This window comes from Ruditapes philippinarum, unplaced genomic scaffold (genome assembly GCF_026571515.1).
Source record: "Ruditapes philippinarum isolate M1 unplaced genomic scaffold, ASM2657151v2 ctg78_1_1_1_1, whole genome shotgun sequence".
NCBI lineage: Eukaryota > Metazoa > Mollusca > Bivalvia > Venerida > Veneridae > Ruditapes > Ruditapes philippinarum.
Genome location: NW_026867107.1, coordinates 1 through 72,089, shown reverse-complemented (window position 1 = coordinate 72,089; position 72,089 = coordinate 1). Strand labels below are relative to the sequence as shown.

The following is a 72,089-nucleotide window of genomic DNA, read 5'->3' as shown; positions in this document are numbered from 1 at the left end:
AACTTAAATATATAGTAAAGGTCACACGTGTGCTTTTTTATTTTGGTAACAGTTGGATTTTGGTTGGTAACGAGTCTAATGCCCTTTCAGGTCTTATACACTATGTTTATGCTTTTTGGTGTTTTATTGTTGGTCATTTACTTATTACAAATTTATATATCATTTAACAGAGATATATTTAATAAATGTCGGATGCATTAGGATAAAACAAAATATGCAGAAATAGCCCTTTCCTTGTCGTCAGTCACACAGTAAAAAATACGGTGATAAAAACATGCTCTGCAAAATCAGTCATTTATCGCACACAAAACGTAAATGATTACTTGGAAATTGACTTTTTCTTAAAATCTTAGTAAAATTTCTCAAGTTTGATTAACTTGAAATTGTTTGGCTCAACTGCAAGAATGCAACTCTAAGAAAGTGAAGCCTACCCGTATCTATATTTAAAATGTAGACATATCTTTTTCGTAAACAAATAAACAATTACTTTTCAAAATTTATATTTTGCATATTATCTATCTTACTCTGCAGTACCATTTCTTTCTTGATAAGGTAGCTATGGCTTCATTAAATTAAATAAAAGATATAACACACTTCAACTTAAAACGTAATCACTTCTAAACCAGGAATAAATAAAACATTGGAATATATGTCTTATAGGTGGTTAAATCAAATCTTGGTTATCCTAATTTTTTAACTTTTGGAGCTAAGAAAATGTGAAATAATCAAACACTTTTTTCATTGACAAATAGGTTTTATCCAAACTAAGTCTTAACCTAATGGAACCGAACGCGAGATATGAGTGAGAGTAACAAAACTGTTGGTGCACAACATTAACTGCCGTATTCCGGTATATACCGGACAAAGTGAACGATTTGATTGATTAAATGCTAAAATCTCGCCTTTTCATCCACCGAAATGCACTTAAAGACGATTTCTGTACGAAAACAAATGTAAAAATGGATATATTACTTTTTTGTAATCATGATTTCTGCAAGCGTCTAGGGGTACTACTCCAACAGGTCTCGCCCCCGGTACATAGTTAGACCCAACCCGTTGTAGGTCAGGTAGTAGTTCTTTTAAATTTTGAAAATTTTGAAGTGGTCCTATTTAAGTAATCTCTAGCTTGATTGGTCATTGTTAAAGTGTATTTATTGCATCTGTGTAGTTTTTTGTGTGTTATATGATGACTTTTAAGGTCGTTTGTTGTGTATTCTCTAGGACCTCATTTGTTGGCGGAAGGATTAAAGATGTTCTACCCACCAGCAGTTAGGAGTTTTTACAGTGGTGAATTTAAACAGTGTTACAGCAGAATGAAGATTTCTGGAAAAAAGTAAATGGCAAACATATTGTATCTCGGGCCTTATTTGACTTTAAAGTTGAAGACTTTATATAATTCTTCGAGAACAGTGGAATCCGGAATTTAGCCTCACATGTGAATGATTAACTATAGAACAAAGAGTACGAAACTTCATTTAAACTTCATCCGAGACCAACACTGTAATGACTTAAAACACGGCTCAAAATGGCATAACTAAAATAATAGCCAGTATTTTTTAACTTAAAAAGTAATAGCCCAAAAGTTTAGCGGTCTTTTCACGATTTAGCGATTAACAGCATAAGCAGTTGGTTAAATATCAATAGGCCTAAACATTTTCTGAATAAAAGGTGGTTCTAGCTCATACACATACTTTGGAAAATTAAAAACAACAGCAAATGTACATGTTTAAGTTTTAATATGTTGACTGCATTGAAACAAACACAGGTATTTAACATACATATATATTTTTGATACGTGAGGGCTTTTATCCGCCTTGTTAGTTTTACGGGAGGGCTTTTGTCCGCCCAGCTGTTATTTTCACGGAATGAGTTTTGTCTGCCTTGTCATTTTTTGAACGAGAGGGATTTTGTCCGGGAGGGCTTTTGTCCGTTTTCCATTTCCTACATATAAAACTTTTTCAGTTTTAATAAAGTGATACATTTGTGTATATTTATGACTACTTTTTTCTTACATAGAACCACTGTGAGTTAACTTTAATTGAAGCAATATAGTCTTTCCAGGTGGCATGCTTAACACACATTTTCCTCTTTTATCAGACAATTTATTTTGTTTTTGTCAGCTTCACAGCAACTACTGTCAATTTCCACATCTTACACATAACTTGATAAGGTCATATTAGCCTATAAAAATTAAACTTGCAAACCCATTCACACAATGCATTATTTTTTTCTGAACTTACAGAAATTTAAATACTGAAAAATGTTATCAGCATAAATGCAATACAATTTTCTGCCGTATAAGTAAAGATGTTTTAACAGAACACAGCTTATTTTTGATTGATTGATTGATTGATTGATTGATTGATTGATTGATCGAATTTTGCTTTTTTAATAATAAAAAATCGGTGTCGCGAATATATATGACAATTGAATTTTTCCTGTTTTCTGCAGAAATATTTGAGTTGTTGTGCATATAATTGTTTGGAAATAAATACTTTTTAAATAGTTTATCATTGTTTTCCACTGGCGATTAAGTCAAGAAGCTTTAAACAATTCACGGCAATTTACGGCAAATTTTGGGTTGCAAAATATCCTGTTTGTCAATTTTAAGACAATGTCTATGTATATGTTAGTGTTCATCCGTGCTGTTCTACAGAAATTAGAAACTTCAACGGAGCGATAGCGACAGGAGAATGTTTCTAATTTCTGTAGAACAGCTAAGGATGAACACTAACATATTTAGTGTCAATCTTTATTTGGCCCTTGATTACGTCACTACGCGGTACTATGAAACACTATGAAAAATAGAAAGCGACTATGAACGGATTTCAATGTAGTATCGACTTTTTTCTTCTATGAAAATTAACACACATAATTTTTAAGAAATACAGCGTTTTCATTGGATGACAAATAAAGCTGGACACTAAGTCAAATTGGTGGCATTTTGATGGCTATTATGTTGGACAATATCTTAAAAGTCTTATACACATTAACATCTCACATGTATTTTTATCACCTCGGGAAATAGTAATCAACATGCGACTAATAAAAAGTTGACACTCGAATAAATCCACTCCGCTGGCGTTAATTGGGCCTCATGTTACTGCATTCTTTTTCGATTTTTACACCTCATATTAACAATGTTGAGAGTAAAAGATAATCGCCAGTTTTTGTAGCCAAAATGCAAAAATAATCGCCAATCTTATAAAATTATCGCAAATGGCGACCATGGCTCTATACTGGAACGAAGACTGTATCTCTTGAATTTAACTTAAGTATAGATCCAGGCAAGTCTTTAAATATATGTAATCCGACCACGTTATATGTTTGTAGCTTTTTTTTATTTTGCCATTGAAATTACTTAAAACTTACATTCAAAATGTACTGTTCCGAATAAATTTCATGTATATTTTGTTACATTACACAATTTCAGCGTGCTAAGGGTTAGACTTTATGACTGGTGGTCTTTTTTTAACTAATTTAGTTATATTATGTTACTTGTCAGTTATTACATGTCCAGTGTTTTTACAGATGTCACGACGTCTTACAATAAAGACTAAATTAAAGCTGATTATTAAGAATCCCTTTGTAGAAATAGTAATACAATATATTTCTTTTTTTATTCCTATTTAAATAAGAAATTCTTATATGGAAAAATTTATGACACATCTAATTCATTACAAGCAATCAACTATATTAAAAATGAAATATTAAATGTGTTCGTAGAACCGTACTTGAATAAAAATTTCTCATTGGGAAAAATGAACATCTGTATGGTGTGTTTAATTTGGATTTTTAAGTAGTTAATTTTCAATATAAAATCCGAACAATATCAATGAATAATTCAGAACACATGCGCAATGAAACGGCACCAAGAAAATTCATTTTGTTACAAAAATTTAAAGCGAAAGGATCCGTTTATCTTAAGAGGCATTATGGAGAAACATTCTTTAATAGTTTTCGCGTTTATAGGTGCACTTTTTCTGTGCAATGTTCAAAAAGTTATAGGCATTGCTGCTACTGAAGCTTCTGTAAAATTTACTAAAGATGCCGCTTTAGATGGATGGATATGTTCAGCTACAGACACACTATCTACAACAGAAAACATTGAGAGTAAAATGCAATGCACGCAGCAATGTTCAGAAATCTCGTCATGCGTTGGATGTTTTTATCGACAACGGAATAAGACTTGTGTACATTGCAGCTCAACATCTCTGGCTGACGCAGAACCTTTGGAGGGCACACTATTCTACAAACGAGGTACGTAATCCTTAACCTGCTGGAACCCTTGCCAACAACCTAGAGCCTGGCCAGCTGGTACATCTGTACAGTCTGAGCAGGCTCTACACTGTTGACTGACTAATATTAAATTTTCTCTTGATATCACAAAAGGTGTTAATGGTCTGTTCTCAAAATGGAAGCAAGACAAGTTCATTTAAATAACTCGGCAGGTTAAATGTTAAAATCTTTGTTGTTGTTGCTGTTGCTATTATTGTTGTTATTTCGTTTTTCGTTAGTTATTTGCGTTTTTTCGTTTTTCGTTGTTATTGTTTTTGTTGCTGCTGCTGCTGTTGTTGGTGTAACTGTTTATTCATTTTGTCTTCATTATGGCTTCTCTTTCATCATTTTTATTTTTCATTTGATTGAATTTAAAGAGCATAACTTTGCTATATTCCTTTGTTCATGAACATCAGTTACGAGATTTTGTTAACTTTTTTTTCTTTGTAACTGGTTAAATAATTGAAGCATGTTGTAAGAACACGTTGATGTATAATGTCAAAATTGCGAAACTATATTATGCTCAAATTTGATATTTGAGAAAACAGATAATCACTTTTTTAATATGTAAAATAAATATCTTTTGAAAACACACACAGAGAAAACAAGTTATGTTTTAAACTCACACACTACATCTTATCACAGTATGTGTTTTCATAGTGTCTTTAAAGAAAATTGCAGTTTTTATGAATCGGCCTAATTCAAGCGATTGCAGCTTCCCAAATGAAGTTTATAACAATAAACGTATTCAGGAAGAATAAACTAGATTTCAAAGAATTTCTTCAATTAAAGTATTTAACCCGAAGTTGGGCATAGTATATCTTTAAATGTATGACAACATATATATATACATCTGTCAACGACACGCATTTAAGTGCTAGTACTTAACTGATTGCACATTGGAGAGAAGAACACGTTTTGCAAGACCTGTACGATATATTCACCATCGAATAAGAGATATTCAGGAACATTCTCTCTCCTACATGTCATATTTCTAGGTTCTAAAATTTAATTTTCGACATAAAATTTCAAAAGAACTTATCAAGTTTATAACATTTGACAAAAAGTTTAATTACGAATATAATAAAATATATTTATAAACAGTATTTTTATCTTAATATTGAAGTATCACCATCTACAATTAAAGCATACATAGTTTGAACACAGGTGGTAGAATCAGTGATTTGGCACCCTCCCCCACCTCGCCCCTGGACCCCTGCTAAAACCCTGAAAAGATAATAATCCAACACTCTTAGGATTAGATATTATTAGAAGAGACCAAAAACAAAACCACCGAGAAAAAAATCCACATTCAAAACTTTAGTTAACTAAAGGTGGAAAATTCTGGAAACAAAGTGATCTCTCGGAAGCATTAATCACAACAAAATAACATAAGAATTGCAGACTCGGTTAGATTGAGTCTGTACATGAGGGATAATGAATAAGTGCAACATCCCTCACGCCCCCTAGCACCGGCTTGAGCGGTACTCAATTCTAACACTTTATAGTGCTGGCATAAATGATCCCGAAGGACCAGAAAATATAACAACACTAAATCAACACTAAGTCTACTAGTATAATTATGTTCATTTGTGAAACACGTACATCGTGGTTACGGCGACTCAGGCGCATTCCGGCGGCATATCGCTGCATCATTCATTAACATCAACAAAAAACTTTTCTGAGTTTTTTAAAACATTTCATATAGTATTAGGCTGAAAAATATTTTGGGGTTGACCATTTTTGATTAGGTAGGAGCAGTACAAACAAAATATTTTCTTTTGCTGGCCTTGATAATAAATAAATACAGTCAAATCAGTGTAAAAATATGATAAACAAGATCAACAAAGAAAGGCGGGGTTCAATGAACGCAACCTCCACCCGACCCAGCAACAAGAGCAGACCACCTTTTAACAGAGGCGAAACGACCTAATGTTTTATTTCCCATTTGAACATTTACAATATTTTGTAACCTGTGAATAAATACCACCTCTTAATTAAGACTCTCCCATGACAGGTTTGACTGTAAACATTATAACTGAGTATAAATGCTGTTTGACAATAACTTTTTTAAAATTTATGAATTTATAAAACAGGTTTACCATTTCATGTTAAATTCTGCTAAGCCGGTGCTAGGGGGCGTGGACGGTAACTTGCACTTGACAGTTCCGTCCATGAACAGGCTCAATCAAACCGAGCCTGCAACATTTTCAATTTTGCCTTGTTGGACTTTCTTTAGGGATTCTCTTTTTATTGTGTCGCCTCTACGGAGTAGTGGCGACATATAGGGATCACTTCTCCGTCGTCTGTCTGTCCGTCTGTCTGTCTGTATGTATGTCTGTCCGTCTGTCCGTCCGTCCGTCACAAAACTTGTCCGGACTACCCCTCTTAAACTACTGGTGCAATTTCATCCAAACTTTACAGGAATGATCAGTATCAAGTCTAGTTGTGCATATTATCAATTTTCCGGTTCAATGATTTTTGTCAGAGTTATGGCCCTTTAATAATTTTTAGTTTTTAAAGTTTGTCCGGACTACTTCTCTTATACCACTAATGCAATTTCAATGAAACTTTACAGGATTGATCTGTAGCTCAAGTCCTTGCGCATATTGCAAGGGTTTTCCGGTTGAATGATTTTTGGCCGAGTTATGGCCCTTTGATAAAAAGGTGTTTTTTTCTGTGTGTTGCCAGATACACAAAAGCTTGCCCGGACTACTCCTCATAAACTACTGGTGCAATTTCATCCAAACTTTACAGGAATGATCAGTACCAAGTTTAGTTGTGCATATTGTCATCATTTTCCGGTTCAATGATTTTTGTCAGAGTTATGGCCCTTTAATAATTTTTATTTTTAAAGTTTTTCCGGACTAGTTCTCTTATACCACTTATGCAATTTCAATGAAACTTTACAGGATTGATCTGTAGCTCAAGTCCTTGCGCATATTGCACGGGTTTTCCGGTTGAATGATTTTTGGCTGAGTTATGGCCCTTTGATAAAAAGGTGTTTTTTCTGTGTGTTGCCAGATACGCAAAAGCTTGTCCGGACTACTCCTCATAAGCTACTGGTGCAATTTTATCCAAACTTGACATGATTGATCAGTAGCAAGTCTAGTTGTGCACTGTCCGTCTGTCTGTCCGTCTGTCACAAAATTTGTCCTAACATGAAATTTGCCATTATGAGGCGACACATGTGATTACTGATCGCTCTTGTCTATTTTAAGAAGTATTCAACATTTAAACACGAAAACAGTGATATTTTGAATTAGAGACATCTGCAGATGTGTTCATACGGCGGTTATCAATCGAATCTTAGATGTCACACGGAAGTGCCATTCCATGAAAAGCAGCGTATGGTCCCTTAGTAAAAGCGCGTGCCTTAAACGTGAAAACAATGGGCAGGAAAAAATAAATGGAATTTGAAACGGGTCTGAGATTTTGAAGCCTGCATATCACAGATAAGTCGTCAGAAGACAAAGTCAAAAGCAGGCAACATATCCTAAGGGTGATTCAATATTATTCAAGTAGGAATATTGGGACCTACCAACAGTAATTAGAAAATGCCAAATAGTTAAAACTAAAAATACCAAACACAACAATTTTGATTGATTTTTAAGGATCTCTGAAAGAATGTACGGTGCGACGTTTTACCGTTTTACAGTCTCCACACGACACAAACAATGCTGATGTAGCGAAAAAATAGGGAAAAAAATAATACCTAAAGAAATAAAGAAAATAAGAATTCCTAAAGAAAAAAATCTGGAAACAAAGTGATCCCTTCGAAGCATTAATCACAACAAAATTACATAAGAATTGCAGACTCGGTAAGAAGAATTGAATATGATAAACAAGATCGACAAGGAAAGGCGGCACTCAATGAACGCAGCCCCCACCCGACCAGCAACAAGCGCCAGCGGCAAGGAGCCCAGGAGAACCCCAAAGCCTGCCTGCATGGCACAGATAAGTCGTCAGAAGTCGTTTTTCATATGGGGGTTGCGTTCATTGAACGCCGCCTTTCCTTGTTGATCTTGCTTATCATATATTTGATTGAGTCTGTACATGCGGGATAATGAATAAGTGCAACATCCGTCACGCCCCCTAGCACTGGCTTGAGTGGTACTCCATTCTCAACACTTAACCCATTACTTCATGAGCATTTTGTGAAAAATGGCTGTTTTCATTGAAAAGTCTCCCGTTACAAGTTCAAATTGCATTTACAGCCTCTCACAAGACCAAAATTTTCTTGGCGATGAGGGGGACTCCGCCCCCCTTGTAACCCCCCAAACAGAAGGGGGCACATCCCCCTTCTGGCAACCCCCTGATGTATCTTTGGGTTACGGGCCGCGCCGAAAAAGAGGTCACTTTTTCTAACAACATTTTTCAAACAAAAAAAACAAGTGTTTTGGGCCTAAATAAGGCATTTTTTCATCATTTGAGACAACAAAAAAAGGGGGGGGGTGAAAAAGGCGTGTATATGAAGTAATGGGTTAATAGTGCTGGCATCAATGATCCCGAAGGACCAGAAAAATATAAGTGAAGTGAAGTACGGGGCAACATTTTACAGCTGCCACACGGCACTTGACACCTGCTGTTGTGAAGTATAAAAATCTTGAAACAAAGTGATCCCTCGGAAAGCCCAAAACGGCAAAATCAAAATATTAAGCCAAATACGTCTCTCCCTAAAAATTTTCGCCGTTCTTCTACGCCGCTTTCTTCCTAACAAAATGTCGGCCATATTTGCGTAAATTTTAAGTCACGAAAATTTGAGCGTAACTTTACGTAAAAACTTACGAAATTTGTACTTACGCATATTTTAGTGAAACGCCTTAACGTAAAAAAATCGTACGTAAGTAAAATAGAGAAAATAAGAATCCCTAAAGAAAGTCCAACACATCATAATTGAAAATGTTGCAGGCTCGGTTTGATTGAGCCTGTTCATGGACGGTACTGTTAAGTGCAAATTACCGTCCACGCCCCCTTACGCAAATCTTAGGCGTAAGTACGTTAGTAAAAAGCTGCCCAGGTGATTACATCATGCTAAATCTAACACTTTGATAGCTATGAGGGCCCTTTTTGCTTGAAGTGGCTCATAATTCATGTATGTTGGCAACAAGTCATGCATAGCATATGTTTCTCTGTTTATATTTATGCATCAACATCAAATAATATTTATATTGTTCCTTATTTATAATATATGTTGCTGAATTTACCTTAATATCTGCTCAGAAAATCCAATATTATGTTCGACTTTACGTTTATAGGAAACAAGCAAAACTGGTGATGGAAGCATCAACAGTTGACTGTCTCTAATCATTTTTCTGCAGACATATTGTTATCATTGAATTTGCTTGCATAATTAATTTGGTTTATGAACAACTGTAGCATTTCCTTAGATGTATTTGGGATTAAATTCTTTAAATAGTCTTTAGGGTTTGTGAGCTTTGGACCAGAAAATTATTTATCTTAGGAAATCCTTTTCTTCTGTATAGTCATTTGCTGACATGTGATGCATGTATTTGATCTAGAGTTATATTTTACTACTCTGTCGCACATTAAAGATCGTAGCTGCCTTGTTGCATTGTCACTTTGTTTTTATTCTTCAATGGTGAGGAGCCTAAAACAAATAGTTGCTTTTGTAACAGATACACCATAACAAAGCTGGATCTTCAAACTAGATCACATACAACTGAAACTCCTTCACTTCTTAAGTAAAAATTAGGACTTATACCGTAAGATTTTGTTTGTTTATCTCCTATAACATCTGAAATGTGTAATCACTTTAAATAGTATTATTGAATTCTGCTTAAGCCAGTGCTAGGGGCGGGAACGGTAGTTTGCACTTGACAGTACCGTCCATGTACAGGCTATATTAAACAGAGGCTGCAACATTTTCAATTTTGCCGTTTTGAACTTTCTTTAATTGTTCTTATTTTCTCTATTTTATTCTAACTATATTTACATTTGACACAAATTCTATGATGAATTCACATTCTGCAGTTTCAATATCCATATGATTAACTTTGAACTGGTTGGTAATAAGGTTTGGAATTTCTGATAAGTCTGCATGTCTTGTCTGTGCTGGTTTTTTGGGGACCTATTGGCTTCAGTTCAATACCACAAAAGACGTTGGCTGTTTTTCCTCTTTTTTTTTTCTTTCCCCCTAACAACATATTATTTCAAATTCTCTCATGGTACAAAAGTCGTATATTTTATACAATGTCTTCTTGTCTGTTTTACCATTATCATAAACAGGGCATCTGGATATCAACCTGAAATGTTCGATGTCATAATTTAAAACATTTTGATTGAATATTCATATGAATTACATCACATTTGTTTGTGATTCACTACTTAAAATGATATTTTGTTTGATTATATTATTACTGTGGTAGCTGAATGAAACATGTGTTAGACTTATTACATCTAAGTAAAAGGTAGCTTTTAATTTCAATCGTGCCTTTATTTAGATGTTAAAAACACATCAGGTAGCTCCTTGAATATGTTATATGAATATTTGCATAGGTCCATAATCAATATTTAAATATTACACAATACACGGAAGGGAAATAATAATAAAAAATGGATTGAATTAAAAACCATTACCCACAAACATACATTTACAGTTGATATAGGGCCGAAGAGCCTGTTTTTACAATACGTCTTTCCAGTTTCTTGCTTCCAAAATATTTTTATGACCCCAAAGGGCTGCATATTAAAATAGCACCGTCCGTCTTTCTGTCTGTCTCTGCGTCCCACTTCATTCATGTCCGGACTGTAACTTTGTCATACATTGGCTGATTTTAAAATAACTTGGCACAAATGTCTACCACATTAAAACGATATGTTGCGTCCAAGAACCACGACCCTACCTCAAAGGTCAAGGTCACACTAACATTTTGAAATTTTTCATCATCACAATTAGTCCAAATATTTAGACGTAACCGCGGAATTGAAGCTATTTTTTACATGGGTCAAATCCGGATTAACATCTAAAGATATCTATTTAAAAATTCCAATATGGGGGTCAACACAAAATATCTTTAATGTGTCTTCTTAAATATATGGATAAATAAACTACTTATCGTGAGTAATTATTGCATATTTTTACAGTTTTTGGGATAATATGCTTCCGTCTTTCATGCAATCAATTGCTTTTTGTGATAAATAGCATTTAAGTTGTGATTTACCGGTAAATTCAAATCGACTCGAGAAGCGTGTCGATTTGTGCTATGGGAAATTAGCCAGTTATGGAAAGACATCACAATAAGAGTTTATAGGTAAAAATATTCGTGTCGGAACTGTAACTTTGTCATACATCAAAGGAGTTTAAAATAACTAGGCAATTAGGTCTACCACATCAAGACGGTATGTCGCGACCAAGAATTACGTACCTACTTTAAAGGTCAAGGTCACACTTACATTTTGAAGTTTCACATTATCACAATTAGAGTTAATAGGTACACACAATCGTGTCGGGGCTTTTTGTTCATGCCTGTGACTGATAATTAGGGTACTAGATAAGGAATGGAATAATTATCTCATTTGAATTCTTTTGCGGGGAAATTGTCCAGTTACACAGAAAATAAATAAATGTGAACTGATAACCTGTTAACTAATGAGCCACTATAGACGCCAGGCACCAACAATTGAATCAGCTCATCAAATCAGACCTTGAGTTACAACACATGTATCAGACGCCAAGATGGCTGCAACAAGTCAAAAATACAGTGAAATAGAAACAAAACGATATAATATTGATATTGGTTGGACTTGAATTAAGTAAACTTAAACTGTAAAATTTTAGTTCTTTTTATTTGTGGTAATGATTGATGCGGCGAATCACCGCCAGAATGCGCCTGAGTGGTTGAAACGGCGATTTCTCGTGTTCCAATGAGCATATAGTAGACTTTCCAACTTTCTATAACTACAGTTTTGATAGTGGAAAAATCTTTTTTTATTTTTGCGGTGTTTTTGTATTTGTATCTTATAGTAAGCCTAATAATGTTGGATTAATTTTGGGGGATTGTTGCAGTGGTACAGGGGTGGGATGGCCAAACACTTATACTGCCACCTGTGGTTTCGAGTGGTAAGCAGTTTATTATCGCTATTTTATTTTACAGTTTATACAATTGTGCTCTATCTTCAATATTTTCAAAATTTACTTTATTGATATTCAAATGTATTGCTGTACATACTTTGTTTTATTGAAACCATGTTTTGCAAATTAAAACTACGACCAAAATTAATGGAAATCTACATACAATGTATATAATTGTGATCCGGAGTGACGTTGCTGACGTATTTACAATTACATCATAGTTGAATATATAATTTAAAATAAAGGAAGTATATAATAGAAGGGTAATCATATGAGAATATCTATTTTTTCTTGTATTTTGCTGAAGAGGAATTTACTAGAAAGAATACCACTTGTCAATTTCATAAATCTTGATATTTTGACCTATTGATTATAGGTTGCTTTGCTTTACTTTAAATCAACAGCAAATATAAGACAATGGATACACCGCCTCCGTGGTCGAGGGGTTAGAGCCGATGACTTCTAATTCAGTTACCTCTCTGGGGTGGGTTCGATCCCCGGCAGATGCTTTGGTAGTAAGGTAGTCTAGTACTGGTGTAACTCTCCAGGAACGATGGTTAGTTAACTGCCCGCCTATATGACTGAAATACTGTTGGGAAAAGGCGTAAAATGAAACAAACAAACAAAGACAATCGAATGCTCGATTACGGTTTTCTTGATATTGTTCTTGTGGGTTATTGTATTTTAGTCTCTTCTAAAATTTGTTAAAGATCCTGTAACACATTATTTTTATGGTTTTATATACAAATCAATGTGGCCATACCACGTGACTTTTCGGGTACGGAACACGCCGATTTTTTACCCGATTCAGGTATGGTTTTTATTCATAACTTATTTATTACTCAACCGATTTTGATCATATAAGGCGCAGAGTACCCGTAATTATATCAGCTTTCCACGGTATATCAAAATTCTGAAAACCCCTGAATGGTTTTTGAGAACATTCGAGTACAGTTTTCTTCTCATAGCCGGGGCCGAGGGGAACGGTACACACTCATTTGTCATAACAAGCGATTTCTAGCAAGTCATGTGTTTTTTGTCATTATTTCATAGAAAATTACATGTTAATTCCGATATATTTACTATGTCCAATGTATCGAGTGAATGCGGTGATGTTTTAGCATATTTTCATAAAGTTATGTTGAAATGGTACGGAACACACTGTTATTTAAAAAGATACGGTACACACACCATTTCTGTCTTTGAAATAATTCTAAAATGAAATATATGAAAATTTAATTTAAATTATAATATGAGTGATTTTTTTCATAGTTATACATTTTATTAATTTAACAATAACCCTGGGACCTGTTTTGCAATGTATCATTATGCTTACTTAAAATGTTAATATGTATTTGTGCATTATATTTCGGGAGTAATTGTCCTACTAGTACTTAAAATTACCTAGGGTATGTTAAACACTTCGATCTTCAAAGAATCATGTAGTTGCGTTTCAAATGATTGTTCTATAGAAAGAAATGTTGTTATAATGCTGTGTTTATTGTTGTTTATTGTTGTTGTTGTTTTTTTTTTATTTCTTTTAGTTTTAGTGAAGTGTAAGATATGTCTTTTTGCTTCCTCCTGAAAAAATAAAACAATGTCATGACCTAAATCGCTGAAAAATATCATTACTTGATAAGATTATATATTTTTATTTTGTTAATAATAAGTAAGTCACTAGGTACAGTTTTGCAGTATCATGGTCATGTTTAATTAAATCAAAACACAGAAGGCGCTAAATTTGTTTGGGTCCCAGAATGTCAGAAAGGTGAAGGTTATGAGATTACAAACCAATTTGTTTTTATATAGTGCCACCAATGCTGTTTCCAGTGTTATAACTGTAGTAAATTGGCTATAATGCTTCTTGCAACACTGATATTCATTTCAATGTTTATTTGATTTGAAAAAAAAAACAACAACAAAAAAAAAAATAATAATAAAAACATGGGTTGCCTTAAATGGGATTTGAGCTCAGGACATCTCTCTCTCTCTCTCTCTTTCTAAACGAGCGTGTAATTATCCCCTCGACCTCGGGGAAGTTACACGATAGCAGCCTGAAGAAACCATTCATTCTAAATTAGGGTTTGTAACCCTTATCTATTTCGTTTAACACTGGTTTAAATAATCATGGAGCTTACTATTGCATGTATATCTGTAAAGAATGACACAATATTTGAAACCTTTGACCAATTGGGAAGTACTTTTCTTCCCCTGAGAAGGCTTGAAAATTAATGCGCCTGTCATTTGACTATTTTTACGCAGTGATCTCCCCTTATTTTTTCGGTGTTAGAGTACTTATAAAGGTAAGTAACCGCTTCCAGGAGTTCGGACTACTTTCTGATGTTGCAAATAAGCATATCAGAGTCTGAAATTTCGCTACAATTATTTGTTTGGTCTGACGACCCAAACAAATAAAAATGTAGTTGCCATGGCTTAATTTTTTATGTTTAAAGGCATGAAGCTTTAAGAATAACTTTTAATTCAGGTAATATAGGTTATTTTTGGTTTGGTTTCACGGCTCACCAAAACTGACATGATCATGTGGCGACTTTCCAGTTTAACAAGTGCCCCTTAAGGTATATATAAAGGTACGAACGGGCACCTGAGTAGAATGACCGACGTTCTTTACGGTAGTAAGAAAACTTTCTCACATAAAAAATCGAAACATCGAAGTCATAGGTGGTCTCGTACCTACTTCATGTAGTATACAAGTAAAATGGTTTCCTGCGGGGAACATTTTTAATGATATAAAGATATTTCATTGAACTAGTTTCAAAATTGTTTGGGGAGGGGGGGTTAAATAAACGTTTGTATCAGGAATATAGTTGAGAATAATCGATCAATATAGAAGAAGGTCTTTGGAAACTGGTGACCGGAGACGGTCGAACATAAAACAATTATTTCTTTTTAAAACAATGATTAAATAGGCCTACAATTTTATGAATAATTCCGAGCAAACAAAGAATAAAGTAAATACACAAGTTTACGCAGAAAATATCTCTATTTATAGCAAATGCCACTACGAATATTTTAATTTTGTAGATTTTCAGTATAAACAATTTATGGTTCGTAAATTTTTTATATAAATTTTAAAGAAACATTGATAATTTTCAAACACATCAAGCAAGTTTTTTCCACCATAAACGATAAAAAAAATTACATGTATAGAAAATTAAAATATCACGTAATAGGTTTTTGTTCTTAATTAGGTGTATTTCGGACTAGTTCCCTAGAGGTAAATCCGTAACGTACCGGCTAGGTACTAGGTTTTCGAAAAGGTCAATTAACCAATCATTCACGGTTTACAGATCACATGCTCCTCCATGTACCGAAAACAGGTCACGTGCTCCTCCATTCCTCAAAAGTTAAACGCGTACCAATACCCTGCGGTCTCCAAACCGCAGAGAATAAAATAGAACGCAGCCTCCATAGCATTTAATTTACAAAATGGGTATTATTAAAAATATCAAAAGTGTACTTGGAGTGCACTGTCCTCGTAAGACATTGTTTAATCATTTTATTTTTAACACAAACACGCAAGCACACATATCCATGAAATAATGTTTTTAAAGCATCTTTAAATGAAAGTCCAAGATAGGCATAATTTCACCAAAATTTCTTACATGCATATGTATCAAGGTTACCTTTTGTAAACTGCGTTACGTTGTATAACAGACCTTGTTCTCATATGGGTTCTTCAATTTATCTGGCTTTTTATTTTGATTGCACGTAAAACTGCGGAATATCTTTGTCCATTTGTAGATAATTTGATAATTAAATACATGCAGTTAGTTTGGGACCATGGCAGATGAATCATACCAAATATCATGTTGCAGAAAAATACTTTAAATTTTCCGTGATTTAAATAATCTACTTACATTAAAACCAGCGTTTTTTCTCCAAATTCTCCAGATTCGACCAACATTTAACTGCTTGTTTTTTTTTATATATTCATACACGGTTTAAACAGTCATTTATATATTCGAACAAATAATTAAATGGAAGAATAATCGCACATAACAGATGTCCATGAATTTCATAATTTGTTTTATAATCCGAAAAAAATACATAATTATTTCAAATAAAAAACAAAACAAACACAATGTATTCCGTATCCCTCACTAAAATATTAACATTTTATAGCCAAATATTAATTGTTTAACATTTAAAATCGAATTTTGCGCTACGTACTCTCAAAATGTTCTTTTATGTTTTTTAGTAATCCTGTTTACATCAAACTGTGGGCATAATGATACATTGCAAAACAGATCCCAGGGTTCTCGTTTTAATTAAAAAATGTACAACTATGAAAACAAATCACTCACATTATAATTCAAATTAAATTTTCATATACTTTATTTAAGAATTATTTCAAAGGCAGAAATTGTGTGTGTACCGTATCTTTTTAAATAACAGTGTGTTCCGTACCATTTCAACATTACTTTATGAAAATATGCTAAAACATCACTGCATTCACTCGATACATTGGACATATTAAATATATCAGATTTAACATGTATTTTTCTATAAAATAGTGACAAAAAACATATGGCTTGCTAGAAATCGCTTGTTATGACAAATGAGTGTGTACCGTTCCCCTCGGCTCCGGCTTTGAGAAGAAAACTGTACTCGAATGTTCTCAAAAATCATTCAGGGGTTTTCATAATTTGGATATACCGTGGAAAGCTGATACCATTACGGGTACTCTGCGCCTTAACTGATCAAAATCGGTTGAGTAATAAATAAGTTATGAATAAAAAACATACCTGAATCGGGTGAAAAATCGGCGTGTTCCGTACCCGAAAAGTCACGTTGTATGGCCACATTGTACAAATTATGATGCTCAAATTAAGATTTATCGATATTGTAAGTTCCAAAAAACATTATTTTTAAAGATATCACCAAATTTAATATTTCATGTAAATAAAGGGAGGTAATTAGAATTTAGTTTTCTATAAATTCTAAGTCAATTTTTCCAATAAGAAATGAATGCATATAATTTAATGATTACCTTAAATATGTACAAATATTTGCAATATATATTTTACATATTCTTCGATTTTTGAAAATTGACAAATTTGCATAATTACATACATATATAATTTTATGAAGAGTGGTATGCAATCTCAAGGGTCCTCCGTGGCCGAGTGGTTAAAGTCGCTGACTTGAGATCACAGGTCCCTCACCACTGTAGTGTACGGTCGCCCATATGGGCTTTCCGGCGGCGACCTTAAATAAACGCATTAAAAAAAAACAATATGCAATCTCAATTACAAAACATACAGGATCTTTAAAGATATACTATGCTCAAATTAAATATTTTAAAATATTGGTAATTACTACACAGCCTCTTTGTAAAATTAGAATAGACATGTTTTAGCTACACAAGAAATAGATATGTTATCTTTTTAACTGTACACACTTTAGGTGACAATAGGCACAATATGAATATATGGTGTCATTAAAAATCAGTTTTGTTTTTCAAAAGACCAACTTTACTTGACTTGTAATTGGAAAGGCAGCTTTCCATACACAATTTATACATTATTTTATTCAAATTAGACATATTCAGAAAGAATTTCAGAGATTTTATTAAGTTTTTGCGATAAAAGTATTTTACTGTAAGATGTGCATAGTATATCTTAAAAATATTAATATATTTATTATAAGAAATTGAAAAAATTGAGATTGGGGAATTAACGAGATGAAGATAATTTGATTAAAAGTACAATCATGATCAAAAATAGATTAAATATAACGCATTGTGGTAATGCAGTTTCTCATATGAATAACTCTGAAGAAGAAAAATACTTTTTTGAAGCACGATAGCCTTTTGCTATGAAGTAGGTTCTTACAAAGCTTAGAGCTCTTCCGATTGAGCTAATAGACATTTAATCCTCGCTTTAATAATTATTAGTCAAAGGTACAATTAATCAGGACATGCAACATTTGATTTACATATATATGATATATATACGAGTATATGCATAGTATTAAAATGAACTGTTCTGTAATATAAATAAACTTAAATTATAACCGCCTAAGGGTTACGCAACAGAAATGATAATATTCCGTAATATGAGGAAATTTCTGTTTACGTGTCACTGCTCGGAAGGAAAATATAAACAGATTGTAAGGGCAGCGCTATTATGCAACATTTACAAAATGCTTGAAAAATTTCCTCTGTAATAACCAAATTTACCAGGTAGCAGTGACACAGAAAGATGAAACTTTATAACCATTCCACTGAAATAACCCGTATTCCTTAGGATTGGAGCCAAGGGTATAAATAACTGGCTCATAAATAAGGACAATTACATAAATTTTTGTAATAAATTTGGAAATAATATTTAAAAGTATGATTAAAACGTACTGTCACGTTCATCCACAATAACATTCACATGAAATAGTTTTCTATTTTTTTAATTACAGAATCATCGTCTCCAAGTGAAACAACAGCAACAGCGACTGACGTCACATCCACTGCTGTGACTACCATTCCTACAAGTACAGTCGGTAAATAATTATCAATACAGTAATTATTCAAAGCACAGAAGGCGCTGAATTTGTTATGAATAATTTAACATCGACAAGAATGTATATTGAAATTCAGTTGCTGAAATTGAATAATATGATCGTTTTGTTTATTAAGCTAGTCGTAATTGTATCCTTTGTTAATGTCTCTGTTTATTCGTGCTGTGCTATAGAAATCTGAAACTTCGTTGGGAGCGATAGAGACCGGATAATGTTTTTAATTTATGTAGAACAGCTTCTAATGAATACTAACATACTTAGTATCAAGCCTTATTTGGCTTTATTAATATTTACTTTATTATGTCATGACTATTTTTACAAACGTGGTTCTATGAAGCACTATGAAAAATAAAACGCGGCTATTAACAGAATTTGATAAAGTATCGACCTTTGTTCTTATATTAAAATTAACACTCGATTTTTAAATCATTGGATGAAAAATAAAGCTGGACACAAAATGTGTATATTGATTTATTACTTGTATTTTGCTAGAGTTAAATCTAATATTGTCGATTCCATACCTTTTGAGATCATGGCTTAATTTGATAAACTTAACAGCAAATTTTAGAACATTGACTGTTCGGTTTCAGTTTTCCTTTATATCTTTCTTGCTGAGAATTACTACAATTTAAACTATTATTTAGTGGAGAAAAGAAGGGCAATAAAACAGCATATGAAACAATAATAGTAAATACAGGTCCTCCTTGACACACACACGCTAGAGACCAGCGTTAAACAGAACTTTCGTCAGTTTTAAATTTTTCGGGGACTCTTTAGGACAGAAAGTATGACCGTTTGTTAATATGTAATCAGCTAGAGACTGTTTCATTTATTTTTCAAGTTTTAATTCTTTATTTTCTCATTACTGCCGAGACAAAATTGATATATATATGAACCTGTAGATATTGTATTTTTGTCTCTTCTAAAATTTGTTTTTCTACATATATGATAAGAAATTGAAAAAAAAAGAGATCGGGGAATAAATGAGATGAAGATACTTTGATTAAAAAGTACAATGATAAAAAATATATTAAATAAAAAACGTATTCTGATTATGAAGTTTCTTATATGAATAATACTAGGGAGGGGGGATAAAAACAACAACAACGAAAAACTTTTTTGAAATCTTACTGCCTTCTTTCATGAAGTAGGTTCCTGCAGAGCTTAGTGCTCTCCCGATAACGATATTAGCCATTTAATTCTTACTTTTACAATTATCAGTCAAAAGAACAATCTACATGAAATGCAACATATAATTTGCCTGTATACGAGTATATACGTATTACTAAAACGAACTGCTCCGTAATATAAATAAATATGAAGAAATTTCTGTTTATCGTGCTCGGATTATAACAGCCTAAGAAGAATGTAAACAGATTGTAATGGCAACATTTATAAAATGCTTAAAAACCAAACCGAACTATCAAATTTACAAGGTAGCAGTGGCACAGAAAGATGAAACTTCATAACATTCCCACTGAAATAACCCACATTCCCTAGGATTGGAGTCATGCGTATAAATTACTGGTTCATAGGAAAAGAATGTTTTTCAATTTTCTGTAAAAATTTGGAAAGAGTATCTTAAAGTTGAGTTTAAACATAAACATACAGTCACGTTTAACCACTTAAACATTCACATGAAATACTTTTATTCTTTAATTACAGAATCATCGTCTCCAAGTGAAATAACAACAACAGCGACTGACGTCATATCCAATGATGTGACTACCATTCCTGCAAGTACAGTCGGTAAATAATTTTTAATTATTAAAAAAATCGACAAGAAATTATATTGAAATTCAGGTGTTGAAATTGAACAATATGATCTCCATTTATTATTTATTAAGCTAGTCGTAATTGTATCATTTGTAAATTTTAGTTTTCATCCGTGCTGTTCTTCAGAAATTAGAAACGTCGACATGAGCGATTATAGAGACCGGATAATGTTTCTAATTTCTGTAGGGCAGCTACTAATGAATACAATTGCGTCACGACTATTTTTACGAACGCGGTTCTATGAAGCACTATATGAGATAGAACGCGGCTATGGACGGAATTTGATGAAGTATTGACTTTTGCTCTTCTATTAAAATTAACACGCATTTTTTTTTTAAGAAATAAAGCGTTTTCATCGGATGACAAACAAAGCTGGACAATAAATGAGTAATATCGATTTATTACTTGTATTTTACCTGACTTTAACAAACTAGTCTAAGAAAGGTTTGCACTTGTCGATTACATACCTCTTGAGATCATGGCCTAGTGGTTACCGCTTACTTTGATAATATTTAAATTAACAGCAAATATTAGAACGTTGAATATTCGGTTACGGTTTTCTTATATATTTTTCTTGCTGAAAATTACTATTTAAACTACTCAGTGGAGAAAAGAAGGACCGTTGAATAGCAAGTGAAACAATAATAGTAAATACAGGTCCGCCTTGACACAGGACAGGGAACAGGTATTTAATACCAGCAATGTCTCGTTCACGATCAACAAAACTTTTGTCAGTTCTAATAATACAAGCACAGTCCATTCGAGATGATATCTTTTTTTGACTCTATAGGACAGTAAGACCGCTTGTTAATATGAAATCAGCTAGTGGGTTCGAACCCTGATGGAGACTGTTTTATTTATGTTTTTTCAAGTTTTAATTCTTTATTATACTGCTTCTTGTGCTTACTGCTTGACAAAATAAATGTATGATTATGCATATGAACTAAAGGATATTGTATTTTTGTCTCTCCTAAATTTTCTTAAAATATTTATACATTTATAATGAGAAATTGAAAAAAAATGAGATTGGGGAATTAATGAGATGAAGCTTCTTAAAAAGTACAATGATTAAAAACAGATTTAATAAAAAACGCATTATGATAATGCAGTTTCTTACACAACTAACACTGGAGGAAAAACAACAACAAAACTTTATTGAAGTCAATTAGCCTTAGGTTCCTTCAGAGCTTATTGCTCTACTGATTGAACTATAAGACATTTAGTCCTCACTTTTACAATTATCAGTCAAAATGGCATGCAACAGTTCATTTACGTTTATACAGTTCCTAGGATTGGAGCCATGGGTATAAATTACTAGTTCATAAGTAAAGACAATTATCTAACTTTTCGGTGTAAATTTTGAAAAAGTATCTAAAAGTATGAGTTTAAACATAAAATCACGTTTATCCACTATAAAATTCAAATGAAATAAATTTCTTTTGATTTAATTAAAGAATCATCGTCTGCAAGTGAAATAACAGCAACAGCGACTGACGTCACATCCAATGCTGTGACTACCATTCCTACAAGTGCAGTCGGTAAAAAATTATCAATACAGTCATTAAAAATCGACATAAATATATATTTCGTTGTGACGGCGGTTTATCTACGTTTTGATATTAAATTTATTCAACGGAAAATTATGTTCTTCCTTCAATATTAATATGTTTTGCTAAAATAGAACTTACTCACTTGTAGCAATTTTTGCACATGTCAAATAAATATCTATAAAACCTATTACGATAAATGCAATGTAATTGTAGATGTTCCGGTTAATACATTCTTGAACTACTTGCACCTTTTATTTTATATTAAGAACTACGCCTTACTTCAACTGTAGACTCTGGAGACTACGTTAGTGGATATTTGGAGATGTTCTTACAGAAAGAATGGGTGGGTGTTTGTAACAACGGTTGGAACTGGAAAGCTACTAACGTCGCATGCAAACAACTTGACGAACGTTTCTTGTAAGTCAAGTTTATGTTCCTTCGAAAGATAACACAAGGCATATCACGATGCTATCATGATCGTTTAAAAAATAGTACTACAGAGTCAACTGGACGCTTAAATACGGAGTGTTACAAAAATGCCCGATTAAATACGGAATGTACCGAAATTGGCCGATATCACAGGGTAAATAGATAAACAGAGACCCTAATGAAACTGAAAGGTATTAGCCATTGCCATGAATATAGAATAAGGCCAGCCTGCATGTCTTTAATTTCTTAACAGTCTTGATTCTGTTGGTTGACAACTTTTTCATTCAGATTACAAAAAATAGAAAGTCCATTTAAAAATGACTAACATGGAAGAGGTTACTTCATGGCAATTCATATTATCAAACTTCGTCAATATGTATGCGTATCATTTTTTAACCATTTTTTTTACAGTCGACATTATATTTAATTTAGTTTAACAAAAAAACACCACAAACATACGTGAAAATTATGTGAAAATAAATATTTTGCCTTTTTGTACAATCTTAAAGCATTATATGAGCCGTGTCATGACAAAACCAACATATGGGTTTGCGACCAGCATGGATCCAGACCAGCCTGCGCATCCGCGCAGTCTGATCAGGATCCATGCTGTTCGCTTACAATCTCTATAACAAGAAGAGAAACTGATAGCGAACAGCATGGATCCTATTCAGACTGCGCGGATGCGCAGGCTGGTCTGGATCCATGCTGGCCGCACACATTATGTTGGTTTTTGTCGTGACGCGGCTCATATGTTTGATTCTAATATTGATTTCAAGATACGGCGGCACCTATCACAAAAACTGGCGTAGTGGAGACACATTGTCTGTGAAACCTCCTGGATATATCGAATTCAATAACTTGAACTGTACCGGAAGTGAGGAAAATCTGAGTGGTTGTGCTGTTATGGTCACAACTACACCATGTAGTCAGGATGATGAGTTGGCATTGTCATGCTTCATGTACAATTTCAGTAGCGGTATGCTATTCATTTTATGACATCATTAGTTAAAAATATATTTGGCAATCAACGGTTGTTAGCATAAATGATCCGAAACGGTAAAACAAACGATAATTCATAATTTTGTTTAGAATGGATATCATCGTATTCTAACATTGATTTCTGAACTTCTTTTTTCTTAAGTTCTTGTCTTCATGTATTTATGAGAAATTCATTTGAAATTGAGGCTACCAGTGGGAAAACGGATTTTAATACTCAAGTTAATATTAAAGAGATTTCATTTTAACTTTTATTAAAGCATAAAATAATAATAATAATATCTTTATTTCCTCCAAAAGAAGAGAATCTTCTATATTCCAAATGATATTTATAAATAGTGTCGGTGAAATGATATAATATTATGGTACTCCCACGAATTATCCACAAATTTGAAAGTCTATTTGCTTAAAAACTCGTGTTTATGTCTTAAGCATCAGTTATCTTATATGTATTAAATAACTCTTTATTTGCGATTGACACAAGATGAAATAAGTTTTGTTACATTAAATCAAAGATCAATCAAAATTTTCTCTTATAATCATAGTTCATTACGCAAATTCTCACTCAAGATAAGAATAAATCAGATATGTCTCAATGCAACGCTTCAATGATAGTGTTTGTAAAATTCCGACTTTTTACTGAGTTTCATTTACTTTGGTTTATCGCCATCCACCGCCTCCGTGGTCGAGGGGTTAGAGTAAATGACTTCTAATCCAGTTACCTCTCTGGCGTGGGTTCGATCACCGGGAGATACTTTGGTAGTTTATCACGGAGGAAGATAGTCTAGTACTGGTGTAACCCTCCAGGAACGATGGTTAGGAAACTACCCGCCTATATGACTGAAATACTGTTGAGAAAAGGCCTAAAATGAAACAAACAAACAAATTATCGCCATCCGATTCGTTTGTCGACACCAGTCTCTTGCATGTTTACATCATGGATAATTAAGAAAATTGGCGGTTAGTGTAAGATACAACAATTATGTATAACTTAAACGGAAAAAACAACTCCCATTTGCACTATTATAATGACCCTTGATTTATTTCCTTTGAGTAAGGAGTTATCTAATTCGCCGCGAATATCATTAGGAAGTACAACTAACGTGAAATTGCTTCTGTCATTGTTTTTTTTAATATAAAAGCACTGTCACGCCGCATATAGCTCTCAACGAATATAGCTTTCCGGAAATGTTTATCCGTCGAAACCTTACAACAATTATTGCAACGATAAGCTCCTAACAAAGCGGATCGTTAAAATGTTTTTCATATAATGTTATAACACACATGTTAAGTTATCTACACCTTGAACATCATCATCATCATCATCATCATCATTATCATCATCAGTATACATTATAATCATTATAATTTAATCTTCATCATCATCATAATATAAGTAGCAGCAGCAGTAGCAGCAACTGCAGAAGCATCAATATACATATTAACATCAGTGTCATCACCATCATATCGTCATATACATTATCATCATCATCATCGTATTCATCAGTACATCATCATCGTCATCATAACCATCGATAGAACATTGTCATCATAATATGTATCATCATCATAATATTATCATCATCATCGTCATCTGAACATCATAACTATCGATAGAACATCGTCATCATGATATATATCATCATCATTATAATATCATCATCATTATATTATCATCATCATTATATTATCATCAACATTATATTATCATCATCATTATATTATCATCATCATTATATTATAATCATCATTATATTATCATCATCATTATAATATCATCATCATTATATTATCATCATCATTATATTATCATCATCATTATATTATCATCATCATTATATAATCATCATCATCGTCATCAGAACATCATCATATTCTTCTTCAGATCATTGGTATCATAACATCATCAGCATCATTGTAATCACCAGTACAGCATTACCTCACCATCACCATTAGTAAACCATCACATCATCACAATGATCAATATCATCACCATCATCATTACATGTGTCATCATCATTAAAACCATTATTTGTACATCATCATCACCGTCATCAGTATATCATCACCGTTTCCAATTCAAAATATTCAAAAACACTTCATTCATTATAAAAGGGCCACACATTAATTGAAATATAAGTCATATCAAACTTAAGTTTCTTTTCTCGTTCTTTATATTATTAAATACAAATTACACGTCGTGTAATTTAGCCATAGAAATCATGATGAAGGGATGATACATATGATTTTTGTTGATATATATATATATTTATTTATATATATATAAACAGAATATATATAACATGTATCAAGCAATATTTTGTTTCTATTGTAAACGACACAATCACATCCATCATCAATATTTTCTTTATCAACAAAATCATATTTATCATCCCTTCATCATATAACATTTGTACCAGGTCTAAATGTAGCACTTGGTGGAAATTCCGAGAAACTGGACGACGGTCATGACAAATCAGGTCTGGTATGGGTCAAGATCAATGAAACATGGGGAACAATCTGCGCAGATGTCGAATGGACGAACGTTCAAGGGGATGTCACGTGCCGTACAGTTAATCCAGTTTGGCGGTATAGTAACCGAATTAACATATTTTATACAGACGCAAAGAAATTAAATACTCTTTATATGAATACTCATACTTCTGCTTTGGTATGTGAAAGCAGTTAGTTTATACAATGTCTGGACTTATTGAATAAGCATTGATTAATTTGAAACCATATGAGCCGCGTCACGACAAAACCAACATAGTGGGTTTGCGACCAGCATGGATCCAGACCAGCCTGCGCCTCCGCGCAGTCTGATCAGGATCCATGCTGTTCGCTATCAGTTTCTCTCCTTTTAGCAAATGCATGTAACATATAAATTATAACTGTTGCAATTGTCTTTAAAACCACATTTTGATAGATGTTAATGTAGCCTGTACTTTACGTGCATTATCAGACAACTAATGTTCATAGAAATATGTTGCGCATGAATGTTTGGATACTCCTATTTTTTGTCAAGAATTATGGAAAAGTATCGCTTATCCACATAATACTTATCAGTGCAAATGCTCAATTGTGAAAATATATTTTTTATATCATTGATTATTGCAACATTGGTTAATTTTATCAAATCAATGTAAAGTTTCTTCCAACATTATGCTTATTTTTCATACCCTTTTTCGGAAAACGTTAATACACGGCCTTATAGATATACGAGGCCTTCTATTTTAAGCATTGATTGTAGTTTGAAGTTTATGCCTCGTTTTTATTTGTTTGGGTCGTCAGACCAAACAAATAATGGTAGCGAAATTCAGAGTCTAATGCTGTTAATTGCAAATGCCGAAAGTAGTCCACATTTTTAAAGCGGTTAATTCCCTTTATATGTACACTAACGCCGAAAAATTCAGGGGAGATCACTGCATAAAGATGGTCAAAGACAGGCACATTAATTTTCAAGGGAAATAATTCCCAAATGGTCGAAGATTTCTAATATTGTTTTATTGTATTTTCTGATCGAAAATAAGTAAATACAAAGCGGACATTCAATCTCTGACACAGAAGTTTACGACAAACCTAACAACAAGTAGTTCTCAAAACAGCTTAAAACTAGCGATTTAAAAGAAAGAAATATTTTTATTTTGTTACAAGTATCCAACAAATTAAAACGCATTCAAAGTTTAAAAATAGCGTTGGCTTATAGAATAGTCAATAAATGCACAATCACAAATTACGCGGATGAATATGATTTTATCAATGAAAATACTATTTTTAGCGATGTCGATTACCGAATACTACACAAACCGAGTAGTGGAATATATAGATTCTACATGTCGGACTGTTTGGGCGTGAAGATTTTCGCTAAATTATTTACTTCAATTTTAAACAACAGGTTTATCCTGAACAAAATACCTCGAAATTAATAAGGATTACAAACCCGAAATGCAATGGAAATTCAAAATAAAGAATGACTTGATGTTATTCAGACATTGTATAACTTCTCCGTGGCGCAGGGGTAACGCGCTCGCTTAGTGAGTGAGAGGTCTGGAGTTCAAATCCCAGTCGAGGAAAAAAAATTTTTTAATTCTTTTTTAAGTGTCTTTGTTAAGGAAGTAGCCATGATATACAAGGATAAAGTGTAGCTGTCGTAAAAAATGAACATAAATGATATTTTGATGACACTAGTTATGCAGAATTCCGTATGTATCAAACTCTGGTGCCTTGCAAAATGAATTATAATACATAAAGAATAAACTTATACAGGAAAATACATGATACAGTACGAATTAGATTGCAAAGATCAGAAAATACCACAGAACTTGCAGCCCTTTGATTCTTTATAAATATACATGCTTATAGTAAGCTTCAGGATAATTTACATCTGTGTTAAACAACAGTTAAAGTCGTTACAAGCCCTAATTTAGAATAATATGGTTTTCTTCAGGCCGTTCACATATAAATTCACCGTGGCTGAAGGGTTTTCGCGCTCGCTTAGAAAGCGAGAGGTCTGGAGTTCAAATCCCAGTAAAGGCAACTCATTTTTTTCAAATTGTTTAATTCAAATAAACATTGGATTGAATATCAATGTTGCAATTAGTCTTATAGCCAATTTACTACAATTAAAACGCTGGAAAGCATTGGTGGCACTATACATATAATCTCACAACCTGTACCTTTCTTACATTCTGAGACCCAAACAAATTCAGCGCCTTCTGTGCTTTGATTTATGTTTCGGTTTTATTTTTGTCTCAGAAGTTTATATAAGGTATAAGTCTGGCAGGATTTGAACTTTCAGTTGATGAGATAGTCTGCTTCAAGTTTTAACTTGTTATTTACTAAGTGATGGTTTTGTGGTATTTACCAAGTGATGATTTTGTTTGATTGATGACGTGCAATATATTTTCCGGAAAATTTTTAATATACTGATCATTCACGACAGATAAAGCAAATTACTATGACAATTTTTATATTTTCTAGAATTGGCAATGCCAGGAGTAATAGAGAACCCGACTTCTTATACCATACAAGAAATCTGGAGTGCCATGGCGACGAACCTCATTTGTTTAATTGTCAAAATGAAGGCTGGAACATCAAAGGAAAAATTGCTTGTACCACAGACTATAGGATTAAAATAGATTGTGACTAAAACAACAGCATGTAGCATAGATCTTTTAGGGAAAGAAAACAAATGAAAGCCTATTTCGCTCACAAATGTCTTGCACCAACACCGTTCGCATTATCAAAGACAAATTCAGAGATATGTCTTTGATTAAAGCAATAAAATTGCTTAGTAGTTTTAAAAAACTTCTTGGTACCTAGTGAAAATATTTAAAAAGAAAATTCATTTCACGTGTAAGACACAGACTAATTTCTATATTCTCTAACAATATCAGATGCAAGCCATCTCGAATCGCATTTTTTAAGTTGTATTTAGAATGCATTACGTTAAAAATGTATGTGCTGGCTAAGTTACACTTGTGCCGTGTCATTTTGTTTTTCAAAAATAAAGGTTGCATATATGCCGGCCTCTTAAAACACTTATTTGTTCCCTTTAAGGCCAAATATGGCATTTCTTTTAGTTTTAGTTTTATTTCTCCAATGCCTTTAAGTTTTTGTGTTGTGTAACAGTCAACAAAACGTTGCTCATTGGCCAATTAGCTGAACCATCTATTGCTTCTGTTGCTTTCTTGCAATAGTACTATTATACATGTAGTTATTTAGTTATTTATATGGAAGTAAAAATGCTACTTTGTTTACATGTGCTACTATTATGACATATAAATTCACTTTCATTGCTACTTTCATCAGGAAATAAGCAACTTAATGCTCTAACGTTAATCAAACTTATGATTTTTCTTTCTAAAGAAAAACAAATTTAATTACATCTGTGATCCAATCTAATATTCTGTTGGGTACACAAATATAACAACGGCTGAATGTAACTACATGGACATTTTCCTTTTAAGCGGCAACCACTTTGTCAAAAAAGGTGCATGGAAATTCCATGTCCAAGACTAGAATCTTAGTCCGAATTGGCACTGATTAGGGGTCTGTCAGCTTCAAGAAAATCTGCTGTAGCAAACTCCTCACAATTATTTAATCGGCGCAATGGAAATGTCACACTACGCACTATGCGTCGCAAATTAAATAACAACATAATGAAATACATGTAGTAATCAAGCATACGTAACTCCTAAAGATATGTTTATTTGAGATTCATTGGCTACCTTAAATATCTAAAGGACCATGAAGCCCCCAAATTGTTTAAATGTTTACCTCTCAAAAGCCTTTTTTTATTTTCGGATTCCTGTCATAGTTTTAAAAACGTTACTTATTGGCCTGATACATAAACCATCTTTTGCTTCTGTTGCTTTGGTAGTTTGTAGTTTGTAGTGCGCAGTCTGATCAGGATTCATGCTGTTCGCTATTAGTTTCTCTTCTTGTTATAGGGTTTGTAAGCGAACAGTATGGATCCTGATCAGACTGCGCGGATGCGCAGGCTGGTCTGGATCCATGCTGGTCGCAAACGCATTACGTTGGTTTTGTCGTGACGCGGCTCAAATTTATTTTCCAAACTTTACAATGACACATGTTTACCTTTTCTTAACAAGGAGAAAGAAGACAAAAGAAGGAGAATATTTCTTTCGTTTTGAGACCTAATGTGTCTTTAGGACAACTCGTAAAATTACTGTTTTTGTAAGCCAATAATTATATTGCGTTGTTGAAATCGTGAACTCATGAAATTGAAATCGTGAATTTATGAAGTTGACATTAGTTGAATTCATGAAGTTGAAATCGTAAATTCGTGAAGTTGAAATCGTGAATTAGTGAAGTTGATATAGTGAATTCGTGAAGTTGAAATCGGGAATTCATGAAGATAAAATCGGGAAGTTGAAATGTCCCTACCGTCTTTCGTCTTCTTCAGGTCACGTGACTCCCGCAGTCTTTATTTTGTTTATGGAATAAATAGAATATAATATTTGTATAGTTTCATACCTGAATTTATTGAGATCGTTGAATAAAAATGATATTATACTCGCCAAAGACTCGCATAATATAATTCCATTCAACAATAAATTTGATATATTGAACTTTTACACTCAATCATATGATTGGTGAAATACAGCAAACATGCTATTATCTTAAAACTAGTACTTAATAGAAACAATTTACTTTTGTACATAGGTTTTTGTTGTATGTTATACACTTGTATTACCTTTTTTTAAATAATTGTGTTATTTTGGTAAATATTACAAAAAAATTGTTATTGTATCAATGACCATTTTAGGCCCATAATGCCTCACAAATGCTATGATTTTTATTTCTCCAAAACTGTTAATTTTTGGTATATGATTACACTTTTCCAAAATATATTCATTTGCTATAATCATGAGCTACATATGTATCTTTTGCTTATATAGCTCTTTTCGGAAATTAGTTTAATTGTAGTGAATAAGTAAGTTGTATGGAAGTCAAAATACTACATGCATAGTTTACTTTTTGCTACCATTACGACACATTACTCATGTTAGGCGCTTCTCTTTTTTTCAGTTGTAAAATATATAACATGCTCTTAACAATTATCTAAACAGTAGTATTTACATGTTGACATTTTTAAAGAATTTAAAAATATATGGATTTTTGAGGCATAATGTGTGTTGGACAGTAAGTTCACCTGTTAAATTTTTGCTGTCCGTTACACTGTATTGGAATTCCTTTTGATTAAATTTCCCTTATTGATTGTTTACAACACAGCGGACTTGTAATTATTTTGATATTCATTAGTAGCACTGGGTTTGGTTACATGTACATAACTCAGTGCATGTTAGTATACAAATAAATCACATGAGCACACATGCGTGCGCAAACTATCTTGGGTTCCAGTCTGTCTAATTATTTTAACCCATTACGTCATATACACGCCTTTTAACGCCTTTTTCACCCCCCCCCCCTTTTTGTTGTCTCAAATGGTGAAAAAATGCCTTATTTAGGCCCCCAACACTTGTTTTTGCTTGAGAAATGTTGTTCAAAAAAGTGACATCTTTTTCGGCGCGGCCCCCCAACCAAAAGATACATCAGGGGGTTGCCAGAAGAGGGATGTGCCCCCTTCTGTTTGGGGGGTTTGAAGGGGGCGGAGTCCCCCTCATCGCCAAGAAAATTTTGGACTTGTGAGAGGCTATAAATGACCCCAGATTGATCATAAGGTAACGTGTAACCAACGCTGAAAAGCATTTGACTCTATCTCAATCCATTGAGAAGTTGTACCAATTTGAAATCAATTTAGATGGAAAAAATCAACGCAAAATAGTGATTTTTGGCAATTTTGAGATGTCCCCTCGTTGCCATGGTAACAGAAAAATTAAGCCTGAGCATGTTGTTGCAAGGGCAATGGTCCAGTCAACATTTGTGCCAAGTTTGATAAGTGTTGAAGCAGTTTTGATAGTATTATAGCAATTTGAACTTGTAACGGGAGACTTTTCCATGAAAACAGCCATTTTTCACAAAATGCTCATGAAGTAATGGGTTAATGTGCTTCTTTTCTGTAAATCGATACTATCAAAAACACCAAAAAGCACGAACGAGTTCGAAATAGCGCGTATGTTATGCAAAATAAGGAAACCCTATCAACGCCTGAATCCCAGGCTATGCACAAACGTGCATATATACAGACAGACAAACGCACGCACGGTTTATTTAAACTGACGTGTTGAAAAAAATAATTTTACAGTCCGTTGTGTAGTATTTGTAGTAGTTTATTATACCCTCTATTTTCTTTTTTAAATTTCATTGTGTATGTTTACGTTGATCAATAAAATTATTTCACCTAATTTTACTTTGATTTATTTATTTTATGTTTACGTAATGGTGAAAGCATCAGAAAGTCAAATTTCATATTTTTGACAGTATGGTAGAAGTTTTACAATGCCTTTGAAAGTGAATATTATAATTAATGTAAGAGCTTGCAAATGGTGGAATACGGCTTAAGCAACATATTTTGACCACCATTAGCTTAATACAACGGTAGTTAAACAACAACTGATGCCGTATACGTATATGGCAGACTAATCTTAATGTTTTGTCCTTGATCTTTGACATAATATTTGAAGTCATAAGTATGTATTTTATACTACAAAATACAAAACGTATTGTCAGTAAAATATTTTTTTTATTTAGTCTTATATATAAGTTTATTTGAAAAAGTAAGCATCTAAATACCCAAGGACATCAACGATTACATTTTCTGCCCATGGTACATAATAATATTATTTGTTTGAATAAAATATATAGTTATTTATACTCATTTTTGTAGGGTGAGATCTGAAAGTACTACAGTATTGGTTCGGATCTTTAATCATTTAACATTGTAATACTATGAAAGTACTAAAAATGGTTTCTTAAGGTATTTATTTTCTTTTATCGCTAAACTCAAATAGAATTTTGGTGTCATCAAACTATAGATAAAGGCTGTATAAGGTAAAGGTAGACAATGTCAGACCGTCCGTGACCTTCACTATACCCAGTGACCCCTTTCTCCATATAAAGTTAGAGATTCACCGAATGAATGTTCTATACACCAGTCAATGAATAAAGGCGGTACACTACGAGCAATAGTGTTAAACGCTATTTTAGCATCACTGATCGTGATCCAAATGATCCCAACCTTCTTCCAAATGTAGATAACAACCCTCCTGGGCTCGAACTGCTTAACATGAAAGATGACAGCAAATGAGTGAAGGCGGCATTAGCAAAGGTGTAAAACTTTATTTTCAGCAGCGGTGACCATGACTTTAATCCCAGTAATTAACAAGAAATATCTTTTAATCAAAAATATCTTAACAAAAGATACTTGGCAAAAAAAAATCTGCTTATACTTGCAAAATCATTTCCATAAAGGAATGTTAGCAAAGCAATGCTTGTAATGATGAAATAATAACAGTTATTACTTATGTCAATTTAAAGTGGTGATTGCAAAGAGTTAAGCAGTGCTCTGCGAGTTGATATATTGTGCTATTTTATGTATGACTACGACGCGATATTCCGATCCAGAACAAAAAGTACCCCAGAACCTAGCATTGGATGTCGAAATATTTTGACTATCAGAAAGTTCTGAATCACTCAAGTCAATTACTCTTCGAACAAAGTTTTGATGAGTCGAATCAGTTTTTTTCATGGATGCATGTAGCTCAATTGTCTACTGAATTCCATAAACGACAGCCTATTGCTTACTGTCAACTGCTTAGTACTAACAGGCAGCTGCTTAATGGCTACTGTCTACTGCTTAATGCCTACTGACCACTGCTTAATGATTACAGGCGCCTGCTTAATGCTTAATCTCAGCTGTTTAATGCCTAGTGACCACTGCTTAATGGTTACAGGTTATTGCTTACTGGCGACTGCTTAATGGCTACTGTCTACTGCTTGAATGCCTAAAACTAACCTAAGTGCTTAATGAGTTTAAAGGGCTGTTACTGCTTTAATCTTAAATGTTTAGCTGCTTTATGCCATATGGACCATGCTTAATGGTTAAATAGGTTTATTGCTTAAACTGGTCGAATGTCAGTTTAATAAGTACTAACTGTTTATCTTATCTATTTGCAAGACCAACTAATTAATAAGGATACAAGTGGACTGCTTAATGCCTATTTCTGGAACAATGCATTTAATGGTTTTACAGGCAGGCTTGTTAATTGCTGACTTTCAAAACTGTTAATGACATGACATTCTGATTAATTGTTTAAGGGCTGCTTTTTCTTCTACTGTCAAACTGGCATTATATTGATACTGACTCACTGCTTAAATAGTTCAAGGCGACTTGCTAAATTGCTACTCTACAACTGACTAAATTTGGCCTACATGACTACCATAACTGGGCAGCTGTTTCTCGTACACCTTTCTAAGCCATAACTAACCTTAATGCCTCTCTCATCGTTTCCGATGGAGTTTTTCCATAATTGTCATTTGATTTACGTTAACGTTTTGCTGTTCTTACCATATTTAAAATTGTATGGTCAGATTTTTAAATACATCCTTTAATAAAGCAATAATTAGAAGAAGACACTTCACTAAATGGTATGCTCAACAACTGCAGCTTATTTAATACCGGGAACATTTCAAAAAGATTGGCATCAGTCAAAAGAGAAACTGGTACATTGAGAGTTAGTAACTTTGATGCAAGAGTTAAAATTGTGATAATCTGTTGCTTATTTAATATACTACAATCAGTATCATGATGTTCGAAATTTGGAAACAACTACAAAAAGACACAATGCGTTTGTAGACAACTCGGGGAATGATGATATTTAATTAATTCAGTTACCTCTGGAGTAATACAAACACAACCAATAATTGATCATTTTTGTAACACATTCTCCTCACTTTACATCCTCCATACAACACCTACAGGCACGAGTATCGGACCTGGGAAGAAAAAGATATGACCAGATTGATAAAAAACCCTGTGTTCTTAAAAAAAAAATTGTACAATGTGACCCATAATTTATATTTTTTTAGTTTTTTTTAATTCTTTTTTTATTTTTATTTTTATTTTTTTTTATTTTGACACTATTGAGATGAACACAGGTTTTTTCTTATCAATCTTGTCATATTTTTTTCTTCCCAGGTCCGATACTCGTGCCTGTGACACCACATAAAGATTCATTGTTTATTTTCGTTCTTGAGTCAGTGAATGAAAACGATATGACTGGTCCCCAAAGAAAATCCTACATACATATTTGCAGTTATGGAATGATAGTTCTTTAACTAAGGGAAATCTTGCATTCTAGATTTAAATTTCAAATGATGTTATATCTGTGTCTAATTTAGAGAAAAACATGTTACTGTCTTATCAGGCGAGGCTGATATACTTTACAATGTAAGAATAAGCCATTTACATGAATTTATTTTAATTAACAAACAAGAATAAGTAATTAACATGAATGGATTTTTTACTTTAAATGCACTTCCATTGACGCATGTGGTTAACAATGGGCCTTTTCATAATTATATAGTTACGGATATGAATGACATATGGCGGGAAAATTGGATCACATGATTGTCACGTGATTAAAGTATTAAGAATATACGAAATATTCCGAATGTATATTTGTAAACATTATTTTTACCACAAATGTGGAAACTTATTTAAATAACATGATTAGTGAAACATGGATCGAAGCAACAAAGTAAGTCGGCTTTTTATTTAGTGTCTGAATTTCATTTGAATATCTATTTTAATGTTGTAATTGATAATGTCGACATATATCTACATGTAAATTGTAATTGACACCGGTGAAACAGGTCATGGGTTTGAGTACTGAGTTTCGTTAAAATCAGTCAAGAAAAAACGATAAGCAATATACTATATAATAAGCTATCGTGCAGGTCACCATTTATAGATGAGTAAAAGTTAAACATAGAACTATCTACATGTACCTGACCCAGCATATAGATAACATAAACGCCAATATACATGTACATGTATATCAACATGTGTGACCTATAAGTGAAATTTATACATGTATCAATTTTACACAGTTCCACAGCTGCTCTTTTCATGTCTGTGTGAAATACTGAAGAGATGACCCTCTCTGACAGCCATCCCTAGATATATTTATATAATTTTCAAGAGGCAAACAGCCAAAATATTTTTTATCAAAAAGTTGTCCATTGATTGTAATAATTTGTTCTAATTATTGATCTAGATTACAAAATCATATGACAATCACACCTAAAGGTGGCTTTAATAATTTAAAGATACAAGTCCCTGTTATTCTGTTATTTGAATTATTTACAATCTCTTGTGGTTTTTTTTTCCATTATAAATATGTAAAATTTATATTAAATTTAATTAGTTCAGTTGTGGAAAAAAACTTGTAGGGGAGGGGGGGGTTGGTAATCACAACTGTTAATTATCATTGAGATAATTTATTGTGTTATCATATTTATTCATATGATATTTAAATTATTTTTGCGTTGTCACTTTTTTTTATTATAACAGAGAAGCTCTAAATGTTAAAATATATTTTTTATTTGTGATATTTGAAATTCAAAGGCTAGATTTTAAGTTTCGTTTCTTTAGAATCACCTGATGGACAGGAAATCATCAAATATTCAGGTAGCAAAGTTATGTAATTTACATAATAAAAAATGTATAAGAAAAAGAAAATTATTATTAAGATTTATGCAAAGTTATATCCAATTATATATTTGATTAAAATTTCAAAAATAAAGAATTTTGAATGTTTAAAATTTCAAGATGTAAAAGAAGTTTGTAACAGTAGTCATTGAACCTTTTCTAAAATATCACCTTAGATTTCACCTTGGTTAATAATTATGTTAATAATGATAATAATGTTATTATTAAAACCAAGATGTCAAATAATTTTATAATCATCATGTCTTATTAAGTATTAATTTTTATCATTTCCTTTTGACATACATTTTTTTTATCAAGATGAAGAGGGACATTATGTGACAATCAGAAATCATTTTATTTCTGTATGATCTTTATGCTGGTCTTTACAGAGAGGTTTGATGATAGGATCAGGGGAGACAATTATTGTAAAGATTCATTTAAATTGGCATATTATATCATCAGTTCTGCTGCTTAATTATTTATACTGTGTGAAAAATTAGATACTGTTTTATAATTTCCGGGTAGAATAATTGTCATGTGTCTGTAAAGTGTTTCAGCTCAGTTTTTCCCTTTACCTGCTGTATTTGTGAAATAAACTTGGCACTGCTTTGAATTTGGAACAGTCAATTTGAAAATATAGGGAGTTATAATAACATGATACAATCAAAGCACAGAGGCGCTGAATTTGTTTAGGTCTCAGAATGTCAGAAAGGTGAAGGTTGTGAGATATAAACCAATTTGTTTGTATAGTGTCCCCAATGCTGTTTCCAGTGTTATAACTATATAGTAAATTGGCTATAAGACTAATTGCAACACTGTACTGATATTCAATTCAATGTTTATTTGGCTTAAAAAAAATGAGTTGCCTGAACAGGGATTTGAACTCCAGACCTCTCGCTTCCAAAGCAAGCGTATAAACCCCTCAACCACGGGGAGTTATAAGATAACAGCCTGAAGAAGACCATATTATTCTAAATTAGAGTTTAAATGTAACCCTTACTAATTTCGATATATTTTGTTCACGGTAAACCTGTTGTTTAACACTGAAGTAAATAATCATGGAGCTGAATATAAGCATGTATATCTATAAGAATAACACAATATTAGAAATCTTCGACCAATCGGGAACTATTTATTCATTACGAAAATTATAGTCATTTGACAATCTTTACGCAGTGATCTTCCCTTAATTTTTCGGCGTTAATGTACATATGAAGGGAATTGAGTAACCTCTTCAAGGAGTTTGAACTACTTTCGGTATTTGCAATTAAGAACATCAGGGTCTGAAATTTTGCTACCATTATTTGTTTGGTCTGACGACCCAACCAAATAAAAACTGAACTGTAACCAACAATATCATAGGCATGCATTACATGTATATTACAACACAAATATAATTTATATGCAATTATATGAATCATTATATCCATTTGTTTGTAACATTTCCATATCAATAAATTTTTGATACTACAATAAAATTTATTCAAATCTAATGTGTATTACAATATTAGAGATACATGATTGTGTATGTTTAAAGGGATACTCAAAAAAATAATAAATTAATCTTATGTACTCAACATTTTTTAAAGTCCCAGCATGAATTTTTGTAAAACATCTACATATTTTGGATCTGAAGTGTAAATATATCTGTATATGTTGAATGAAATTTAAATGCCGACAGAATCACCGAGTAGATTTAAAACAAGTCATGTGATTTGAACAAACCTTGGGATTTACAATAATAGATATTGTGGATATTGTATGATTGAAACAAGTCTAAGCCATTCATTTGACATGTTCTTAAATTGTTACCAGAGTTCACTGTGACAACAATATTTTGAGAAAAAGTACTAATTAAAAAAAAAATTTAAAAGTTAAAACATTCATTATTCAAGTAATAAAAGCAATGTTTTATTAGATTTATGACTGATTTTGCAGTACAGTTATTATCACCATATATCTACTATGTGACTATAAATGCAGTTAGGGCTATTTTTCGTATTTTGACCTGTAAAAGCTTTCTTATTTTGGTAATTTAAGTGGATTGTAAATGTAGTTTGCAATGTGTAAATTATATTTTGTTAACTTCACATTATTTTACTTTTAAATACATTTTTAAAATTTTGATGAAATTAGCATGAATCTGGAGGTATGCTGCTTTAAGGCTGTACAGTTAAAGCAAAGGCGTGTACTTTAAACACTTAAACGTAACTGATAACTTCATATAATTATACTGTTATGATATGCGTAAACATAATATACATGTTAGATATTATATGTAAATTAATCATTGTTATAAAATAACTCATATATTTTCAGACTGATAACAATTCAGTCACATGCCTTCATTTGTTTTTATGCCTATTGTAAATTTGTAAAAACCCATGTAAAAGTGTATCACATGATTGTACTGGTGTAATTTTTTTCTTCCTGTATGACCACTTTATGGTTAATAATATTCCTTGTTAAATGACTCTTCCTAACTTTGAATATTAGCTATGATTAAAATTGTTGGCATTGAGACATTTGTTAAATAATGTTTTCCTAGCTTTTACACCAGTTTCAAAATGTTTTTACTCATATCTCAGCGATCTATCCACCTTACTGCATGGCTTTTAAAACCAGTTACACGTATCATCAATTTCTCCACAATGACTGACTTAACTTCTCCACAATGGCTGACTTAACTTCTCCACAATGGCTGACTTAACTTCTCCACAAAGACTGGCTTAAATTTCTCCGCAATGACTGATTTAACTTATCCCACATGATTTCTAAAAAGAGCAGTGGGAGACAATTTAGAAATTGTGGATTTTAGCATTATTAACCCAGTACCTAGATGCAAGCCAAATTGATTAGCCTTTGCAGACCAGTTTGGTCAGTATACTATTTACTGATTAACATTTATCTTTCATTTTGATACCCCCAAAAATTGATAATAAGGAAGGAGGAAAAGAGTACAACAGGTTAAAAGTATATGACAATGGATGTCTCATCGAATAACGGAAGTAAAGACATTTTATACTCTCAGGCAGTCTGAATTAATGTGTATTAACATTATGCAAATCAACATTTATTTCATTTAAATTTTATTTTAAAGATGGCTGTACAAACATTAACTAAATCCTTACTTGTAAAAAAATATTCTGAAACTTGATAAATAATCGTTTTGCCCAAACTGCAATGTTCAAATTGCATACAAGGGAAACAACTCAGACTGCCTTTATCTGTAAACCTTTGTAAGAGTTATGCATATTTTTGTCTCCCTTTCTTAAATACAGTTTATACTAATAGATAGATGCAAGATAAATAAGTAATAACAATTAGCTCACAACACTATTACTTGAATTGAAAGATTTAGTTTACCTAGTGATTGATTAGATTTGATATCTCATTTTAAATGAATATAACCCATATAGATAATGAGCTCTTCATAGATAGGAAAACTGTAGGTAAATAAAGTCAACATTCCTTTGTCGCAACCCCTTGATATTAGCTTGTTTTGAATGGACAGTTTTATCTCTTGCTTTTAGAATGATAGCGACCGAGGTATTTCGGAGTCGGATTCCGAATCAGAAACAAAGCCATTGCTTCTTGGATCACCAGTTGGAGCAGACGCATCGGCTAACATGTCTGAAAAAGGAAAGGATGCTGTGGCTGTTCAATTTGCCGATGATGTCGGGCGTGAACCTTCTAAAAGCGGAGGTAAAATTACAGGAGAAAGGCTTTTCGTGGTCGCAAGTATCTTGGTTACAGAATTGTGTGAACGGTTGACATATTACAGTGTTGTGGCAAATATGGTCTTGTTTTGTACGTCGGAGCTAAATTTCTCCAGCGATGATGCTTCCGTGGTCACTCTTGTATTTTCAGGTAAACAGTTTTTGATAATTTTTCAATTATAAAAGCTGATGATATAACTGCTTACAAGAAGTTATTACAAATTAGAGTTCATTATTTTGTTTATTTTTTTTTTTTTTTTTTTTTTTTTTTCTTTTTCGAAAATTGGAATGGCTTATATCTAAATGAAACAAAAGTGTTTCTTTTAAATTAATAGAAGACTTTTTTTAGAGATTTCAAATATTAAAGAGACTGCTCAGACTGCACAGAAATGCAGACTGGTTTGATAACTCTTTATTCAGATTGACTTTTCACTTTTTACAGAAAGGTTAATGCTGCAGGCCTTTAGATGAGCCGAAATTTTTCAAGAAAATCAAACATGAAAAATCAAGAAAATCAAACATGAAAAAAAGTACTGAGAATTTAAGAAAAATAAAACAATTCAAGATATAAGTAATAAGTCAGTGTAACTTGCAATTTATGACAGGTTTTACAGTATTTTTTACCATACTTAAAAGGCATATTTCTGTTGTGTTGCTAATGCAGTACTTAATGGCAATTTTTGCATATTTTAACCTTTTTTTGGTAATTTACATGGGTTGTAAGTGCTGTTTGCAATTATTTTCTTTGCTCACTTCACAATATTTCCCTATTGTTGTGTCTTCAACCCTTTTGCAGATACTGGCAGGATTAAAAATCTTATAAATTCTTAATTGTATTTTATGTGTTTTGTTTGTTAAGCTATCTAGGGCATGCTGATAAAATCCTAGATTTAATATTATACTTTCAACTTTGGAGATAAATCATGTCAACCAATATGTAGGCAAGCCTGGCGGTGTCTTAATTACTTCTTTGGGGGGAAAAAGTTCACATATTTTAGTTGTTTAGGTGCTGTAAAGTTGGTCATGAAAAAGATAGATATAAAAAGTTGTTTATACTGAAAAAGAAATATCTCAGAGGTTCAAGAAGGGTTTTAAGTTTGTCTCAAGCATGAGAAGATTATCTTAAATTCTTAATCTATGCTAATATAGTATCTTGTTTGTCCTTTTAATTTCATTAAAATTAAATAGATGTTGATATTATGAACAAATACAATAAGAGGCATAGCTCTCTATAGATGAATGTTAGTTTTCCCGGGAAACTTGCTATTTGTAATGATTTCCCTAACACTATTTGTAATGATTTCCCTAACATTTTGATTTGCACTTATTGTAGGCTTGAAAATGCACCAGAGTCCTATGATCAGATAATTATGATCTAGAGCCAAAAAAAATTCTTTGGTGACTTTTCATCAAATACTTTAGAAATCGGCCTACACAAGTTTTACCTGATGGTGACTGCAAAAATGACATAATATATTAAATTCACAAAATATGTAGAACAGTAGTAAAGACAGAAAATGCTTTATCTCTTAGCAGAATTGTGATGTGAATTTTCATAGATGATATATAACAGTTTTTTGATACTTTGTTATTTCAGGAACAGTGTATTTGATTCCAGTTATTGGAGGATATGTTGCAGATTCACTGGCTGGAAAATACAACACGATTCTTGGATCTGGTCTTATTTATGTCCTAGGTATAGTATCCTGATGTAATTAATGATTATAAAAGAGTATTGAGTAATATAACAGCTCTAGTAGCCATATTAGAAAGTCTATTATGGTGAATTGCCAGCCATATTGGTCATGAGGAGGATATTTTTAAAGACTGGAATAGTTATATGATGTGCAAATTTGTTCATAACGATCCACATTATAAAAGAAGACAATGTGGTTAAATTATATAATTTATTCTAAAAGTTGAGATGGAAATGTCTCATAGTAATGGTTAATATTATTATACAAAATTGAAATATCACAAATCAATGTTAATATATAGACTTAGCATAATCTACAATGTGTATAGCATTAAGTAATATCATTTCTATTCATTGAGTTTTACACATGTTGAAAGCCAAAGTGATGTATAGCCTTTGCTATAAGTATAGTACCAAGGTCAGCCTGCCTGTGCAATTTGACCACTGACCGGGCTCGTAACTGTCGGTAACTTAAATTTAAATTTTCGTCATGATATCCTCTTAATTGGTCATTGGTACTGATCCATAATGGAAGCTGGACAAGTCCATTTAAGAAATTTAGCAGAGTAAGGCAAAAGTTTGCTGTGGCTTCCTCACATGTAAGAATTTGCTTAAAGTGAATTAGTCTATTACTGACGATAATAAAATGTTCTTGAACAAAATATTATTTATCATACATGTACTGAATCCATATGACTATCAAAAAATGTTTTTCAAGCAATAGTTTATAAGAATATCCAAATGATACATTTCTATTGTTTTTATCAATGTTTAAAATTATACTTATGGAAAATGAGCCCGTTTAGGCCAATCCACTTTAAAGTTAAAAAATTAAACTCATGGCAATTTTAGATGCAGTTCGTTCTATTTCAATTAAGTAAATAATTGTCTATGGAGATCTTGTCAGAAATTTCAATCATTGAATGTTTACTGTGCAAATTTAAAGCTATAGATCTATTATGCAATTTATCACAAACAAATCCATTTGTATATTTTAAATAAAACTTATCTTTCAAGGACAGATACCACTTTATTTGAGCTACGGGAAACTATCAACAGCACTTAGGAAAGGTCAAGACTTTAAAGTGGAAACATGTTGGGGGCTGTGATTATTTTAGAGATAACATACATTTTACTAATATATACATATAACTTGTTCAATAGTTATCAAGACTTAGTGTGTGCTAGTTCAGTTGTTAGTTATCAAGTATTACTTACAAAGCTAACAAAATTATCAAATCACAAGAATATTTTCAGCTTTTCTTTTCTGTAAATAGAAGATTTTGAATTGGTCACAGGGTGATGTTAATAGCGGAACTCCATTTGTAATATCACTTATATCAATATACTGCTTATAAAGACAGTTGTTGCCACGGTTCCATCCCTTGTTTTAAAATCCCTTGCCTTTCTAATATTATGATATCTAGATATGACAGTATAAATTTGGCGGTCCCCTGAATGTCATTAAAAGCAGAGTTTACTGTAAATGTTTTAAATGGCTGAGGCTGAAAAATTTCAAGTCCTTGTCACAGTCTGACACTTGGTGACGCAACTTGAATAAGGCTTGGTGTATGATCTATTTTTGAACAATTTGAAAGAAAAATTGGAATTATTCCTATGGAACAGTTTCAAAGTGAAAGTACAGATGCCTTCCCTTGTGTACAGTAAATTTGAAAATTTGATAATTGAGTTTTTTTTATCGAGGACTTAAGTTGATGTTTTTATAATTCATTTAGATTTCAGGCAGAGGCATGATTTTGATAAAACCTATCTACTGTTCTTGTTATTGGCCTCAGTTTTCATATCGAGGGTTCAAAGGTAAAAGGTTATAACTGCCATTTTTGCTGAAATCGACTTTTTATGTTTTTTATAATGTACTTATTGTCCTTTATGTTTGGCGAAAATATTATATAAATATTCAATCCTTATAAGGGCAAAACATTAAAAAGTATTTTGTAATAACTTCTTTTCTACAAATTATGTAGGGGTAAAAGGTTGAAGTGTACTTATTACCTGTTGTTTACTTGTTGTTCCACATGTTGTGAAGAACCTGTAGTGGAAAAAGGTTATAACTGATTTTATCACCTTTTTCCTCTGACACAATACTGCATTCATACAGTTCACAGGCACTATCTGTTATCTCTTTTCCCAAGAAATTTATCTTGTAGATTTAAATGCAGCGAGAATATAACCGAAGATGAAGGACAGAAAATATTCAGTACATACTGGTCAATAGGTGATTACAAAAGTCAGAGGCAATTCATTTGTTTCCATGTTTCCAATAAAGAACCAGAAAAGGTATATAAACAGAGAAGAAAACAAAGAACTACTTCAAATTCGTTTTTCTTCACAGTTGGTGGCAAAATGGTTAGAGTGTGCAATGACTTTTTCTAAAAACTCTCGATGTCGGTTCCAAAACAGTTGCAAATGCAGTTAAGCACAAAGTGGCAGGGTTATATGTTTGAAATGACAAGAAAGGGAAAGCTGTGCCTGGAAATAAAACAAAGAAATATCACAGATCATTAGATAAGAAACACATCGAAAGCTTTCTGACTTTTGAATCACACTACACACGAAAATACTTCAACAGGAAGTATTTAACGCAAGATTTAAGTATAAGACGAATGTACTCACTGTATGTAGAAAATTGCAAAGGACAAAATAGAAGGTGTGTTTCAGAGTCTGTATACAGAAACATTTTCTGTACATTATATATCTTGTCTTTCTTCCATCCTAAGCAAGATCAATGCCCACTCTGCAATCTGTTTGACACTTTGAGAATGGAAGATAGACTACATGAGGCAACAAAAGCATAATATCAGGCACACCAAAAAAAAAAAAAATCAATGCTAGAATGGAAAAATCAGCAGATAAAGAACGGACAAAGAAAGATCCAAAGTTTTCTGTGTCGGCATTTGATATCCAGGCTGTATCGCCAAACACCATGCAGTTTAATTGGTGAAATTTATTACAAAAGAAAACTGTGTTGTTACAATTTGTCATTCTATGAACTGGGAAATGGTAACGGGACTTGTTATCTTTGGGATGAGACACAGGGGAAACGATGCTCGTGCGAAGTAGGAACTTGTGTGCACTTGTGTGTTGGTTCTGATGCAAGTAAGACATCTGTTATTGAAGAAGTGACATTAAATAGTGATACATGTGGGGGACAGAATCGCAATCAGTTTGTTGCAAGTTGCTTAGTTCACTGTGTCCAGTATATTCCTCACATCAAGTGTATACACCACAATGTACTCGAAAGTGGTCATTCAGAAATGGAATATGATTCCATACATGCATCTATCGAGCATGCAGAAAGCCTCACAAAAGTACATGTTCCATATCAGTGGGAAACAGTTATATCATAAGCACGCCGGAAGCAACCATATATTGTCGTTCTAATAAAATACACTGACATACTAGATTACAAGTTGTACAAAGAACGAACTTTGGCTCAATGAAATTTGATGTTGATGGAGAACGTGTTAATTGGCTGACTATAAAATGGATTCAAGTTCGTAAAGACAAAGAAATGAAAGAATACAGTATTTTTTGTGAACTATGGTTTTTGATGTAAGTGAGTTCAATGAAGTTAGGTTAATGCAGAGCAGAAGCAAAGAAAAGTCTCTTAAGGCTCTACGAAAGGCTTATACAGAGAAACTCTCAATATATGCTGCAAAAAAAGCTGATTTGATGTCACTTGTTGCCTCTGGGACAATTCCGAAGGAGTGCGAATCATATTACGAGTCATTGTCATGCAGCAAATCTATAAAAGACAAACTGTTAGTGAGAGTGAAGAAGATGAGTGAACTTCATGGAAAAATTAATGACAACCATTCACATTGTGTGACATGAAACAGTAGTCTTTATTTACTTAACTATGATATGGGTCACTAATATCCTTAATTGCTGATGTCTGGGGTGTGTTTGACTTCAGTTCGATTATATACCAGAGAACATTCAAAATAAATGAAAATCTGTAAACTTAGACTTTAGTGCGTATTTTCCTAACTTTTTAGTTATCAATTTATTTCTGTAGAATCTTAATATTGAGCAGGTATATATTTCATATTTCTATGAATGAAAATTGTCAATTTTGTGTACGAGTACTATTGTGCATGTGTGTTAATGACATTACGTAAGGTTCTTCAAAGTAAGGACTTAATTAATAAATTTGCAACAGTAACAATTAATTACTGCAACATCTAAATTCTTTTCAGAGGAACAAGGCTGTAACTGCACTTATAACCTTTTACCACAATTTATCTCGAACTTTTATTGCTAAACCTTCAGAAGTAAAAGGTCGTAAGTGCAGTTATTACCTTTTACCGCTCAAACTTGTTGTCTTTACAGGATCTAAGTACATTTATTACCTTTTACTTCTGTAAAATGGTATTATTTTGATCTTAGAACTTTAAAACAAAACATAATTACAGTGTTTTATCAGCACCAAGCAATGTAAACTAAACAAAATATGATCTAATGTAGTCAACAAATATGGGAGAATCAAAATTGTTATAAAAATATTACGGAAAATAAAGTTGTACTAAAATATATGGTTTTTTGCGTTTTTCTCGAAATATTGAAAATGGCAGTTATTACCTTTTACCTTTGAACCCTCGATATATAACTCAATAGCTATATCATATTAAATATAATATATTATGAAGTATGTAAATTCAAAAGAATGGTGAGTTTTATGACTAACATTTCTATGAAATAATTATAGTACGGTGTAATTGAAATAGGAAATGACAATAAATCAGTAACAGTTTACTTTCTCTTAACAAACAATGTAAAAGTACAATCTGTGTCACATGAATGCTTATTGTTTTATCTACAGTGTATTGTTAATTAATACTTAAAAATTATTCATATCCTGGTCGTGTCATGTTTAACAATGATTCTTCATCATAGAAATTTGTGAGAAAATCAATGTTCTGAAATAATATTTTATTGATTATATACGGTAGAGGATATTTCTTATAGGGGTGTTCTGTATCATGCAGCTTCAAAGGGCTTTGTGAATCTTGACAATTTTGGCCCATTCACCCCTGGAGATGTTAAATGGGCAAGACCTTCATTGAATTTTGAAATTTCATTTGTAATTTTAACGTATTTCTATGACAAAAAAATGAATTATAGAGCCTGGTTAGATTGCTCAAGAAAGTATGTGCTACCTACTTTATAGCCCTATAATTAACTCACAGGTTATATAAATGTATGAGGGCAATTCTCAGTTTGGTAATTTTACAGTGGTATATCTGTTTAACCAGTTGTTTCTCCTAAAATAAAAAAATATCTGATTTTGTTGCACAGTCATTCAGTAAATAATGGATAAGGCGTTCTCATGGGTCTCCATTGGCAGCTATAAACAAAAGTATATAACTCATTTGTCCCACCAGTAAACTGCTGCAAATTGCCATATGACAGTATCAGTTCATCTAAATGCCCAGCAAAATATATAATAATATGTTTTTAAAGGGATAAAATTGAAGTATTTATTATACTATTAGCTATTTTCTCTGTAATGTTATTAATTATTTCAAACCTTAGACAGAAGTTTATTACAGCAACCTTCGACAGGCATTAACTGTAAGACTAGAACAGCAATGTAAAACTTTATTAGGCTATGAACAAGTCATTGTTTAGCTTACAGTATCTTTATGTTTCCAGGCCTGTTCCTCCTTCCTGCATCCGCTGTGGACTATAGAAAATGGTTTGGAGGTGAAGAGGACCTCAGCATTGTAAGTTTTTAATTGGAGCAGAGCTATGGCATAGGAGTTAATGTGTCTGCCTCTTAATTCAGGGATATGACAGTGTAATACCTTCAGTCACAATAATTACTGTTTTTATAATACTGCACGTTTGTAACGTCGCTTTTCATTGGATAATCGTGACGTTTATATATTTTTATATACACGGCTACAGTCGATTTATGAAGAAATCTTACCTTTTCTCTAAAAAATGATGCGTGCTGTATTATAAATTCGTTATAAGGATTGTTAACAGGATATATGGCCGTATATAAATGGCTGTTTGCAATATAACCCTCGCCTAACGGCTCGGGTTATATTTACAAACAGCCGTTTATATAGGGCCATATAACCTGTCAACAATCTTTATAACTAATAATATACAACAGTGTTGCCCTCAGTCCACAATAATTACTGTTCAGATACAACAGTGTTGCCTTCTGTACACATAAAAAAATACTATTCAGATACAACAGTGTTGCTTTCAGTCCACAACTATTACTGTTCAGATACAACAGTGTTGCCTTCAGTCCACAATAATTACTGTTCAGATACAACAGTGTTGCCTTCAGTCCACAATAATTACTGTTCAGATACAACAGTGTTGCCTTCAGTCCACAAAAATTACTGTTCAGATACAACAGTGTTGCCTTCAGTCCACAATAATTACTGTTCAGATACAACAGTGTTGCCTTCAATCCACAATAATTACTGTTCAGATATTACAAGAGTGTTTGCCTTCAATCCACAATATTTACTGTTCAGATACGACAGTGTTGCCTTCAATCCACAATAATTACTGTTCAGATATGACAGTGTTGCCTTCAGTCCACAATTATTACTGTTCAGGTTCAACAGTTTTGCCTTCAGTACACACATATTATTGTTCAGACATGACAGTGTTACCTTCAATCCACAATAATTACTGTTTAGATACAACAGTTTTGCTTTCAATCCACAAAAATTACTGTTCAGGTATGACATTGTTGCCTTCAATCCACAATAATTACTGTTCAGATACAACAGTGTTGCTTTCAATCTATAATAATTACTATTTACTGGTTTCAGGAAGCTAGGAAAGGATATTTTTTCAGTGGATTGGTGCTGGTTGCCATAGGAACAGGAGGAATTAAGGCCAATGTAGGGCCATTTGGAGCTCAACAGGTTGATGACCTAGGATCAGATGCAGTCCAATCATTCTTCAATTGGTAAATTTTACAATAAACAAAATTAGTGTTCAAAACTGATATACATGTTCAGCCTCTTGTTTAGCCTCTTTTTTCTTATTATTTATTTAAAAAGAAAAAGAGCAGGCCTACCTACTCTATTAACTTTCAAATTGTTCAAAATGTATTTGACTTAAGTCTTGTAAGTTATTAAATAATTTGTTGACTAACCAGTGGGATGTGTTGAAAATCAGATGAAAATATTGTCATTTTTGTAACTTTAAAATTATGAAAGGGCAGTCACTTGGATACCTTGCCCAAGATAATAATTTGTTTATTATGTAAAAAATACCATGATCATGTAATAAATGTCATAATTAAACATGTTATTAAGAACAAACTTGAAAATTTTTCACTAAGAATATATAAGTTATAAAAATTTTCAGTGAAAAGAAAATGATGGTATTATTTCTATATTCACTTAAACCAGATTTTTATGCCCCCAACATGATAATGGCAATTGGGCATAATATATTATAGTGTTACTCCTTTCTGTGCATATGTTCAAAACTCTTGTCCAGTTAATTACTCTGTCATACAACAATGGATTTTGAAATATTTTCACAAACGGTTTTAAATCAAGTCCTAGATATTTAACAATTATAATGTTATCATATGTTATCATGTTTCCAGGTTTTATTGGTTTATCAATGCTGGAGCTGTGGTTGCCTATTCAGGGGTGGCGTATGTACAACAAGAAGTGGGATTTGATTTCGGGTTCCTGATCCCACTTCTTAGCATGATCATAGCCATTGTCATCTTTATGTTTGCCAAACCCAAGTACAAACATACACCAATCGGAGGTACACTTCAAACCACTTGTCTCTCACCACTGTAGAATGGACCTGTGCAAGAGTCTTTGGATTCTTTCATGTGAGAAAGCTGTCCAGCTACCTTACTAAACGTCGGTGGTTCTACTCTGGTGCCCGTTTATGCCTGAATTTATGCACAGAGACCTGAGGTCTTCCTAAAACAGCTGGAAAGTCACCGCATGACATATACTATGTTGGTGCAGCGTAAAACCTAACCATAACAAAAATGTTAAAGCATAATAGATCATTTGTAAAAAATTGTGTAATATTTGGGAGGAATTTTTATTTTATATGCATTAATTAGCAGGGTAAATTTTGATTTTGTTTCTCAGATTTGAGTTTGTTAGCCTATCTAAATTTCATGTTTAAATATGCAACAGTGTTCAGTGGCCTTGAATTATAAAATTAATAGAATTGATGCTTAAGCCATGAGGCAAAAAATTGTTTACTTTTCTCAAAGTTATTTCAACAATTTAGTACAGTGTTTAATTTTCAAATAATAATAGTTTTTATAACAGGTCAATACCATACTTTTTAGGTAGTATTCTTACATCATCATTCAAAGTATGTTGTCAGAGCATTAATGGATGTAATGATCCATCATGGAGTCATGCCCACAAGGATCATGGTGGTTCGTACAGTAAAGAAATGATTGAAGGGGTGAAGGCAGTACTACGGGTCATTCCTGTCTTTATTCTAGTCATTGTATACTGGGCTGTCTATTCTCAGGTAAGGATGTTATTAGTAATGGTTTATTTAGGTATTGGATATCAAATTTGAGTGAGTTGTTGTAAAATAATGCACAGTACCAGTTCAAAATGTGCAGGAATATAATCATGAAGTTGGATAGGCCTTGATGATTAATTACAAAGCATTTGAGCGATAAACCATGCAATATTATACAAAAATGAAAAATAAAATCTATTTGGATTCTAATATGCTAATAAAAAGGAGAGTTGATAAAAATATTTTGAACTACATCAAGCGTATAAGTAATTCCTGATGTCATTTAATTGGTTTATTGACGTCATATATGATGTCATATGACGTGTAAACATTCTTTTTTATGCTGTGTATATATCTTGTAATAATGCACTTGATCGTCCTAAATTCTGCTTGATAAGAAAATATTGTAAATTAAGCGTGTTGGAATATACATTATAACATTACACATTTGTAACTTCGCTTTTCATTGGATTATTGTGATGTTTATATAAACTTTGTCAATTTATCAAAGTTATTTCTTATTTTTTTTAATAAAGAAAGTTTGATGCATTATCAATTCTTGACAGGTTATATGGCCATATATAAATGAATGTTTGCAATATAACCCTAGCCTTGAGTCTTCTGGTCATTTGTTTGGCTTTTAGTTTGATTGTGTAGGAAGCTATAAGCTTATAGACACACTTTCGAATCCATTCCTGGAACCAACCAGTACTGAGCAATGTGTGTAAAGTTTCTTGCTCAAGTAAACAAGGACTTGCCCCTGATGGGGTTTGAACCCATGCAACAAGCGATCATTAGATTACTAGTCTGACCCGTTAACCACTCTGCCACGTTGCCAGTCATTTGTTTCTCACAGCTGATTCAGAAATCATGTGAGATTTGCGAAAATTTTGGTCATTTACTGGATAGTCATCCAGGAAAACCAGTCCGGTGGATCATCTGCTGAGAAATGACCAAAAGTATTTTAAAATCATCATAAAACCAAACAAAGCAGAAAAATGTAAATTAAAAATAGTTTAAATGATTTAAAGAGGAGTGTATAAATATTTAAAGGGGTAATGTTTCCTTTAAGTTTAGGTATATAGCTCTTAACCAAGTAGGTTTAAGTAGGTTTGAGTCCTGCTGTGGTCATATGTTTCCTTATGTTTATACACATGTACTGTATTTTAAAGTTTTTGGACCCTAAGGTGGAGTTCATTTAAAATATGTTATCATATTTCATATATTTACAGATGAGTACATCACTATTTTTACAAAGTGAGAGGATGAACATATCAGTGGGGGATGCCAAGCTTCCAGCAGCCATGTTAAACATCTTTAACACGTTAATTATCCTCATACTTATACCAATCATGGACAGAATTGTGTACCCCCTTCTAGCTAAATATGGAAAAAGTCCTACACATTTACAGAGGATTGGTACATATTTACTACAATACAAATGAGCTGTGTCATGACAAAACCAACATAGTGGGTTTGCGACCAGCATGGATCCAGACCAGCCTGTGCATCCGCGCAGTCTGATCAGGATCCATGCTGTTCGCTATCAGTTTCTCTACTTGTATTAGGGTTAGTAAGCGAACAGCATGGATCCTGATCAGACTGTGCGGATGCCCAGGCTGGTCTGGATCCATGCTGGTCGCAAACCCACTATGTTGGTTTTGTCATGATGCGGCTCAAATATTTCTTTAAATTTTATGATATCTTAAGTAAATATTAGATATAAATACTGTTTAGGGCATGAGATTTTTTAGGAAAAATTGTTTTTAGGGAAGATAAATCATACATTATTGCACATCAAACAAGATTTTCTTCTATTTATACCAGTCTTAGAAGAACCTGTTTTACAGCCGCATCTAAGACAATTTATTTGTGATATGCATGTCAAAAAGAATAAAACACTGGTCACCATCACAAATAGGAATATTTAGTTTGTGGATAATAGTTTAGCTGAAACTCCATAGTAATAGAGCCTCATTACCGCTATAAGCAGTTACCCTTGAGAAAGATATTCTGGTCTGTCCGGTAGCTGGTGTGAGATTCTTTCATAAGATCATGACAGTCTCTATAGTATACCCTTCATCAGAAAAGCAATCCCTGTATTAAAATTTTTTTTAAAAAAGACAACTGTTTCTGTTTTAATGGCTAGCAACTGTAAAAAATCTAGAGATCAAATTCAATCAGGTTGTGATTTAACTGCTCATGATTATATTAATTTTTAATTAAGACAATATTTGCAATTTTTAATCTTTAGAGCCTTAGTTTAATATTATAATCGTAAATTCATAACTGATGTTTATTTTAGTATAATTGTTAAAGGCCCATAATGCCTTAGAAATACAATAATTATAAATACTATTTATATTTGGTAAATAGTAACAGATTGAAAAAAAAAATCTTTTACCAGAGACATGAACTATATTTGACTCATGTTGCTCTGCTTTACAATTTGGTATATATAAAATGAATTAGTATTTTGTATGGAAGTCAAAATACTACTTTGTTTACATTTTGCTACCGTAAATAATGACAAATTATTACATGGTCAGCACTATATCCTTCAATTGTTTAATATCTGATATGCTCTTAATTCAATATTAAAACAATTAATAAACACATGTTTGACATTTCTAAAGAAGAAATAAAATATAGATATCTGAGGCATAATGTGCCATTAACTGTCTGACTTTCCCTTGACTTTTCAAAAAATATTTGTGCAGGTATTGGCATGGTGCTAGCTGCTTTAGCCATGTTGTATGCTGGAATGATGGAAATTATTCGTAAGAATGACATCAGGGATAATGGCTATATAACACAGACACTATCCAAGGATGAATTTAATGCCTCCAAATTAACCATGTTTGCACAGATTCCTGAATTTGCTTTCATTGGTTCTAGTGAGGTTTTTGCTAGTATCTCAGGTATGTATAATGTATATGATTCTGAATGTTACTTGTTTGTATGTTATGCCATAGTATATCTATTAATAATTTTCTACTTATATCTATAATTAAACACATCAGTTACCTCTCACCGCTATCAAGGTTGATGGTTTTCCTCGGGTGCCCCTTTCTTCCTTAAAGAATACACGTAGGGCCATTTTAGGTCTTCTTCAACTAGTAAAGATGAACATTTGCTCTGATTTAAGATTCACAAATCTAACCAATCATTAATTTTTCTAAATTTAATCATAGAAAAAAAAATCATTATGCATACCAAGAATCATGAAGAATGACTTCAGTTCATATAGTTTACAAAGCACCTTTAGCATAGTTTAAAGTTCTTAATTTGCTTTCCAACATTCAGTTTGAAATAAACTTTGAATACATGTACTGTAATATTTATTACATTGTATATATTTCAGGTCTTGAGTTTGCTTACACACAGGCACCTCAGTTCATGCAGGGACTTATCATGGGGCTGTTCTTGATGACCTCAGGGTTGGGAAGTTATTTGGCATCATTAATTGTTGCTATTGTTGGTGCCTGGAGAAAGGATGGTATGTTAATTGTATGTCTGATCATCGTCTGCACTGTTCCCTATTCAGTCAGTACATATTTTGAGATTTTCCCTAAAAATAGTGAATGGTTTTGTCCAGCTTAAAAGATGGACAAGTACATTTAAGACATTTAGGGTGGTAAAGGTTTAGGCACTTTGACAGTTATTACTATGTAACATGTTATAATAAAATTGTAAGCATTTAACATTTCCCAGTCAGTGCAGTGTTTTAAAATATGGCCTGATTGCACAGTAAGGCAACTATCATGACTGATTGATTGTAAAACTGGTGGCAAAGTCATTTCATTAGAGGCTTGTCTGTTTAGAAGAAACACTCAAGCTATTATGATCACGTTGCTGTTGTCATTCTGCAATAACTTCAATGAAGCCCATTATTTAAACATTTTAAAAGTTGTCAACTTGAAACTTGGAATACTTTGCTTATCATGACAAGGTGCAGTTGTTAGACAAGGAGCATAATTCTGAAAACTATATAGTTGGAGTTATGCCCCTTTTAAACTTAGAATTTTTGTCAAATTTGGTTATTGATAATACATGCCCTAAACAGACAAGCAAAAAACCTGCATACAATGTTCTTGTTTCCACTAATATTTAAACACTTAATTTTGTTTGTCAGTCTCCTAATGAAGCATTTTCCCGTTTGTCCATTTCAGAAGCATCCGATTGGTTTCCAAAAGAGCCGAATAACGGGCACTTGGAATACCTTCTGTTCTTATTGGCTGCATTAACCTTCATAAACCTGTTTATATTCATCTTCGTGGCAAAATGGTACAAGTATAAGAAACCAGACTTTGAGACAGAAGCAGAGATTCCGGTTAACCCTGAGGATGTTCATGTGTACGAAAACAATTCATATCATGATAACGAGAAAAAACCGTTGTCGGAATATTCTGAAACATCGAAGTTATAAAACATTTTATCGTAAAACATCAATGACAGATTTTCGTGGGAGCAGTATTTTGTTGTTCATGTGTACAAATAAATTCGTATTTGCTGCTACAACTTGATCCTGGTAGTTGAAACAGAATATATAAAGCACTCTTTTGTTGGGTTATTGAAACAAGCTTTTGCTGTTTTGGTGTTTAATGTAGCTGATCTTGTTGCGGATACCTTACATGCCACAATGTTTAAAGATTTATCTTATTGGTTTCTATATGTAGGAAATATGTGAAATGTTAAATATCTGTTGGTACAAAAAATAATGTAGCATATGATTATGGCAAGAGAAATGGGAGACAAATGGTAAATGTGTTTTTGACAGTTCAAATGCATTCCAGTTATGTATTTTTCAACTTTTGATGAAAAAGATCCTTTATTTTAATCACATTTTTGTTTACTCCTTTATAGGGAATATTAAATAAACTTATGAACAAGGTAAATAACATAGTATTTATCAAATACCTTGAAACAACAGAGGAAAATATATGTTGGTCAAGGATTGAGCCTAATCAGTGACAAAGCTATTAGGCTCATTTGCATATTTGCATATTTTTTACAAAGTCGCAAAAGTAGCAAAGGTATGTGATTTCAGGGTTGGAAGTCACTTCCATCTGTTAGTGTGCCATTGAAATTTTTATAAATAAATGTTCATTTTATACTTAAGAAAGTTATTTTTCTATTTTTATTGTTTATTCCATTGATAATGCATACAATGTGTAAATTTTAATTTGTAATATTATTTGGACACCAACTACAGATTATTTTAATAGCATTTTCATGCAATTCTTATCAAGCATTCTCATAATTCTTATGCAAATCATTGAATATGTTGGTTTGTTTTTAATGCTAAGTTTTGAAGTGCATAGGAAATAGTTCTATATGTAAACTATAACTGATACTATGTACTAAGAAGAAATTGACTAAAATATAATTAGTGTAAATGCAATACTGTGATGCCTGTTTTAGTAAATATACATTGTATGATAAAAGTATATGCATGCTAATTACTAATAACCAGAAAATAGATTCTGTACAATATTATAGTTTTAATAAATTGCATAATGTTTTTTTTTCTAATTCTATCTTATCGCTGCTTTAGCAAAGGCATACATAAAATTTGTTAGAAATTGTAGATGCATATCATTAGGTTTGGCTTATTATAATGTGTGTTTTCTTCCTATCTTTGTGTTATATGAAGCACATGTATATATAGTTAAGTGTAATTTGTTAAGTGTATATTATTAAGTGAATATTGTTATGTGTCTATTGTTAAGTGTATATCTACAGTTGTTGTTTAAATATGTTACTTTTGATAAATACATTTTAATTGTGTTATTGTCCTTTTTAGCAGCAGAATTTCTGTTTATTAAACTTTTATCATTCTTTAACAGTTTCTGTTGTTTTAATTATTAGGAGTTTAAATTTGATACCAAGGTGTCTTTTTATGGAGAGTCTTATTTTGATTTAACTTATTTATTTGACTTAAATTATAAGCTTATTTTAATCATGGCATTGGCTTTCTGAACTAACATGTATTGATGTTTAAAGGATTTTAAGCCCACAAACCTTGGTTAATATTATCATCATTCAGGCCAATATTTATGAATTAGACAAAAGATATTATGGTTTTTGCATGCATTCCAAAAATAATATAGAATCATTCCAAAAACATATATAATCATTCCAAAAATAATGTACACATGTACAATGTACTGTTAAAATTCTCTGTTTTAAATTTTTCTTAAGTTTATCAGTTACTTGATCAAGTACTTGATTAATCTATATTTGTATGTTGTTGTCAAAGAATGTTCTGTTACTGATTAGATAATAACTCAGGCTGTCAAATAGTTTTTAATAAAAATACAGGAAGAATACAATAATTTTTAAGTCTGAAATATTGGATTAAGTGAACTCCAAAATATAAAAATTACTACAAATATAGAAACTTTCAAGCCTTCCTTACTAGAAATTTATAGAAATAACTCCTTAATGATGTTGCTTATTAAACACAGTGGACTGACATTTCCTCTGAATCAATAATTTAGTAGTCAAATTAAGGGAACTAACTTTTTTATTATATTTTTACTCTTTGGACATGAGTTAGCTCTCTTAGAAGTATTTCGATGCGGTGCGGTCTATGAATTCCTCAGCCAGGTATTTTTGCTATGAAATCCTTTTTATTTCTATGTTATAAATTGTATATATACTGGGACCATTGCACGTATTTTGTGCTGAGTATATGTGATTATGTTTGCTTTGATCTGTGATAACATATATTTCTGTGTGCTTCTTTAATATATCAATACTTATAAAAATATGTGTGTAGTTTTGTTTCTGCTGGGATAATTTAATCTCAGACAAAACTGCTCAGTCAAATTTCTGTGATAAACTGGTCTAGTGTACCTTAAATTACTATTGATATCACAAATTGTTAAGGTCTTCAATTCATGTATATGGTTTTAATTAAGCAGTGAATCTTAAAGTTTTTTTGTTTAACATTTTTATAAAATCAACCTTAAATCCATTTGTAAAGTACTGAAAGTCTGGTTTGCCATTCAGACAGTACATATGAAATTTTCTGCAGGCTTTTATGAAAAATGGTCTTGTCCAGATTTAAAGATGGTCAAGTTTGTTTTGTCTTATCAAACGTATAAGTGATGTGCTAACTAAAAGGAACAGTAGAATTTGTACACTAGTAGTTACACTATTAGTCCCAGTATAAGTGTATGATATAAAATCTTTAATTGCGTTCAATTCTAGGTCTGAAGAATCTGTACTTCAAATTCAATTTGAAAGACCCTGGTCAAACTATCCATTTAGCAATTAGGCTGTATGAGCCACTGTCTTCATTTAACTTTTTTTTGTGTTTAGAAATATGTTATGAAATAATAACATGTATATAGTTTAGATAAATATTTTTGTATACACAGTGACAATTACTATTGAATTGATAAAATGTATTATGAAATATTTACACAGAAATATGAAATAAAGTTTTAAGCAACCTATTATATGTGAGTGTTTTTTTGTTGTTTTTTTTTCCGTTTTTTTTAGTATACAGGTCACAGGGTGGTGTTCTATAAGATGTATATGCAAAAGCATAGCATTATTTTGTTTTGAAGAAAAAGTCATAACACATCATATTTATAAAAGACTGTGCATGGCTGCATCAGTGACAATATGGCTTGTTTAAAAAGTGTATGTTTCAAAAGTGTTGAGTAAAAATCACATCAGCAACAAGAAAGTATTCAATATGCAAACTTAATATCGTATAGTAAAAATATTTAAGAGGAATAGTCATCGCCTCTAAGAACAACGCAAAAGTTTCAGATTGTCCTCAAATTAGCTGCCACACTTCACAATCTGGTTTCTTGTTTCAAAGACTAGCAATACAACTGATAAAGAGAGCACATTTCTGTGTAGGGGAAATATCTAGAGAGGAATGAAAACAAAATCTAATTGAAAAAAAATGCCGAGTCTGAGAGAATAAACAAAATTAATCGTCTCTCCCCTGGTATGCGGTGCTTAACACTATAAAAGTACTGGATGAAGCAGTCACACACAGCACATAACATTAACTGATGTGAGCATTAAAAGAGAAGTTTGTAGTGTAATGATAATAATATGATGTTATGACATACTCCAACACACGAAGAATTGAAACAATAGGCCAATTGTTTCCTATTGATATATAAATATATTTCTGAAAAAAATAATCAAAACAAAATGAAACAGAACGTAAGCATTTTTTAACAAATGATAATACATAGACATTTATTTATCAACAACTAAGTTATGTTATCTTAATTGTTAGAAAAATGATTTAATATGTTCATAATCAAGTTAATTGTCATTCCGGTTAAACAGCATTCTCCCCTTCAATGTCGATGTTGGTGCCTACACTTTGTCTATATACACACCCAAATAGTTCGTTACACATAAACAATAAGGGTATAATCAATTGTATTTTACTATCAACGAGTTCTTTGCGCAAAAATATATTTTATTATAAACTATTAGGATCAACTAAGTGACCTTTACAAAGATTATTTAGTTTCTTTTGGTAGGGAGAGTTGGTGGGTCCATGCACGTGAAAATCGTGGATTTCATACATGTAATTTTACAACGGAAAAGAATGGTGTGATATTTACATGCTGGAGAAAGGATTAATTACATAGTTAAAGGTGACTAGTATAAATGTTTGCATGATAAGTATTGTCATAAGATAACACGTTCATTTAGAAAGAGAAAATGAACCTTGTATTGAGGCTTTGCTACTTTCCTCTAAGACATTACTTGTGTTACTAAAATAGAGAAAATAAGAATCCCTACCTAACAAGGCAAAATTGAAAATGTTGAAGGCTCGGTTTGATTGAGTCTGTTCATAGACGGTACTGTCAAGTGCAAACCACCGTCCACGCCCCCTAGCACCGGCTTTAGCAGAATTTAACATTTAAACATAAAAATAGTGTATTTTTAATTTAGATACATCAGCAGATGTGTTCATACGGTGAGTATCATGGAACCTTCAATGTGACATGTTAGTGTCATTCCATTAAAATCGGCGTATGGTTTTGACGTCTTATCTGTGATATGCAGGCTTCATAACCTCAGACCTTCCGCACATTGTTTTCTCGTTTAGTGCACATTGGAACCACCCAAGTAAAAAATATGCTGAAAAGTAAAAACTAAAAAATACCACAAACACAGCAATAATGTCGTGCTGAACGATCTTCAATGATCGGAAAAGTTAAATATAATAAGTACAATAAGTTAAACACACTGGCCATAGCTTTCGCAGAAGTGGTGGGTCCATCGCAGCGGCGTCGGAGTATAAGGTGCAGAAGCCGTGAATAAAATATGGCCGTTCTCGGTAATTTTACGACTGAATTTTACTTTTAATGTTTTACTGGCAAAACCATATCACATATGTCTTACTTGACATTAAAGAAACGTGTTTATTTGGTATTTGAAATAATACAAAAAGATGCTGGCGTTCTGCTTAGAACTATTTACCTTCCATTGAAAATTTCATTGGTAGACTATTCTACGTAAAAAGACCTTAGTTCCAGGTTCAACAACAAACAAATAAAAGAGATACTCGTGAAGATTAACAAAACATACTTTATTATTGAATATGAAGAACAATCTCAGTTTAAAATGTCACTGTGTTATATTATCATACTGAGGAACACCAATTTATAAGTGTATTATAGTTTGGGGACCTTTCTGTCAGAGTTAAATCGTATACATGCACAGTGCGTGTTTAGATATCCCCACTCCAGAGCATGCCCGTAGAGTGGCTCCTTTTTTCTGGGGTTTACTTAATGTGACGACAGATAAATGGACAACGATAGAAATGTCTATTCAGATGCTCATTCTCTGATTACTTTTTTTCTTGGGCTTTATATTGCGACAACAAGGGACGTGATTTTATTTTGCATGTATATAAAACCTAACATTTTGTTAAAATGAAGCTTAGTGTCAGAATTAAGTTAACAACAGTCTTTTAAGTGTCCGGGTTTTTCCTCAAGATCGCTGTGGGTTCTGATTTATTGAACACGTTTCATAAAATATTACTACTTTATTCAACCAATGACTTCAATGAATTAAGTCATAGAAAATATGAGAACAAAATATTCTGTTTATCACATTTTCAAAATAAGTATACATGTAGTTTACAGTCTAAAAATATAATGTAACGATAACATTCCATGACGTATTAACGTAGTCAGAATTAAAAATGCTCTAAACTTTGCATGAGAGAAAACCATTCGCCAGACTCGTTTTCAAGTTCACTTTTCTTTTTCAGATAAATTGTAAGGTCTATGTTTCTAATTTTCACCAGCTAACTTCCTCTTTAGTATTTGTAGCCAGTACAGAACCGATTTTTTTATTTTCTTCTGCTTAAATTGTGACACTCATCGAAAAAAGGGGTTTGAAAATATGTTTGACAACCATTTTTAAATAAACCTATGTAATTTATTTATCTTCGTCCGTATCAATTACAAAACAATAAAATAACCTACTAATTATAAAACATGTCTAATTATAAATAATATTTTTATTACCCATGGTAAAGTGTTTGTTTGCTACAATTCAATAAGGGAATGCCACATTTTTCATTTAGCTTTTAAGGAATTATAAAACGGAATTATACCATAAGAGTGTGTAAACCATCAAAGATTAGATACTTGTTGCATTTAATGTTAATTAACTTCAATGTTTAAAAATATCTCACGATAAATAGCTACTCGAAATTATTTCCTTGATATTGAAAAATCTAACACATTTAATTAAATGTATCAGGTAAGGAGTTAGTTGTTCATGCACGTGAAAATCGAAACATTCGGTCATATAATTTTACCATGAAAAGAAAACAGAAGCCATAATATCAATCAAGCAATATACTATAGTAGGGCCGAAACGTCTCGCTGAAAAGGGCCGAAACGTCCAGGGGCCGATTTGGTTTGGGGTCGAAACGTCCTGTTTGCGTGTCCGAAGACTGACGGAAAGGGCCGAAAAGTTGCGACCCCAACATATTTATTTTAACAAAAGAACACTTAGATAAATGTATTGTTGTTTTCTATAATGAAAAGGTCAGAGTTGAACGAGGTTCGGCGAAAAAAACCGGACAATTTTCCCGCTTCACACATTACAGGTCACGTGATCATTTGAGCACAGAAAAGACCAGTTTAGGAGGGAACGTCGCACGGCGAAGATGGAAGAAATGGCGAAGATGGAAGAAGAAATGGCGTGCAGGTGTGTTGATATTTTACAACTTTATTGTGTCATTTTATTCTTTTATTAACCTATCCTATGCCTTTGTTATATGCCTGTTTAGTTTTATTTTGATGATTTGTATACATTATTGCTCCTGATAATTTAGACACCTGGCCGTTTTATTACCCTGCGCCCACTTGGCTTGCTAGTAATCGTGTTGTTCGACTTCGCGCGAGATAACTTCGGCGTTTTTTGTTTATTTTTTTTATGTTATTTGACAAACTCTCCCTGCGCATTCTGATTATAAATACATTAGGTATTAAAAGGTATAACAAAAAAAGCTTGTCTCTCAGCCGCAGGTTGGCTGTGGGTCCATACTCTCGAGGTTAAAACGTGTAAAAAGGTATGAAAAAATATGGGCTTTCAGCCGCTGTTTGGCTGGGGGTCCGTACTACATGTATAAAAGATATAAAATAATCTGGTCTCTTAGCCGCAGTTTGGCTGGGGGTCCGTACTACATGTATAAAAAGGTATAAAAAAAATCTGGTCTCTTAGCCGCAGGTTGGCTGGGGATCCGTACTACATGTATAAAAAGGTATAAAAAAAATCTGGTCTTTCAGCCGCAGTTTGGCTGGGGGTCCGTACTACATGTATAAAAAGGTATAAAAAAAATCTGGTCTCTTAGCCGCAGGTTGGCTGGGGGTCCGTACTACATGTATAAAAAGGTATAAAATAATCTGGTCTCTTAGCCGCAGTTTGGCTGGGGGTCCGTACTACATGTATAAAAAGGTATTAAAAAAAATCTGGTCTTTCAGCCGCAGTTTGGCTGGGGGTCCGTACTACATGTATAAAAAGGTATAAAATAATCTGGTCTCTTAGCCGCAGGTTGGCTGGGGGTCCGTACTACATGTATAAAAAGGTATAAAAAAAATCTGGTCTTTCAGCCGCAGTTTGGCTGGGGGTCCGTACTACATGTATAAAAAGGTATAAAATAATCTGGTCTCTCAGCCGCAGGTTGGCTGTGGGTCCATTAACTCTCGAGGTTAAAACGTGTAAAAAGGTATAAAAAAAATCTGGTCTTTCAGCCGCAGTTTGGCTGGGGGTCCGTACTACATGTATAAAAAGGTATAAAATAATCTGGTCTTTCAGCCGCAGTTTGGCTGGGGGTCCGTACAACATGTATAAAAAGGTATAAAAAAATCTGGTCTTTCAGCCGCAGTTTGGCTGGGGTCTGTACTACATGTATAAAAAGGTATAAAAAAAATCTGGTCTTTCAGCCGCAGTTTGGCTGGGGTCTGTACTACATGTATAAAAAGGTATAAAATAATCTGGTCTCTCAGACGCAGATTGGCTGTGGGTCCATTAACTCTCGAGGTTTAAACGTGTAAAAAGGTATAAAAAAATCTGGTCTTTCAGCCGCAGTTTGGCTGGGGGTCCGTACTACATGTATAAAAAGGTATAAAATAATCTGGTCTCTTAGCCGCAGTTTGGCTGGGGGTCCGTACTACATGTATAAAAAGGTATTTTAAAAATCTGGTCTTTCAGCCGCAGTTTGGCTGGGGGTCCGTACTACATGTATAAAAAGATATAAAATAATCTGGTCTCTTAGCCGCAGTTTGGCTGGGGGTCCGTACTACATGTATAAAAAGGTATTAAAAAAATCTGGTCTTACAGCCGCAGTTTGGCTGGGGGTCCGTACTACATGTATAAAAAGGTATAAAATAATCTGGTCTCTTAGCCGCAGGTTGGCTGGGGGTCCATACTCTCAACGTAAAACATGTGTAAAAAGGTATAAAAAAATCTGGTCTGTCAGCCGCAGATTGACAGGGGGTCCGTACTCGCAACATATAAACGTGTAAAAAGGTATAAAAAAATCTGGTCTTTCAGCCGCAGTTTGGCTGGGGGTCCATACTACATGTATTAAAAGGTATAAAATAATCTGGTCTCTTAGCCGCAGGTTGGCTGGGGGTGCATACTACATGTATAAAAAGGTATAAAATATTGCTCTCTTAGCCGCAGTTTGGCTTGGGGTCCGTACTACATGTATAAAAAGGTATAAAAAAAATCTGGTCTTTCAGCCGCAGTTTGGCTGGGGGTCCGTACTACATGTATAAAAATGTATAAAAAAAATCTGGTCTCTTAGCCCCGGGTTTGCTGGGGGTCTGTACTACATGTATAAAAATGTATAAAATAATCTGGTCTCTCAGCCGCAGGTTGGCTGTGGGTCCATACTACATGTATAAAAAGGTATAAAATAATCTGGTCTCTCAGCCGCAGGTTGGCTGTGGGTCCATACTCTCGTGTTTAAAACGTGTAAAAAGGTATAAAAAAAATCTGGTCTTACAGAGGGTCCTTACTCTCAACATAAAAACATGTGTTAAAAGGTATTAAAAATCTGGTCTTTCAGCCGCACATTGGCTGGGGGTCCGTACTCCCAACTTAAAACATGTAGAGAAAGGTATAAAAAGTCTGTTCTCTCAGCCGCAGGTTGGGTGGGGGTCCATACTCTCTACGTAAAATCATGTATAAAAGGTTTTAACATAAATTTGATCTCTCAGTCACAGGTTTTACTGGAAGAAGAAGAAAAAGAAGAAGAATTAAGAACGTATTTAGGAGTGAGAGTTACATGACGAAGATGGAAGAAATGGCGTGCAGGTGTGTTGGATATTTAACAACTTTATTGTGTCATTTGCATTTTTCATTAGCCTATCGTATTGAATGCCTTTGTTATTTGCCTGCTTATTTTTATTTTGATGATTTGTATGCATAATTGCTCCTGATAATTTAGACACCTGGCCGTTTTATTACCCTGCTCCCACATGACTTGCTAGTAATCGTGTTGATGATTATGGTTGATGTTGAATTTTACGGACTAGGTTGACCAGCCGCTCGACGTAACATACTTCGCGCGACATAGCATTCTTCGGCGTTTTTTGTTTAATTTTTATTGTATACTGACAAACATTCCCGCCACATTCTGATTATTAATACATGTATTTTGCGCATGCCAAACAGGTTTTATTTATTATATGTAAAAGGATGTATATTGAAGAAAATGTGTATGTATGAAAATTGGTAAAATAAATGGATATAGATTTGTTACTGGTCGGCTCGGTGATATCTTTGTTTCACTATCAGTATTAAATGCATAATGGGTATTAAATGCAAAAAAAGGATTGGAAAATATCACAAATAATAGTTTAACTGTAAGCATGTCAAAGAAGTGAGTTTCAAAAATGTGTATAAGATTGTGTATAAAAATGTGTATACATAAAGAATTGGTATAAAAATTGTGTATAAAAAATAGGTATAAAAAGTGTGTATAAAAAATGGGTATAAAATTGGGTTAAAGAAAGATTTGTAAGATGTGATTTGTAAAAAATAATGTGTGTATCAAAATAATTTGTATGAAAAAGGTATCATAAAAGGGTATTAAATTGTATCTGGTTCCTGGTTGGCTGTTTCACGAGAAATCCCGTTTAACATGTCAAAGGTTTTTTTTAAAAAATAGTAAAAATAAAAACTTGGGTATAAAAATACTTGTATGAGAATGTGAATAAAGAATATAATATTAAAGTTGTTTCTGGTAGGCTGTATGCTCCATAATATTCCCCATTATTTCATAAGATGATATGAATAATGTGTGGTAAAAAAAAATATCGCAAAATTATAATTTAAAAAAGGGTTTTAGGTAAAAAGTGTGCATCTTTGATGTTGGTATAACACATACTAACTTTCGGTTCAGAGCTCATCGTGTGTCTTTATGCAATTTCTGTTCTAGAGTTAGAAATTTTAAGCACAAAGATGGTCAATTCTAAGGGTTAACACATATGTTAACATTGGTATGATATGCTATGAATTGTCTATATAATATGAAAAGTTAAGGTGCAAAAGGTGGTAAAAATAAATGTTTTAAAAGAATTTTAAAAATATACCAGAATGTAAACAAATGTGTTATAAAAATATGCTTGAAAAATGTGTATATAAAAAAAGGTATAAAATTAACATAAAAAAGTTATAAAAAAAGTTATAATAATACAAATAGTAATAAAAAAAAATTATAAAAGAAATAATAATAAAAACATAAAAATACTAATTATAAAAAAAAACAAATAAGAAAAACAAACAAATCACATACCAACAACATAATTAAGCTTCGTTAACTGAATGGTGGGAGAAGTGTAGCGCGTTATAATAATAATAATATAAAATAAAAATAAAACGTCCATTCAGTCGCGCGTATAAACCGTTCGACGTATACTATGACTACACTTCTTCCAATGCTGCCTAGTTTTAATAACTAGCATGTCCCAAGCCATGATAAAAGCAGAGGGGAAGAAATGAAGTTAATAGATTTTATAGCGAAATCAACAAAAATTATCTGATCATGGTCTGCACTGTTCACTATTCAGACAGAACATAATTTTGAAACTTTCCGAAAAATAAAGTAATTAAATTGAAAGATGGATATAATAAGTCCATTTAACATACTAAGCCTGGTTAGGTTTATTTCTTCCAATGCTGCATAGTTTTAATAACTAGCATGTCCCAAGCCATGATAAAAGCAGAGGGGAAGAAATGAAGTTAATAGATTTTATAGTGATATCAACAAAAATGTTCTTATCATGGTCTGCACTGTTCACTTAATTCAGACAGAACATATTTTGAAATTTTCTGAAAAATAAAGTAATTAAATTGAAAGATGGATTTAAGTCCATTTAACAAACTAAACATGGTACTGAGGTTTAACTCTTCCAATGCTGCCTAGTTTAACCCTTTACCACATATATACGCGAAACAACGCACTTTCGACCTCCCCCCCTTTTTGGGGCGTCAAATAGTGAAAAAATGTCCTATTTGGGCCCTAAACATAAGTTTTCGTTTGAGAAATGTTGCTAAAAAAATTGAGCACTTTTTCGGCGCCGCCCCCCGACCAAAAGATACATCAGGGGGTTGCCAGAAGGGGGATGTGCCCCCTTCTGTTAGGGGGGTTTGAAGGGGGGCGGAGTCCCCCTCATCGCCAAGAAAATTTTGGACTTGTGAGAGGCTAAAAATGACCCCAGGTCGACCATAATGTAACGTTTAACCAAAGCTGAAAAGCCTTTGACTCTATCTGAATCCCTTGAGAAGTTGCAGCACTTTGAAATAAATTTTGATGGAAAAAATCGAGGCAAAATAGTGATTTTTGGCAATTTTGAGATGTCCCCTCGTTGCCATGGTAACAGGAAATTTAAGACTGAGCATGTCGTTACAAAGGCAATGGTCCAGTCAACATTTGTGCCAAGTTTGATTAGTATTGAAGCATTTTTCATAGTTTCATAGCAGTTTGAACTTGTAACAGGAGGCTTTTCAGTGAAAACGGCCATTTTTCACAATATGCTCATGGGGGAAAGGGTTAATAACTGCAGCATTGTCCCAAGCCATGATAAAAGCAGAGGGGAAGAAAATTTTAATGAAGTTGATAGATTTTATAGTGATATCCACAAAAATTGTCTGATCATTGTTCACAATTCATTTAGTATATATTTTGAAATTTTCCCTAAAATGATAAGATTGAAAGATAGGCAAGTCAGTTTAATATAGCTCAAATTCAGTATCCTTTCATTATCTGTTTACATCAATTACTCATTATTCATCCCTTTCTCATAGTGGTAGAGTGTTGGCTCTCTGATTATAGTTAGAAATTGAATTGACCCTGAATTAAATCCTTTAAAAGGCATTGTTACCTTGACTAGATATTTAAGAAGAATAAATAGAGCTAATTCCTAGTTTTAAAGGGACTCCACTGAGGTTTAAAAGCCTAAAAACATAACAGTTAAATTTCTTACATAATGAGCTGGGGCACTTTAAACAGAAATATATGCAAACATAGTTAAGAAATATACTATGAAATAAATTGAAAATCGTATTTTAATGATTTTCTTAGCCCAATTTGAGTGAAAACCCAGCCACAAATGAAGCACATGCTTCAGGTAAGTCCCCCAGCTTTAAGTATACCTGAAATGTACTTCAGAAATACTTACAGATAATAAGACCTGCTTCATCTGAAGTCCTACAGACTTCAATGATACACAACAACCATACTTCAAATGAAGCCCCTGGAACTTCAAGTATACTCTTCCTAACACATACCTGCTTCAATGAGAAGCCCAGGGAACTTCTGCTGGAAGTGCCAGGGACTTTGTTGATGCTTTGTAAACATTAATAAATAGATAAGAACAGTAATGGGGCTTCAATGATGCCTTAAACACTTATATGAAAATATAAAGCATATTTCTAGGGACTTCATATGTACTTTTGAGAAGTGAGTAAAATTTAACTCACAAACACAAGTGATTGTAACATAATATAAACCATGTGTAATTGGTCAGTGAGGGGTCAAGAGTTTCTTCTTGCTGTTTTCATAATAACCTGTGTTAAACTCGCCTATCTTATATAAAAGAAAGTGTTAGTTAACTGGGGTTTACAACATGTAATCTAATATCCTGAACAAATCTGGCTCTCAGAAAATTCAAATATTACTCAGGAAGTTTCTTTTACTCAGGAAGTTTCTTTGGACCTCAGTGCTTATACTTATTTATAAAGATGCTTAGGACTAAAGTTAAACATGTGCCAAAGTGTCATTTAGATGAAACAACTTTATAATGTGAACTTTAATGAAATTATAATGGGACATTAAATGAGTTTTTCAATCAGATGGAAATGGAAATTTACTATTGTTCAATGGAATAATGGTAAGCTATTTAGACTATTTTGTTACAACAGCCTTTTCAAATTTACCTTAAATTAACACTAAGTATAAGTTTAGTTTTTGTTTCTCTTCATAAATTTTACATATGTCCTAATTTAAATCTTTTTCACTGAGTGTTATTGAGGGGGAAATTTTAAATCTGCCCTTTTCTTTACATTATGAACCAGTAAATTACATGCCTGTGCAGGTCATGATTTTTCATAACATTTACATTCTGGGGACCCTTCTGTTACAGTAAATTATGGGTTATATTAACAGTACAATCAATCATATAAAAATGGAACCAATATTATTTTACCTTTGATAGAGTTTATCAAAATATTTCATAAGATATAGATTTATACCCTTTAACCATTTAAAACTTTATATATGTAACTTATGATGCTTTAAATGTACTTCTTCAATGATGCTTTAAATGTACTTCTTCAATGATGCTTTAAATGAACTTCAACTTGATGCTTAAATTGTACTTCTTAAGATATATAGTATTTGATGCTTTAAATATACTTCAATAAATGATCATGCTTGAAATGTACTTTTTTATGTTGTGCTTCAAATGAACTTCATTATTAAAAGCTTTAAAGGTACTTCCTAAATTGATACTTAAAATGTACTTCCCTGAGCCTACCATGCTGAGCTTGTAGGTACTACCCGAGTGATGCTTTATATATGCTTTCTTAAAAGAAGTATCTTTGAAGCATAATTTAAATATTTTAGACGGAGCTTTAAGTGTACTTCCCCCTGTTCGAGTGAATGTTAAATTTTGCTCCATAAAATAAAGTACACTAGAAGCAGGTACTTAAGTGATACCATATTGATACTACATTGTGGGGCTTTATAGGTACTTCTATTGTACCTAAAACGTACTGTATTTGTGGCTGGGAAGCGTTTAAACGCTTTTAATTTTGGGTCATTTTTTACAATTTGAATAATTATTCTGGAAAAAACGTAGTGCGCAAATGATCTGAATTTTGCACAAAGATTAGTGGTCTAAACCTACATCAAATGGTACATTTATTTGGAAAAAATATTTTCAGTCCCATCATGTCAAAATACCTCAAAGGAGTACGTCCCTTTAACTCACTCGAGTGTTGACGTAACCACTTTTGTTAAAGTTTGCGTACCCTTTCAAATATTTTCAATGTCCATTGAAATATGGCTTTGAAACTTTGCGCACTTGTTCACCATCATGCCCCCCAACCTGTACACAGGAGGAAGTAACTCTACTCTAATGCCCCTTTTAGACTCATATTTACATTTATTATATACCAACTAATATTATTTGCCTTTTGGTGTACCACCTCAAATATTTTCATTTTCCATTGACATCTGGTTTTGAAGAGAGTTGAAATTTTAAACACTTTTTTGAGAGCATAATAGGTCAATCTCAAAGATCTATAACTTTCATATGGATCTGAAAAATTTGTTTGCCCCAATTGAACATAGTCAAAGAGCCTTGATAATGTAAAATTTTCTATCAAGCACTAAAAAAAGTATAGCGTTCTTTATTTCCTTTTAACTTTTTGTTTTTAGATATTTTTCAACTAAGCGGATTTCAGTGTGTTCTTTACACAAGGCTTTTTGAGAACATTAAGTTTAACAAAAGACTGAGTTTAAGTCAAAACAGTCAAGCTCATAACCAAATAAATAGCAATCAAAGAAAAAAAAAGGAAATATACAAATGAGCAAGGTGGGGATTTTGTTTGTAATGCACTCTGATTGTAACAACAAGAAACACTTTGCATCCAGATAGTTTAATGGTAGAACAGCTGTTACTTTGTAACAGAATGCCTGGGTTCAAATCCCAGTTTGGATTTAATTGTTTTGTTGTTTACAATGTGTAATTATTTCATCAAATGCAATGTTTTAAAAATTATTTTCATAAATTCGATTTTTTGAGAAAAAAAAATGAAAATAGAGGTATTGTTACAGCCATGTTGAAGTTGTCGTTGCCCTCTGCAAACCTTGACCATAACTTTTCTAAGTTGTAGGTGTTTTTGACATTCAAAGTCAATTGTCCAAATTTTGCTCTTTTTTTTTGCTATAAGTGGCTATATACATTTGTTATTTTTAGCTCGACTTTTCTATGAAAAGGGGAGCTATCCTACTCGCCCCGGCGTCGGCGTCGGCGTTAGCGTTGGCGTCACACCTTGGTTAAGTTTTTCGTACCACCCCACTTTATTTCAGAAGTATTACAAGTATGGCTTTGAAACTTACCATACTTGTTCACCATCATAACCTCCATCTACAGACAAGAGTACATAACTCTGTCAAGGTTTTTGACAGAATTATGGCCCTTTTTTGACTTAGAAAGTGTATTGAGCTTGGTTAAGTTTTTTGTACCACCTCACTTTATTTCAAAACCATTGGAGGTATTGCTTTGAAACTGACCATACTTGTTTACCATCACGACCTTCATCAACAGACAAGAGGACATAACTCTGTCAAGGTTTTTGACAGAATTATGCCCCTTTTTGACTTAGAAAATACATTGAATATGGGTAAAATCCACTTATTGCCTTAACCCTTTGAGATATTGCTTTGAAACTTTTAATGCTATTTCACATCATTACCCCCATCTGTACGCAAGAGAAGGTAACTCTGTCAAGGATTTGTTTTAAAAATTAAGGCCTTTTATCGACTTAGAATCTTGGTTAAGTTTTTAGTACCAGTCCACTTTTTGACTGAACTGTTTGAGATATTAATTTGAAAGTTGGAATACTTGTTTACCATCATGGTCCCAAAAACATGGGCAGGAGAAGGTAATTCTGTTAAGGATTTTATTTGAATTATGGCCCTTTTTGACTTAGAAACTCAGTTAAGATTTTCATTCTTGTCCACTTGTTGACTTAACCATTTGAGATATTACTTTGGAAGTTGGAGTTCTTATGTGCCATCATGAGACCTATCTGTAAGCAAGAGAAGATAACTCTGTGAAAATGTTTCTTGATTTGTACTTAGAAATTCCTAGTTAAAGTCTTGTGTGCCCTTAACTGTCAAAGTTTTGTTTTATAGGCAAGCACTAAAAAAGTCGAGCGCGCTGTCCTTCTGACAGCTCTTGTTGAATAAATTGTCTTCAAATTTGAGCATAATAATCTTTAAGGATAGCCCTACAAGTTTCCAAACAGACCTTGAACTTGACTCATGACTGACCTTGAGATTTACCCTTGTCTGTGTGTCCATCCATCCGTTCTCTTTTGTGTCGCAAGTAACTTAAAAAGTATTTGACATAGAGTCATGAAACTTTACAGGAATGTTGATCAGCTGTTGAATTAGTAAAATTTTGCAATTTTCAACTTGTGTTGCATGTTTATCAAAAATAATCTTGACATACAGTCATGAAACTGTCATAAAAATGTACAGAAATGTTGATCTGAGCATGTGAAGTTGTGCACCTGGGTATTTTTCGAAATGATTTATTTT

At 32.7% G+C, this 72,089-nt stretch overlaps 1 protein-coding gene and 1 long non-coding RNA gene across 2 annotated transcripts; both read left to right on the top strand.

Moving 5' to 3' along the window:
* The first annotated feature begins 35,705 nt into the window (after nt 1–35,705).
* LOC132734874 (solute carrier family 15 member 4-like) lies at nt 35,706–56,580 on the top strand. Its single transcript, XM_060721732.1, has 11 exons — nt 35,706–35,846; nt 40,333–40,669; nt 42,116–42,214; nt 47,891–47,961; nt 49,039–49,178; nt 49,830–49,999; nt 50,547–50,737; nt 51,967–52,153; nt 53,455–53,655; nt 54,099–54,233; nt 54,907–56,580. The coding sequence occupies exons 1-11, from the start codon at nt 35,829–35,831 to the stop codon at nt 55,161–55,163; spliced, it is 1,806 nt and encodes a 601-aa protein (XP_060577715.1). The 5' UTR covers nt 35,706–35,828; the 3' UTR covers nt 55,164–56,580.
* Nucleotides 56,581–61,725: 5,145 nt separating this feature from the next.
* Nucleotides 61,726–65,272, top strand: LOC132734873 (uncharacterized). The gene is made up of 2 exons (XR_009626380.1): nt 61,726–61,954; nt 64,474–65,272. It is a non-coding gene; the product is annotated as an uncharacterized LOC132734873 (long non-coding RNA).
* The last annotated feature ends 6,817 nt before the right edge of the window (nt 65,273–72,089 follow it).

Excerpts from the sequence above, each read along its gene's own strand:
- LOC132734874 (XM_060721732.1), top strand. Across the intron at positions 40,670-42,115 it reads GGTCACTCTTGTATTTTCAG|GAACAGTGTATTTGATTCCA; the intron begins GTAAACAGTTTT and ends TTGTTATTTCAG. Across the intron at positions 52,154-53,454 it reads TACACATTTACAGAGGATTG|GTATTGGCATGGTGCTAGCT; the intron begins GTACATATTTAC and ends ATATTTGTGCAG.